The 59,570-nt window shown below is 46.8% G+C and overlaps 3 protein-coding genes across 3 annotated transcripts; 1 reads left to right on the top strand and 2 right to left on the bottom strand.

Moving 5' to 3' along the window:
- Nucleotides 1-2,406: 2,406 nt before the first annotated feature.
- On the bottom strand, nucleotides 2,407-12,270 carry LOC146341671 (uncharacterized). The gene is made up of 5 exons (XM_084807604.1): nucleotides 11,551-12,270; nucleotides 10,308-10,434; nucleotides 7,478-8,547; nucleotides 4,065-4,138; nucleotides 2,407-2,464 (listed from the first exon to the last, which is right to left on the bottom strand). The coding sequence occupies exons 1-5, from the start codon at nucleotides 12,268-12,270 to the stop codon at nucleotides 2,407-2,409; spliced, it is 2,049 nt and encodes a 682-aa protein (XP_084663730.1).
- A 9,439-nt stretch (nucleotides 12,271-21,709) lies between these two features.
- Nucleotides 21,710-32,128, bottom strand: LOC146341670 (uncharacterized). The gene is made up of 3 exons (XM_084805133.1): nucleotides 31,430-32,128; nucleotides 25,391-25,517; nucleotides 21,710-23,235 (listed from the first exon to the last, which is right to left on the bottom strand). The coding sequence occupies exons 1-3, from the start codon at nucleotides 32,126-32,128 to the stop codon at nucleotides 22,247-22,249; spliced, it is 1,815 nt and encodes a 604-aa protein (XP_084661259.1). The 3' UTR covers nucleotides 21,710-22,246.
- A 6,416-nt stretch (nucleotides 32,129-38,544) lies between these two features.
- Nucleotides 38,545-51,682, top strand: LOC146341669 (uncharacterized). The gene is made up of 4 exons (XM_084805131.1): nucleotides 38,545-38,651; nucleotides 39,981-40,972; nucleotides 42,724-42,850; nucleotides 46,620-51,682. The coding sequence occupies exons 2-4, from the start codon at nucleotides 40,256-40,258 to the stop codon at nucleotides 47,660-47,662; spliced, it is 1,887 nt and encodes a 628-aa protein (XP_084661257.1). The 5' UTR covers nucleotides 38,545-38,651; nucleotides 39,981-40,255; the 3' UTR covers nucleotides 47,663-51,682.
- The last annotated feature ends 7,888 nt before the right edge of the window (nucleotides 51,683-59,570 follow it).

The following is a 59,570-nucleotide window of genomic DNA, read 5'->3' as shown; positions in this document are numbered from 1 at the left end:
CACCAACCAAGCAGAGGGCAGGTGCATTGTAGCACAGATGACCCATGCAACTGAGCCAAGCTCTATTCTGTTCAGGCAGCCTTCCCCAAAGCAACAGCAGGAGAGGGCTATTGACTTCCTGTCCTGTTTGTGGGCTTCCTGGAGGCATCTTCTCAGGGCGGCCATTTACACATCACCCAAAAAGAGAAAATGTATCACCACAAAAGAGGACACACATTTGCATACAATTTGCATATGCTAATGTGTATGTGTGTAGATGCAAATTTATAAATAGTAACTATAATTTAAATATACATACAAAACATCTTACTATAATGGGGAAGACTGTGTCCAGGGCTCCATCTACATGGAAACGGAATGAGAAACACTTTCTGGTTATATCTAGGGATGTACGAAAGTCCCTTACCTGAACCTTGATTAGCGGTGGGGGGGAGGCGCCCTGTCCCTCCCCCCGAAATTCTGGCCGGGGGGGAGGCACCCCGTCCCTCCCCCCTGAAATTCTGGCCGGGGGGGAGGCACCCTGGCCCTCCTGCCGCGAATCCTGTCCTGCTGGGATGCAAATGGCAGCGGCCGTAGCCGCCACCGTTTGCGTCCCTGCAGTCAGCCATGATAGGCTATGTAAATGTTTACATAGCCTATCACGGCTGAGTAGGAAAAAAAACACCGCGCGTACGCAAATGGCGGTGCCCATGGGTGCCGCCATTTGTGTTCCTTATTTTGGCACGTCTAGTCTATGTAAACATTTACGTAGACTACAGCGAAAATAAGGGGAACGCAAATAGCGTTCCCCTTATTTTTGCCGTAGTCTACGTAAATGTTTACGTAGACTACACATGCCAAAATAAGGAACACAAATGGCGGCGCCCATGGGCGCCGCCATTTGCGTACGCACAGTTTTGTTTTGTTTTTTTTCACTCAGCCGTGATAGGCTATGTAAATATTTACGTAACCTATCACGGTGTTTTTTTTAAATCTAGCCGTAATAGGCTACATAAACCTTTACGTAGCCTATCACTTTTTTTTTTTTTTTTAACTTGGAAATGGCAGCGGTGGCAGCCGGTCAGAAGACCGGCAGCCGCCACCGCCGAACCGCCACCGAACCGCTGCCGGAGCCACTGCCGCCAGGGACATTCGCACAAGGTAAGTCCTGTCCCGGGGGGGGCGGGGAGGCAGACCGTTTTGCCACCAATTTTGGGTGGCCGAATGCGCTGGCATTCGACCTCCCCGAGATTCGTGGCAAAATTCTCTGACATCCCTAGTTATATCTGGATTTTCATGAAATCGCATTGATCCGTCAGGGGCACACAAAGCAAGAAAAGCAGAGTAGACATTACCTAAAACCTGCTTTCACGGGTCACACGGCACTTGGAACACCCATACTTCAGGGTTGGGTGGGTGGAGTAGAACTGAACGTCATCAGCCCCGTAGGTACTGCTCAGCGAATGAGAGGCTTGTTCCCCTCCCTGTCCACCCTCCCCTGCTCAGGGAAGTTTACTGGAAGTGCTGAATTAAGCTCTTTTCATCCACCATTGGGATATTGTGAAAGATTAAAAGATACTGCACTATTGTGAATGGGAAAAACAGGCTACATAATCTGAATCGGTGAAGCAGCAACTCACTATTCTGAATGTCTGAAACAGCGCTACTGCGATTTACTGAATGGGAAATACAGGCTGTATACTGTGAATGGGGGAAGCAGCTAGTGCACTATTCTGAAAGGCTGGAACAGCGCTGCTGCAATTTTCTGAATGGGAAATACAGGCTGCAAACCGGCCAGATACTGTGAAAGTGAAAGCACCCCTACTGCAAATGGGAAAAAAGAGGAAATGGTGGGGCAGCCCCACCCCTTGACCAGATCACTGCCAGATCACAGAAATAAAGACGCCTAGGATTTAATGTGGGGGGATAGGGCACACTGCAGTGGAACTGTGCAGGAGCCACATTTAAAGGAAGAAAGATGCACTAAAAGGACTTTCTGAAAACGCACCTTTTCCAGAGGGAAGCTGCAGGGTTGCTGCGGATTGGCAACAGTGTCATCTGTTGCAAACGATGCTGATGTGCTCTCCCTCCGCATTAAAGGGTGCTATTGATGGGCAACTTCAAGCCCTTGGCTGCTCCCCCTTTTGTTTCTTCAGACTGGACTTGGACTGGACAGTCCTTCCAATAGAGGACTGTGCCTGTGAAGTAGGACACCTGGCCACCCTGCATCTTGGTTGGCCACAGCCAGAAGCAGCGCTCTGTTCTAGAACATTGGTCTGATCCATTCAGGCTCTTAATCTGTTTTAATGACATGTGCCTTACAAACATATGTCCACTAACCAATTTCTGCTCCATACATCTCCCCCTTATTTTTCTTTCAACGACTAGCTCCCGCTTCAAAATGTTTTCCTTTCACTCTTTCCTTACTCATCGCATGCAGTGCTCACAGAACCTCATTCCTTCCATACGGCCATCTGGAAGGGTCCTTTCCGGCAAAGCCAGGGGAAAATTTGCTTAGTAACAGACACTGTCACCATCACCCTGCAAGTACCAGTTTAAAACTTTGGATGCTTCCAGATGAGGTTTTTACTGAGCAATCATCCAGCCTCATTTGTGGAATTTTGCAGGAGGCCCAGATGTCCCATTATTTCTTCCGTCCTTCTTTTCGCAGAAAAAAAACTGTTAAGGAGGGAAAGGAAAGACCAAACAGCTGTGCAGTGCTAGGAGCCCATCTGGAAGCACCCTCTATATTCTTAAGGGGCTGCACATTGGCTCACGTGCTGTAGGAATCCCTCCACATTTTCCCCTACCCACTCAGCACTTCACCACCACACCTTTTGCTCTGTGATGCTGTTCCTAGCCAATCCTGGCTGCCTTTTGCAAAACTGGGCAGGATGAGCTTCTCTCCTCCACTGGGAAATTCCAATCCATTCAAGATTGTCCTAGCACAGCTGTCCCCAATCTGGTGCCCTCCAGATGTTTTGGACTAGCTGGTGTGGCCAAAGGTCAAGAATGTTGAGAGTTGTGACCATTGGCCATGCTGGCTAGGGCTGCTGAGAGCTGAAGTTCAAAACATCTGGATTGTGCCATGGTTTGGCTGGGCTGCCTTAGCGAGGGAGCTGCTCTGCTCAAGATCTTGCACTGCACAGGTAGGAAAAAGCAATGTACTTCAAACTTATAGAAGAGGCGAGACTGTGGTTATCAGAGAACTTGTGGATTATTATTGGGGGTAAACAACAAATAGACATTCTCTCACTAATCCCTGTCTACTCTGACTTGTCTTTTCTCAACATTCACAAACTCTTCACCCTCACTCCACCCAAGTTCCTCAACTGAAATCTAACAGAGTCTAACTGCCTTAGAATCTTCTGTCATTCACAAGTGACTCCTCCCCAACATTTTGTGGGGTGGAGAACTTTTTTTCTGTCTAGGGATGCATTCCCTACAGGGGTAATTTTACTTCTGTGAAATGTATGAGGAAAAATTCACCTGCATGTCCGCCTTGAACAAACACCAAAGGTGCCACAAAGAAGAGGGCAACCTCAGGGCCAAAAATGCTACCAAAAACCAGTCGTCTCTGGCTGAACATGAGACCATTCCATCTAGTCAAGGCTCTATCTCCATGCTAAAGATGGCACCATCCTCTTAAACCAATGGCTACATCCCTCATTATACTAGAAGCTGAGCTCATCCAATGAAGGAGTCATCCAATGAAGCTCATTGATTGGGTTAGGACGGACAGCCAAAAGTAGTTCTTTTTCACATAACTTATAGTTGACCTATGGAATCTGCCATTACAAGATGTGGTGATGGCCACTAACTTAGACAGCTTTAAGAGACGATTAGACAAATGCATGAAGGATAAGGCTATCCATGGCTACTAGTCATGATGGCTATGTATTACCTCCAGGATCAGAGGCAACATGCCTCTGAATACCAGTTGCTGGAAAACCACAGTGTGAGAAGGCTATTGCCCTCAAGTTCTGCTTTAGGTTTCCTATAGGCCTCTGGTTGGCCACTGGGAGAAACAGGTTTCTGGACAAGATAGACTTTTGCTCTGACCTACAGGGCTCTTATGTTCTTACCTCATGGGAGTAAGGAAAGTCCATGAAGTATGCCATGCATCAAAGGTGGCGGGGGAGGGGGGCAGGTAGCAAAGCTGTGACAAAGCAAGGGTGGAATATGGTTAAAATGGAACAATATGGCAAGGATGTATTTAAAAAAAGAGTGGCATACTTTATGGATGGACTCATATCCAGGGCAGGAAATTCACATTCAGAAGAGAGGGTGAAAATGCATCAATATGTGTGCTTCTCATATTTAAACTGGTTTCAAACCCAATTCCGTTCAAGGAACCCTGGGACCCATTTGGTTCTATGAAGGTGCTAGGGATGTCTAACCAAGAACCCCCAGCATCTGTCACAACAACAATCTCCAGGGTTCTTTGGGGAACGTTGTGCCAGTTAACGTCGTGTTTGCATGATTTCCAAACTCTTTTGAGTTGGACATGTAGGTGTGCCCTTGAATGTGAGGGCTTACTTACATTTGTAAGTTATTCACGAGATAAGAATCATGCATCTTGTTATGGTATCGGTACTCTCAAAGATAAATAGCTGTCTATGGCAATGGTGTTTCACTTCTGTACTACACACTGCTGTATTGTCCCCACACGGTGGGGAAGGAATGGTTGGTCTAGACTTTTAGTGGCATGTGAGACACACGAGTCCTCAAAATCCACATTGCATAACTTCCTTTTTATATATTCTGTGAGGGTGTCCATTTTGGAAGCACTGTAGGGCAAAATAAATATATTCTAAGTACCTGGCCCCATTGGTGCTGAAAGGTGGATTCTGAGGCAACACAGAAGAGATCTTTTGAGGTAATGGGCAGGTTTGCACAATCAACAGAGGGAAAATGAGCTACAGTAGCTTATTTTCCTTCCCTGTGCATGCCGGTCATGAGCTGCCTAATTAGAGTAAGTACCCTCATGGGGAGCAGGTTGTCGTGACATCTGAACCTAGCGAGGGTGGGTGGCTGGGCTAGTTTATAAGCCACCCAGCAACCATAGAACAAGCCATGGATTTCAGGGTGGTTTGCAAACCACCCCAGCCACCCACCCTCACCATTGTCATGGCGCCCTATGAGGGTAATTTTGCTAATTAGGTGGATTGCAACCAGCATGCACCAGGAGGGAAAATAAGTCAATGTGGCTTGTTTTCTTCCCATGTTCATGTGAACCCAGTCAATATGAAGTAGTGACAATATTGTGAACAGCAGAGTGGGTGGATATGAAGATACCTTATACTAGGGGCAGCAATGTGTGGTCTTCCAGATGTTTGGCCTACAACTCCCATGATCCCTCACCACTAGCTAGGCTGCCCACCAAATCAAACCACTTGTTGAGCAACCTAGCTCCTTCTGCATGCAAACCATGTGAGGTATGGCACCTTTCCCTTATGGTCTCTGACCCCAAAAGCAAATTAACTGGACTTGTATTGCACTGTGGTAGAGAAAAGCATATTCCTCTGTGCTAACAATATGGTATTGTGTTTTTTGCAGATACTACTGAAGACTCTGTGCCTTTCTGTTGATGAGTGTGAAACGTAATATTTTCTCAAGTGTTCGAAGCACTTCACGTGTACCATTTGAGTAGTAATTCAACAGCCCTAGATGGTAGGCAAGTATTACTGCTTCTCTCCACACCCCCAAATGACAGAGGTAAGGATAGGGCAGAGGCTGAGAGAAAATGGCTTGCCCTGTGCCACCCAATGAGTTCGTTGCTGTGATGAGATTTCAGCAAAGGCCTTCCTGGCTGACAGCTCATTCTTTTAACCACTACACATCCTGAAATCTTGAGTATCACTATGTTCAGGCAACTGAGCCTTGTCCAGACTTCACTGGAGTGATCTGAAGATGACACCTCTTATGCAACTACCTATCAGACTGTTTTTTAAAAACCGGCAACAATTTCTTGAGTTAAGTACATAAATTACACCGTCTGATCAATACAGTTCTGTTTCCTTTCAGATACACTTAGCGTGGTGTTTGTTCTTTTTCTGGCTCAACTTTCAGCTTGAATAATGTGGTATTAATTAAGGAAGGTATGAGCAAGGATTTTAGAGTTCTATCTCATGCTGTTCTCCAGGCTCAAGGGTGGTAGTGATAGTTTTGTGGAAGTTTATCCTACATCCCACCTTACTGTGGGAACACTCATTAACTCATGTTTAAAGCCAGCATCTCCTGCTCAAGAGGAAGCTGGGCTACAGCCAAGTAACCTATGGTGTCAAAGCATCACTGCAATCTTCCCACCCAATGATATGTTGGAACTGGGCCCTGCTGTCATCTAGGTGAGTGGTTTCCACATCCTTGGCCCACGTTTGCCTTGTCCTTTCTGGATCATCAGCATATGGACAAAGCTGTTGCCCAGAGACAACCAAGCCCATTTTTATAAACCTTAGGGACTTAAGAAGCTACCAAATACCCAGAGCAAAGGTCAACTTAGCTCAGTATTGCCTATGCTGACTGGCAGTGGCTCTCTGTCATTTCAGACACGGCTCTTTCCCAGCCCTACCTGGAGATGCCAAAGATTGAACCTGGGTCCTTTTGCATGCAAAGCATGGGCTCAAAACTCTGAGCGTGGGTTTAAGCACAAAGGGCCAATGTGTTGAACTGACCTTTTTGGACCACCTTATTGCTCTGCAAGGGAAGGAGGGTTCATTTCTGGATGAACAGGAAGCAGGGTTAAGCTGTCAAGCAATGGCTTAGGCAAAATGATATGGGCTACAGCCCTCTCTTTGTCATAACCAGATGCTCCAAGGAAACCAGCCTTGGGGAGGCCTTATCATGAGCTACCGACCCAGGATTTCAAGGTCTCGCTATAGTTTGCTGTTAATTTTCATGTGCCAAGTGCTTTATTAGTCTTCATTTTGTCTGTCCTCACAACAGTCCTGTGGAATACATCACAGATCACTGTGACTCCTGTTTTACAAATTAAGGAATGCGAGTAACCACAGCCATCAGGTGAGCTCAAGTTGAACCCAGGTCTCTGCGATCCAAGGACAAGACTGCTCTCTGGTCCACACTTGAAGAGGCAAATGTCTTAAAAGGTGGACTGGCGTTAAGAGACCTCAAGCCTTGCAACAGACTGCAGTGTCAACAGGCACATGGCCAGAGACATCTCCCCAAAGGCCAATGGAGCTGGAAAAAGGACAGACTGATCCCAGAATTTCATGCTCTGCATTAGCAGTCAAGTCACTTCTCAAAGCAACACCATTCAATCAAGGCCAGTAATGATCTGGACAGGTGGGAATCAGTGCCAGAGGAAAGGAAGCTATCAGGCTTTGACAGAACAAGATGAAAGCTCTTTACATCCCCTGCAAATTCCCTTCCTTACACCAAGGCTAAGGTGGGATCAAGAGCGGGGAGATGGGGTCAGACTAGATCATTTGAGGTTTTCAGGTAAGTCTTCCTTCCCCTGTACTATGGATTCACTATTTACCTGGGACTCTCTGGATTTCAGGGACAGGTTTTCCCCAGGAACCTCTTTCGAATGGTGGAATCTCTGGTGTTTGACCAGAGCTCGCCGCTGCCTAAACCTTCTGCTGCACTCAATACAGCGATACGGTTTCTCTCCTGTGTGGATCCTCCGGTGAATGATTAGGTCAGAGAGCCTGGCAAACTTCCTCTCGCACTCATCACAGGGAAACGGTTTCTCTCCTGTGTGGATCTTCTGATGTCTGGTAAGGTCAGAGGGCTGGTTGAATCTTTTCCCACATTGGCTGCAATGATATGGCCTCTCTCCTGAGTGGGTTCGCTGGTGTGCAGTCAGAGCAGAGTGCTGAATAAAGCTGCGCCCGCACTCAGCACAAGTATGAGGCTTCTCTCCTGAGTGGGTCCTCTGATGCCTGGTGAGAGCGGAACTTGCCACAAACCGCTTCCCACATTCAGAGCAAGCATAGGGCTTCTGCCCCATGTGGATTCGCTCATGGACGGTAAGTGCTGATCGGTGGCTGAAGCGCTTCTGGCACAGAGTACAGCGGTAGGGCCTCTCCCCTGAGTGGATTCTTTGGTGGCTGATAAGATGTGCCCGCTGGCTGAATGCTTCGCCACACTCAGTGCAACGATGAGGCTTTTCCCCAGAGTGGATTCTCTGATGCCTAGTAAGATGGGATATCTGACTAAAGCTTTTTCCGCACTCATCACAGGTGTACGGCTTTTCCCCTGTGTGAATATTCAGGTGTTTCGCCAGATCTGATGGGCAGTTGAATCTTTTCCCGCATTCGGAGCAGGGATGGGGCTTCTCTCCCGAGTGGATTCTCTGATGTCTTGTAAGGTGGGAGGTTTGGCCAAAGCTTTTCTCACAGACTCCACAGGGATAGGGCTTCTCCCCTGAGTGAATTTTCTGATGTTTGGCCAATTCTGAAGGCCAAGTAAAACTTTTCCCACACTCTGCACAGCGATAGGATCGCTCTCTTTTGTGGTTTTCCCTCTCTGCTGCCTCTCCCTCAAATCTTTCCCTGCAATCTTGAAGTTCCAGCTGCCCCTCGAACCTGCTCATGGTCTTCGTGCCTGCAAGGAGAGTATGAAAAATGTAGAGCTTATTGTCAGGTATGAGTCCCAGCCCTTTCAAATGTCTGAGCTCTGATTCTGAGTCAGAATTAGAACTGCTAGATCAAAGGAGGGACCCTCCCTAGAGCACCTCGACGATGGGAGGGTTTCCTCCGAAAGCCTTGACAAACAGATGGCCCAGGCTCAGTCTCTGCCTCCTCCCTCCACCGTAGGAACTCAAGTTTCTGAGGAGGAGGAGGAGGAGGGGCATGACTTGAGAGACACTAGGGCACGTCGCAAAGCAAAACGGGAAAAGTTAGGGGCAGGGCTCAGACGCTCCACCCAGATAGCAACTCTTGGAAGCCAACGTAGGAGAGAGCCACCCTAACAAAGGGGCATCACTGTGAAGCAAGCTTGGCCAGGAGGTTCATACCCAACCTGCAGGCAACTTCTCTACCTTCTGGTTCATTTTCTCTGCTTAGAGATTGTTGATTAGTTGTTTAGGGCCTGGGGCAGTCTGAGAGTTTCCTTGAATCTGCATTTGTAGAGAGGCTAGTCTCTAGCAAAATGAAGTCAGCCTGAAGCTTTGTCTATTGTAGTGTTGATTGCTAAGGGAAAGGACAATCCATTTCTGACAGTTTTTCCTGGAGCATCTCCCAATGAGAAGCTGCTAATATTTCGACATGGAAAACCACAGGGCCAATTCAAATGTAAAGAACTGTGAGGCAGCAACTTCAGGCAGCAGGTTTTGGATGCCATTAAAAGGCAGTAAATTACCAGATGTAATTTAGAGTTCGTGTATGTGAGTTTCATTGCATTGTGGAAAGGAGCTGGGAGGGAGGGGAGAGAGAAAATCGACTTGGATTTTCCATATCAGATACAAAAATGTTCAGGTCCAGCCTCCAAAGCCCTCCCTATGAGTGATCCTTGTATAAAGCATTTTATGCCTACAACCCTGGCAGGCAGACTCCTATTATTCCCATTTTACAGAAAGATTGCTGAGGTGGAGAGCTCATGACTTGCCCTAGGCCAGACAAGTAACCAGACGGGCAAGATGTGCCTTGAATCTGGGTTTTCCAGAGCCACGTCCAGCTCTCTAGCCAGCAGATTATACTGGCTCCCTCCTTGGAAATCTCTATGTAACCTTCTTGCATCTATTATTTTCAAAGAGGGGACGCGGGCCTCTCTATGGTGATGCAAGCCTTTCTTGGAGAGGTGAGCACAAATGCTGGGTAAAGTCAGAAAGAGGGATACAAATAAAAGGGAGGAGACTGTAGGCAGATGGACATGGTATCAAGTTCCCAGGCCATGATCTCAGGCACGTGATGCAATAACTGTGCTGAAGCTAAGGACATCTAGGAGTGCTTCCAGAAGGAGGGCTCCTCGCACTACTAATAAGAAGGCATCATGCAGCAATTCTATCTTTTCTTTCTTAACAGATTTTCTGCAGTAATAGAAAGAACAGAAGAAACAGTGGGAAAACACAGGAGGATTACAAGTTGAAGATGACATTGTCTCCCCCCCCCCCCTCGTAAAATTCCATGAATGAGGCAGCACAGTGGCACCATAAAAGCCTTGTCTGGAATCACCCTAGGTCTGATCGGTGCCTAGATGGAAGACTGGAAGGAAACCCTACAGATGCTACCTTTTGCTCATGGAGTATGGAATAGTATAGAATAGTTCGGCCCTACAGTGTACAAGCAGAAGCAGTTATCCTTGGGAAAAGGCAGGCTCCTTTTTCATGCATTTGGGGATAGGGAGAGGACTTCTTTTGTGCTCACCCTGTGAACTGGTATTCCTGATGTTTGGCGGTCTTGCATCCTTGCAGAGCTGCCTTGGCCTGGTGTTCGATGGAGCTCTTTGTGTGTCAGAAAAGTTCACAGGTGCTCCTTGAAACAGCCTCACCACCTGAAACAGCAACCACAATCCTGCTCACAGCAAAGAAGGACGGCCAGGGAAGAGAACGCTAAAGGTGCATGCACACACAAAAAGCCACTTCCTTGGTCTCCTGTGGTAAGTAAAACCCACTTTCAGGTGACTAGGCAGAGAAGCTTTATGAACATTGGTGTGTGGCGAGGTGGTGATGGTGGTCCATCTTTAAAGTATTTAAAGTAAATTAAGGCTGGAATCCTATACATTCTGACCTAGGAGTAAGTTGCTTTGAACGCGTGGGGCTTATTTCCAAGAAAACATGCATAGATCATGGATAAAAAGAGGAAATAGGATTGTGCTATAACATAGATTTGAAAAGTTAAGTGAGCTTAAATAACAAATCACTGTGAAGTTAGTAGCAAAGCTTTTTTATTGCTGCCACATGGCAGCTGCGTTACATTATTCCACATGGCAGCTGTCATCAGAAGTGCAACAGCTTATTATTATTATTTATTTACATAGCACTATCTATGTACATGGCACTTTACAAAGAATGAGAGGGAGGTGCCTACTCCAAGGAGTTTTATGCTATAAAAATAGAAACAAGGGAGGCAAGAGAGGAAGGTGAGGGAAATCAAGGGCGGGTTAAACAGGGGAAGAATATGCTATTATTTCAGTTACACGTACATAGAACGCATCCCATCCCTCAAATACTATTGAAGACTTCACTTTGGGGGCATTTCTGGTGGGGTGTTAGTATATTTTAAGAAGAATTCCCAAGGACTGAGCGGAATGTGTCTGGACAGGAGAGAACCTAATACCCACAATTTTTTTTTAAGTACCTGGATTTGAGAACTGCCAGGTTAGAGTGGAACATTAATTTAACTAAAGTGTTTTTATACCACCAATCATGTTCCCAGGGCAGTTTACAAGAAAGAATAAAGTAATTAAAACATAAATTCAGAGCAAAGCATGTTCAGGATCATTACTCCTATACATATCTAATCAGAAATAAGTCCCACTGAGTTTTCAGAGGGCTTATTCCCAGGTAAGTGGGTATAGTATTGCAGCCTAAGGAGAATACCTCACTCAGTGCCCCATTATTGACTCAGGACCACTCTGAGTGATGAGCTACAACTGTAAGCATCTCACCTGTTCTTCTTGTCTCTTGCCCTCTTGCTGCCTCAGCAGGAAACCCTCCGCCAGGGCCACAGCTTGGGCACAGGTCTCTGGCCCACGTTCTCGAACTTGGTTTTGGATCTCCTTGGGCAGGATTGTCAAGAACTGTTCCAAGATCAGCAGCTCCAAGATCTGCTCCTTCGTCCGGCTCTCTGGCTCCAACCAGCAATGGCAGAGCTCCCGCAACCGGATGCACACCTCCCGGGGCCCCTCGGCCTCTTGGTAGCGAAACTGCCTGAAATGCTGGCGCTGCTTCTCCGCACGAACAGAGTCTCCTTGTAGGACAACAGATTTCACCTTGCCACAGTCCCCTCTGTCTCTGGCTTCCAAGTCGCTACAGGCCTGCTGGGGGTCTCCGCTGAGGTTGGGCACCAGCCGACTCACCCACTCTCCTTGAGGCCACTGGCAGGCATCAGCCGCCTGCTCAAAGGAAGCAAGGTCGTCCCATGGCGTCATGTCCGGAGGCTGTGGGTTTCCCCATCCTGAAGAAGGGGACTGGACCGTCTTGAGGAACTCTTGCCACTGGGCTTCCAAACGCTGTGGGACTCCTTCCTGTCCCTCAGCCCTGACCTGTGGCGGAGTGGCCCAACGAAGGAGCTCGCGGATGGCACCGGCCTGGAAGCCACAAGGGACTTTTCCGAACCACTCCAAGCCTTCCCCCAGTTCAGGGCAGGGCCGAGCAGGCGCCTCCATTGTGGAACCCAGTAGTGTGCCTCGTGGAACCATGGGCCACCACAGGCTCCGAAATTGCCACTTGCTCTGTGGCTATTTCTTCCTCATGTTATGGCTTTGTTTACAAATACCTTGCTCTACATGGAAACAGTGGAGAAAAACTCAAAACCTAAGACAGCAGAGGAGACCCCCATTCCCTGTGTTTGGTTGTTGCAGGGGTGAGTGGAAGAGGGACTGAGTCTTGTGGCATCAAACGGTCGCGTGACAATAACAAGCTCCTTGTTCCAGAGAACTGTGCTCTTTCCTGAGGGAAAAGCAAAACACATGTGAGGGATAATTCCAGATATGTAGGGTTGAATCCAGACTAACTTTGCAGCATTTCATTCCTATTGAAATCAATGGGATTTAACTCTGGTCATCTCTCCCATGAATTTCAGTGAGACCAAAGTGCAACTACCTTAGTCTGGATATTTATTTATTATGTTTATAACACTGCTGTTCCACACAAGAAGCTCAGGGCAGAATACATAGGTTTTCTTCCACCTTTTATCCTCACAGCAGGCCTGTGAGGTAGGTTAGGCTGAGGGATGGTGACTGGCCCAAGGTCACCTAGTTCACTTCATGGCTGAGTGGGGATTTGAACCCAGGGCTCCCCAGTCCTACTCTGACACTCAAAAAGTTGTAGGGCTTTTTCTGTCTAAACATGGATAAGACTGCTCTTAACTATAAAACTAGCCCTCAATTAAGCAGCCTGTGGGGATGGCACTGCAAAGCTGCCAACACAACCAACCCCCAACCAACTTCACACTAGACACACCCCTTTTGTAAAAGATTGCCAGATACCCTCCTTTTCTTAAAAATGGGGCAAAAATGTTACACCTGAGCATGGAACATAAAAATCAAGAATGAACATGGATGTCCATCCTTTTATTTCAGAACCTTTAACTCCACAGGGCAGAAACATTCATAACCAGTATGGTTATTTTATTTTATTTATTTACAACATTTATACACTGCTCCATATCTAGAACAGATCTTGGTGGGGCGAACACAAAAGATAAAACAGTAGAAGCATAACAAGATTAAAACACCACATTAAAATTACACTTGTTTAAAAACACACTACCAATAAAAGCCATAACTGGTGGATTAAGGAATGCCTCCTGGAAGAGTGCTATTTTCAGGAGGCGCCGGAAACAACAGTGTTGGTGCCTACCTGACCTCCAGGGGAAGGGAATTCCAAAGAAAGGGGGCCACCTCGCTGAAGGCTCTTCTCCTGGTGGACTCCAGTGGGGCCATAGGTCCGCATGGACCCATCAGGAGCAAGCCCTCCGATGACCTCAGCGACCGGACAGGTTGGTAAGAGAAGGCGCTCTCTCAGGTATCCTGGTCCCAAGTTGTTCAGGGTTTTGTACATGAGTACTAAAACCTTCACCCTGGCCCAGTAGCGAATAGGCAGCCAGTGCAGTTCCCTCTGTAAAGGAGTTACATGCTGGAAAGGGGCAGCCCCCAGCAAGAGCGGAGCTGCTGCCGCTGCGGTCTGCATTAATGCAATTTAACTGTCATCTTTGCTCCCTCGTTCTAACAACAAAGGGTCTCTCTCTCTCTCTCTCTCCCTCCCTCCCTCCCTCCCTCTCCCAATCTGTGTGATTCCCTTTTGATCTCCAGCTCAGCTTGCTGGCCCCCCATCAACTCACCACTCCCCTTTGGAGCTGCCACCGCACGGGCCCTCCAGCCTCGCAGAGGAAAGCCCCCTCTCGTTGAAATCCAGATCCCCCCATTTATATGTTTACTTCTGTTTAAATCCAGGAGGGGACGGGACGGGGGAGGAAGAGGAAGAGGAGGCGGAGCAGCGGCAGGGAAGCGCCGGGCCAGGCAGGGCGATTCCCCCTTTTGCCAGCTTGCCGGACCACTCTAGGCGCTCCCCATTCTCTCTTGATTAACCCTTGGAGCTGCTCCGCTCGGGTGGCACTGCCCGTGCCAGCGGGGCAGTGAATCCGCGCTGAGTTCCGGTCTGGACTCTAGAGGCGCTATCCAAGGTGCTGGCTCCTCCCGGATAACCGGGAGCAGGGGCGCGGGAGGACGGGGTTCTCTGCAAGAGCTGCTTATCCTGGCCCTCTCTTGGTCAGCAGCACACCGCTGTCACACCGCCTGCCCTGCTTGACCCGGTGCCCTGCAGATGTTTTGGAATTCAGCGCCCATCAGCCCCAGCCGGCAAGCCCAATATTCAGGAATGGTGGGAGCTGTAGTCCAAAATGGATAGGTTGGGGAAGGCTGCTTTTAACCAGGTTGGGAGAGGCTGCTTTCAAGAGCCGCACGACAGGTAGAAATTCAACGGGGGCGGCGCAATAAATCAAGCGTTGCTTGCAACCCGAAAGGGTAGAAGGGTGGTGTAGATCCTCTCCCCACCTTCTAGGGACATTTGTGTGTCGAGTGTGGATCCACATGAATGAACGTGAAGTCGGAACAGGGAGCGATTCTGGATTGATTAATGCAGAGTGTATATATGGCCTATCACCTATGGGAGTCAGATGCATGGGCACAGCTCACAGCTCCCCACAGCTCATTCTTTCTGACATAGTAAGTGGGCATGTATGCTACTAGAATACACAGGGGGGAGGGGAGGCAAGGTTTTTAACACGTCATAAATCTGTTCTTTTAAAATGTTTAAATTGTTTTAATTATGGGGTTTTATTCTTTTATCTTGTTCACTGCTCTGAAATCCTTGATGTGGAGTAGTATATAAATATTGTAAATAAATAAATAAATAAATGCCCCACCTCATTCACTGAATTTTACAGGGGGTCCAGATGTCATCTTTGACTCGTAACCCTACCATGCTTCCCCACTGTTTCCTCCGTCTTTCTTTTCTCTTTTAAGTGTTTCCTGACTGGTGAGTAAATTCCAGCCACTGTTTTATTGGTCTGTTTGCTTCTATTGTCACTTTTTGTATTTTATGCTTTAATTTAATCTGTGAATGAGGCAGTGCGATTGCACAATAAAATAACACTCATTGGAATCACCCTCCATCTTTTCCTTCTCAAATAATTTTTTTATGGAACAAAAAAAGACAGAAGGGATGGGAAAACAGAGGAGGGTTACAAATGCAAGGTGACTTCATCTGGATCCCCTGGAGAAGTATGCCTAGGATGACCAGTTTAATTAGGTTAGCCTTTCCTAGGTGCTAAACAGATTTCAGATTGCAACAAGGACTACTGGGACAAAGTAATCATGGCTGTTCTCCCATTTGTTAATTTTTTAAAATGCCATCTTGAGTTCCATGAAGGAAAAAAGGTGGTATATAAATGCTGTTGTTGTTCAGTCATGTCCGACTCTTGGTGACCCCATGGACCATAGCACGCCAGGCCTTCCTGTCCTCCACTCTCTCCCGGAGTGTGCTCAAGTTCATATTCATTGCATCGGTGATGCTAACTAGCCATCTCATCCTCTGCCATCCCCTTCTCCTTTTGCCTTCAGTCTTTCCCAGCATCAGGGTCTTTTCCAGACAGTTTTCTCTTCGCATTAGGTGGCCAAAATATTTGAGCTTCAGCTTCAGTATCTGTCCTTCCAATGAGCAGTCAGGGTTGATTTCCTTTAGGATGGACTGATTTGACCTCCTTAGTGCAGGGGTTGGCATTGTGCCCTCAAAACACCTTTCTTGGCACCTGCCATGGTGCCTACCCCTTCCATATATATATATATACACACACACATACACACACACACACACACATTTTCTTACCAGCAGCTGGGATCACTAGGAGATTTCTGCTGGTGCTCAAAACTGTGGGTTCAAAGGGGTTAAGTATGCTGGGGCTCAGACCTACCACTGCCTTGTACTCAGTGTTTTGGGAAGGTTACTTGTCCTTTGCCAGGCCTCCCATGGTAGCCATTTTGTGGTGGTGCTTAGGACAGTTTTTCAAATTGCTAAATGTGCCCACAGGTCCAAAAAGGTTGCCTACCCCTGATCTAGTGTAATGCTAGAGCATGGTGGGGGAGAAGCTGCTTTAGAGTGACATCAGCAATCTAGACAGTTAAAAATCTGTTGAGTTCAGTTGAGGGAAAGAGAGATTCAGTTATTTAGATAGTGTGAGGGTGAGGAGTGAGTGAAGAGAGTTGAGTCTGTGAGGGAAGATGTTTAATCAGAGCAGGAAGGGATTAGTGTAGCAATTAATGCAATGGAATCTGTCTGTGGCTTGTTTCAATAATAGTTCTCAAGATCTCCCTCAGTAGCAAAGGCTTTGCAGTGTGGGTCAATGGAGGTGGCCCATGGCTTATACGCAGATGGGAACATGGCCATGGAGCTATCGCCTCCGTGTGAATAGATCAGGTGTCCGTATGCACATGCAGGAGCTCTGGATCAAGTTAAAAATAAGTACCCACCACCCCTTTAAGCATCTCTGTTGGATAGAGCAAGATCAGCGGAGCAAGACAACAGGTTTCTCAGTGTAAACCAAACTATTTTAATAGTTGAAATAAAACATAAGATTGTAACAGACTGCTTGAAACCACAGAACTTATACCGATGGCAAGTTAACCATGTCCCATAATGGCCCCAATAAATTGTGGTCAGCTTGTATGACTCCTCAATTACCTTTCTGCCAAAATCACAGTGCCGCATTTCCCTTGCCGTTTCCCAGCAACAGATCAGTTACATTCTCCTGCTCCAAACTGAGCCATCATCTGAGATGGTGTCTCCCACCTTTAAAAAAATGGCATCCTGGTCCTTTATTTTTCCCTTTAGTAAAGCCAGGAAGAGTAGGGCTGGAAAAATCCCAGACAGCGGTTACCCGGTCTCCTAAAAGAACATTATACTGTTACCCAAGAATCAAAAATGTGTATGTGTGTTTTCCAGCTTGGTCTGGGACTAATGCCAAAATTTTGCTGCTAGGAAGTAATGAGCACAATCCAGCCAATATTATGCACTTTTAAAGTCCCATTCCTTTCCGTCAGAGGGATTTAGGCTGCAATTCTATAATCCTTTCCTGGGAATAAGTCCCATTGAACACAGTGGGACTTACACAGTGGGAGTAAACCTGCATAGGATTGCTCTTTCTAGCACTTAACTTTTCCAGAACATTCAGTGGGATTTAAAAGTGCTTAGTTTTCATTGCCTTGCGCAAAGTCAGCAAGGAGTCTTGTGGCACCTTAACAACAAGACAGAGTAATTATAGTATATGCTTTCATGGACCAGAGTACACTTCATCAATTGCATGAGATGTTATCCTTAGTAGGCACACATAAAAGACTATTGTTTTTGCTGCTACCCTTTGGGAAGTTGTTACCTTAGGAAGCAATCCTATGCCCAGTTCAGAGTAAGCCCTACTGAACTCAGTGGGACTTAACTTCTGAGGAAATGATTGGGTTGTTCAAGTATTTTAGAGCCCTTTCAAGAGCCCTCAGCTTGTTTCTCTTCTCACAGTGCACAAACCAGACCTCAAGTCAGCTAAGGTGCTAAAGCAGGAAACAAAGGACTCCAACTGAATAACTAAAACACTGATTTATTTTCATTTTACAAAGTAACTCTAAAAGCTGCCAATGTTTAATTTAAATCAAAGGCTCTAACGGTATCCTTGGTATGTCAAGATTTTAAATGTTTAAAGGCTCAAAACAACTCCTAACATGAAGCAACACCTACTACAGAATCCCGGCGCTTGGGGATCTGAAATCAGGAGCAGCAGTTTCCTGGCTGTGGAACACGTCCAACACGATCCAGAAATGCCTGCAGACATTATTGCATGTTGTGTGCGCACACACACACACACACACTTCAAAATTTACAAGGCAAATCTAGAGCGCAATTTTGGGAGAGGTCCACATGTGCCAGATCCATAGCACAGCATGCACGTTGGTGAGGGAGTCATTTTTGACCAGGTTTTGAACCTTTTTCTTTTCTAAGATGTTTTGGAAATTCAGCACACAAGCCAGGAAACTGACCCATCCATTTCAAAACACGTACAACTAAAGCTCCTAATCCAATGGGCCCCATTATGCATATTCATGTGCATATGTACATGGCAGGACTTTTAAACAGGACCTCTCACTGCCTCTGATGTTGCTCCTGACACCTTCCCGTCTGTCGCAGCACAGGGAGAGATGCAGATTTTTTTTTAAGGGATGGTTGTTGCACACACGGATCTCACTGTATACATCTCTGCATACGAGCCTGTTTGCCCCAACCCAGCAAGGGCAATCAAGGTATACAAATAAACTGCCATGTATTCATCTCCCTGGGTTTGTAAAAGGTTGTGGTGAATGGAAGGGGGCCACATCTAGTGCATGGGGCTATGCAGTGCTCCTGCCCCACATATGCATAGCCAAATAGATGGTCACCTTTGACAGTACTGAACAACAGCTGGAGAGGAATGAATAAACTCGCTTATGTCTCCCAACTCAGTGCTGTCTGGATTTCAGTGTTAATTGCCTATTGACTGCAGCCTTCTGTGATGACCATCTCTGAATAAAGATCTACTAAATTTAAACACTAGACTTGACAATTTCCAAGCATTTGGGGCTGTTAGCACCAATCTCCACATTACTTCCCCTGCCCCCCTGCTGGCCTAAGGTCTACTCTGTGGCTGCAATCCTATACTTACCATGGAGTAAGGCCCAGGGAACTCAACGGGACTTAGTTCTGAGCAGGCACGGCTAACATTGCACTGTAAGGTTTGGGGTCCATTCTGTGTATTTTTTCCGTCCAAAATAAAATATATACATATGCACAATAATTGCCATATCACTTTTTGAACTAAAAAGGCCATTTCTTCACATACAACTAATTAAAGAAGGACAAGTAACACTAACCAAAAAAGATTCACCTAACCTCTCTCGCACATGGAGACTACGGTTAGGAAACCACTAACTGTGCCAGAAGCAAAAGTCCCCGAGTTCACCCTAGTACCACCAGTGGATGTTAACTCCCCTTGTCCTGCACCACAACAGAGCTCAATTAATTTCCTCTGTGAACACCAAGCGGGAGAAGAGAGACAAAGTGATCCTTAGCAGGGTCCCCCAAAGCACATCTTAATTTCGACTGAGGCTTATCAGCTGGTGTTGAAGCCAAGGAAACAGGATTCTCTGTCCACTGGAACGGCTTTTTCTCCTAAGATAAAAGGGTGCCTCTGAGCACATTCAGAACACCCCTTCCCTTATCACTCAGGCCTGGTCTAAAAACGCAGCACGATGTGGTGGTAGAGAGTTCCGAGGTTGGAGAATGGACTGTACCGCTTCAGTGTGTAGGTGAGAGATAACAGGTGTGTATGCTCCCCTATGTGAAAGAGATCCCTGCAAATAAAAAAGTAGCGCAACAGCAAATGAGCTGGCCTAGAACCTCTCTCCCTGATATGCAATTTTTACTTGCAGGGAGTTTTTCTTTTTTAACCCAATGCCAACACAGGATTCATACCACCTCCAACTGCTGCAGGTGTAAACCAGGCCTCAAACACTACTATCAGCCATCTGTGCTACTGAAGTCTCGGGACCGAGATAGAATTTCTAGGAATCTCAGAACCCAGTTTAGCAATTTTTAAGAGCTTTTAAACACCCAGAGCCTATTTCTTTATGGGTCCCCACACAACAGCTGGGAGTTGGGTGGTGCTGACCACTGGTAGTAGTAGGCATTCAGGAGACAAACACAGTTAATTTAAATGACCAACACACTGGTATATATTCTCTTGTTGGCTCTGCTCCACGCACAGCCTGGCCTTCCCATACAGTGAATGGTGGCTTCTCAGAGCTTGTTTCCCACTGCACAGACCAGCTTTCCCCAATCTGCTGCTCTCCAGATTTTTTATTACAACTCCCATCAGCCCCAGTCAGCATGGCCAGTGAGCAGGGATGATGGGAGTTGTAATCTAAAACATCCGGAAGCTACCAGGTCAGGGAATGCTGGCACAGACCATCCTGGAGCCTTTGCTGCAAACCACCTGTTTCTTGGAGGCAGATTCCCACAGTCTGGTCTTTCTTGGGTTTTGCAGGAGTCAGCTGTGGCTCAGCACACCCAGGGGGAACATCACGCAGAAAGGGAGCAACGCAGCAGCTCTCACGTGCAACCACACCGCCAGACGAGAAGTAATTCTGTGTTCCTGAGGGGCGTCACCTAGCCTGCCAGGCTGAATTTTCCCCTCCTCCTTTCCCTCGATAAAAATAAATAAACAGACATTTCAGGGACCCTATGGGAAGAAAAGAGAAAGCAGCAGTAACAGAGGGATAGAGGATGAGCAAAGGGGAAAGCAGCTGTGGCAATGGAAAGGAAGAAATGGGGGCTGGTGTGGGGGCGGGGGCTTGCTGAAGGCCACTTGAGAAGAACATGGCTCAACATGCCACACACACGCACAAACGAAGGATTTCCCAATTTACCTATTGCAGTTTCTCCAAGTACGCAGAGGCAGAACCCAGGCGCAGCATGTGTGTGTGTGTGTGGGGGGAGTAATGCAACTTTGTTCATAATTTGGGATGGAGGAGAGGGGAGAAATAAACTACGTATATATCCTTGCACTTCAAGAAGCCTGAGACGGATTGCATCTTCAAAAGACGTCTGCTGTGGGGAAGCCAGTCCTAACCACACTTACTTGAGACTGAGCCCCGCTGAAGACAGAAGAGCTTACTTCTGAGTAAACATGCATAGGATTGAGCTGGAATTCGCTCCTCCAACAAGAGCAGAAGCAACAGGTTTCACAAGCAGGGCAGTGTCATTGGCTATACTTCAATCAACCATATTGGAGGGTGGGTTGGCAGTTTTTAGGGCACGTCCATAGAGATCTGTTCCCCCACCCCAAACCTAAACATTATTATTAATCACTTACATCACGCTTTCAATATACAAATTGGCTTACAATCTTTACATAGCTTGTCCTTGCCAGAACCCTGCAAGGTAGGTCCCCGTTAGTCCCCTTTGACAAATGGGGAACTCAGACTGAGAGAATATACATTGCCCAAGGCCACACATTGAAGTCATTGTGGATCAGGGATTAGAACCCAGAGATGCCATGACTAAATCCACTGGATCACACTGGCTCAGTGATTTACTGTGGCCAGTGCTCACAAGCAGCCCTCCCTACTGGCCCTGTACCAAGCACCCCCCTGGTAATCAGAAGGAGAATCGTACGAATTGGAGGTGATGTAGCATGGCAAAACCTGCAGGACTGACCATCCGCCCCACCCAGGTACGTTACATAAGAATTGCCTTGTGGGATCAGGCCAAGGTCCATGAACTTTGCTGCACTGTATCCAACAATGGCCGATGTCCCTAGGATGTCCACAAGACACACACAGCAGTAGCCATCTACTGTCCCCAACCCCTGGCAAGTCAGATCTTATGCTGCCTCCGAACCTAAGAGGTTCCGTATCCTCCTTCCTGCAGGATCCATTGTGCACTGAAATGTCAAGCCTGGGGAGATCTGTTGTGGACAAGCCTGTTGTCTCCATCTTTCACAAAGAATTTATTTTATTTTTTATACTCAATCAGGAGAGAAACATGATGGCACAGACCAGCGGCAAGGCTTCCATCTTCAGTGGCCTCCTCTGCTCCGGCTCCCCCCGGGAATAGCCAGGGCAGTAGGCGGTTTCATCTTCCACAGTCAACATCCTGCTTGCCTAATCCACAGAGCAAGCAACTCCCTTATAACAAGGTTCCTGCTGTCCCCTCAGGCTGAGAAGGGGAAAAAAGCAAGAAATTGGGGCTTGGGTTCCTTTTCCAGTCACTGCAAGGTTAAGGGATCTTGTCCAAATGCCGCCATGAGTCACTGTCGCAGCAGCAATGTCCCTGGGGATAAAGATGAGGCAGACTAGTCCCACTTTCTATTATGTCCTCAGCTAAATCCCCCCAAGCCAAACAAGGTCCAGCTATGTTCTTGACAGGGGTCAGTGCTGGAGGAGGAATGACACCTATCAAGGGAACAAGATGAAACCTCTTCTCCTTTAGACAGCACCTCCCTTAGTAAGACCGAGAGGGAGGAACGGGCCTGGAGCTGGGAAGACAAGGTGCAGCTGGTTCCTTTTAAGTTCTCAGTGCGTCTTTCTCCTTCTCATCTTTCTCTAGAACCTCTGCCTTCTCTTCCATCTCACTAACTTTCAGTTCACTATTTGCCTGTGACTCCATGGATACCACGGGCTTGCTTTTTTCCGACGCCTTCTCTTTCGTGTGGATTCTCTGGTGCGTTACCAAGGCGCTTTTCTGCCGGAATCTCCTCCCGCACTCGAGGCAGCGATACGGCCGCTCCCCGGTGTGGATCCTCCGGTGTATGAGAAGGTCCGAGAACCTGGTGAATCGCCTCTCGCACTCGTCGCAGGGAAACGGCTTCTCTCCGGTGTGGATTTTCTGGTGTCTCGTGAGGTCCGACGGGTAGCTGAATCTTCTCCCGCACACGCCGCAGCAAAACGGTTTCTCTCCGGAGTGCGTTCGCTGGTGCGAAATCAGATTGGAGCGCTGAATGAAGCGTTTCCCGCACTCGGCACAGGAAAAGGGCTTCTCCCCCGTATGGATCCTCTTGTGTATTTTAAGCGTGGAGGAAGAAACAAACCTTTTCCCGCATTCCAGGCAGATGTAGGGTTTCTGGCCTGTGTGGATGCGTTCGTGCACCCTGAGTGCTGACTGGTGGCTGAAGCACTGCTGGCAGTGAGAGCAGCGATAGGGCTGCTCTCCCGAGTGGACTCTCTGGTGACTAACCAGGGAGGCCCGCTGGGCAAACGCCACGCCACATTCAGGGCACGTGTGCGGTTTTTCCCCCGTGTGAATCCTCTGGTGCCTGGTCAAGTGGGACAGCTGACTGAATCGTGTCCCACACTCCATGCAGCGAAAGGGCTTTGCGCCCGTATGGATGTTCTCGTGCTTAGCCAGGTCAGATGGGCGTGCAAAGCATTTTCCACAGTCAATACAGGCGTGGGGCTTCTCCTTCCTTGGCATCACCCCGGGAGTTGTACGTGCTCCCTCTTCCCTGGCCCCTGGATGCTGAAATGACCCACCAGCTCTGTTTGTGACCTTGGCACCTATAACATTGGGGAGCAGGGGGAGAAAGAAATCCGGAGGTCATCCCAGAGTTGCTTAATGCACGAACGTGACCAGCATTTAGAGGTGAAAAACAATACGCGTTCTCTGTGTCATCGGCACAATCCACTGGGCCTATTCAGACACGACTCGGGGAAGGGTGGCTAAGGAAACTACAGTGGGAGGAGGGGTTAGAAAAGCCACAACACACACGCCTGTCACAGACCAGGAACTGCGTGGCGCGCCATGGTTTACTTACCCATCCCCGCAGAGTAGTTGGTTCCATGGAGTACTGCCACTGCTGCCAGTTATCCCAGTGGCCGTCGCACTGGGAAAACACATGCCGACCGCTCCATCTGTTACTACGCAATGGCGACCACAGAATCCGGCCATGATGCCTAGAGCGTCCCTGGGTGTGCAGGACACTCTAGGCCACCACCTCTACGGTGGCGGCAGCCTACAAACCGCCCATTTGAACCACCGCCCGCCACATGCAATGGTAAGCCACCACAGAACCCCTTAGTCCTGCTGCAGGGGGGTGGTTACCTGGGGTGGTTTACTAACCATCGCTGTCAGGATTTTCTCCCGCCACACAACATGCTAAGCCACTGTGGTCTGTTTAACAACGCTGACCTCAGTGGCTTAGTGTTACGTGTGAACAAGGTCATTCTGTTTACGGCCAGGGCTGCGTATATGCTGCAATTCTATGAGCACACAGGAGTAATGCAGCATGTGGCATCAACCAAGAACAGAATTCAAGTTTCCTGACACTCGGCTTTCATGTTTGTTTTGTTTTTTAAGCAGCACATTCTTAGCCCTTAGTCCTTGAAAATATGTGGGCACATTGCATATTTTTTCCCTCCAAACATCTCAGAACTCAGGCGACTGAATAAGATTTCCAGTGTTTGCAGGGCAGGGCTTCAGTTCCCTGCACGGCTCATTGCCCCTCCCTAACTCAGAATAAATCACCAAAATAAGCTGTGCTAATGTTCATCATGCATGCAGGTGGCACTGATCAACTGCTCCTGGTGCAAAAGCTGGATTGCCTAGATGCAGCTGTATTTATTTTGAGTGTGCCATACTAACAGCCCAGTTTATGGCACTCTTGCAGAATTAACAGAAATCACAGAACTGGAAGAGACCAAAGAGGCCATCTGAAAGGCCTATAGGCCTCTACCAAATCTGTCTCCCTTCCCTACCACCAATAACCTAGGAACACCATACCAGAGGCTGCTGCAAGAAGAGACGTGATACCTGAACAATAATTAATCTGCAAAGCAAAGTGTTTCAGATGACTTTTACAAATAAGTCAAGGAACATGTTGCAGAAGAATTTTTCAGAGGAAGGACACCAAACCCGTCTACTAAATAATCAAAGGAAGTGTCAGCTGGGGCAACCCCATGCCATTCAACTCCTGTCATTAGCTGAGGCAGCTAGGAATGGCTGGATCTATCAATCTTGGTCTTGCCAAGACTGATGGTTTTGGAGCAGCTCATTCTGTCCCGTTTCCGCACGTGACTTTTTAAAAAATCTGTACGAAAATTCATATGCATTTTTCGTAACATGCGTATTAATGTATGCATTTCTGATGCATGCATCTATTGACTAAAGTGTATTTGTGCACATTTTGGAAATGTACACATTTTTCTCTGCACATTTTTCAAATATGCGCATGTTGTCGAACACATTTTGTTTGTTTTGAGGAATGCAACACAAACTGTGTTCTGGTCCGTGGTTGAGTCCAGGAGGTGCAAATTGGGTAAATAAAAAAACACACATGCCTCAACAGAGAAAATGTCTCACGCATCTCTAGTAGCAACCCCAACGTCCCAGAAGGAAGAGGGGAAAAAACATTTCTACAAGCAGATTGTAGCAGAAGCGCAATTTGCACATGCTAATTAACGCTTCTCCAAGAGACGCGCCACAATACATCTGCTTCTCCTTAAAATGCCTCAGGAGCCTTTAACCTTTTTGTTACAATAAATAGACACTGATAACCCATCTAGAATCTAGCATCTTAATAGCAATCCTTTGAATCCTTTCCAGCTCAATCCACATCCCTTCTCCAACTGGGGCACCCAGAACTGGCCACGGCCCTACCCATATGCCTTAAGCTGGGATAATGAGAGCAGGACTATCAGTGCCAGAAAGCCTTACCCAGCAAGCTGATCTTCCCATTGTCCTGCTGCCTGGCCTCCTTGGCAAGGTGCCTTGGTCTGGTGTCAGATGTGGCTCGCTGGCCTTCGGAGAGATTCACGGCTGTCCCCTGGAATGAATCAGAGCCCTGGAATGACATTGGAAGTTAACATTCAAGACCTCACCTTCCATATACACACACACACACATTCATTTTTAACTATATTATTATTATTTATAATACTTTTATATCATTTAGGGCGCAATCCTATTCAGACAGGTGGCTGCCTCCGAACTCGGGGGAGGAGGCTGCTGTACAACACATTGGATGTGTCGTACAAGCGCTTCTGTCCTCCCTGCCCCGGAACGCCCTCTGGGGACGCCCCTTTTCGGCCGCTCCATGTTCCTCTTGCAAGCGTGGAGGATGGGGCTGTTCTGCGCTGCCTCGGAGACAGTGCAGAAGTGTGGGGGGGTCGGTTCTCTGGGAACCGACCTCGGAGCGCGGGCTCCAAGGTCAGTTCCCAGAAAACAAGATATCCTATGGCCGTCTAGCCTCTGTCTAGCGGCCATAGGATTGCTCCCTCCATACATTAAAATCCCTATGCAATTTGCATGAAAGTACAACAAAATACAATGTAAGATTCTCAAATTCCATGTGGAAAATGTTCTAAAGAGTGGGTGTCACCATGGAGAAGGCCTGCTTATGTACCGCTACCTGGTGACATTCCACTGGCTGTGAACAACCAATAAGGGCTCCTCAAATGATCTCAGGGGTAGAGATGTATGGATTGTGTAAAATCCATTCCATCTGCAATTCACAGGTTGTGGTGCATCTTTCGTTCTGTCATCTGCCCATTGACAGAATTTGATTTTTTTAGTGTCTGAATTTGTGCAAATTCACACGTGCAAAAATGCACAAATTCCCACAAACTGCGCAAATTCCCCCCAAATGCACATTTTTACACTTTAGTCTATGGGGGAGATGCACATTTTCGTTTGGGGTTTTTAGTTTTGCATTTTTTCTGACAAAATTTGTGCAAAATTCACAAAGGTTAGAAAAACAGTCTGCAAGCCTGTGGAATCCGCCCAACAGGGGAAAAGCTGGTCCGGTGAGGAATCCACAGGTTGGATTCATAAAAATCCAAACTCATTTGGTTCCACTGAGGATTTCTCCGACATCCCTACTCAGGGGTCAACTGAGTATTTATATGGGAAAATGGTCAACTAGGTATCCTGGTCCTGAGTCATTAAGGGCTTTGTATGTCAGCAATACCCCTTCATGGATCACTGCCTTGTTGTGGCGAAGGGGCTTGTATAACTCAGTGAAGCCATAAGCTATGCCATGCAGGGCCACCCAAGTCGGACAGGTCATGGTGGAGAGTTCTGACAAAATGTGCTCCACTGGAGAAGGAAATGGCAACCCACTCCAGTATTCTTGCCGAGAAAACCCCATGGAACGTATCACAAGGCTAAAAGAGATGACGCCGGAAGATGAGCCCCTCAGGTTGGAAGGTGTCCAATATACTACTGGGGAAGAGCAGAGGGAATTTCCAAGTAGCGCCAGAAAGAGTGAAGCGGCTGGGCCAAAGCTGAAAGGACACTCAGCTGTGAATGTGTCTGGTGGTGAAAAGAAAATCTGATGCTGTAAAGAACAATATTGTTTAGGGACCTGGAATGTCAGATCAATGAATCAAGGTAAGCTGGAGGTGGTCAAACATGAGATGGCAAGATTAAACATCGACATCTTGGGAATCAGCAAACTAAAATGGACAGGCATGAGTGAATTTAATTCAGGTGACCATCATATCTACTACTGTGGGCAAGAATCCCTTAGAAGAAATGGAGTAGCACTCATAGTCAACAAAAGGGTGGGAAAAGCACTACTGGGGTACAATCTCAAAAACGATAGAATGATCTCAGTACGAATCCAAGGCAAACCATTCAACATCACAGTAATTCAAGTCTATGCCCCAACCACTGAGGCCGAAGAAGCTGAGGTTGATCGGTTCTATGAAGACCTACAACACCTTCTAGAACTAACACCAAAAAAAGATGTCCTCTTCATCATAGGGGATTGGAATGCTAAAGTAGGAAGTCAAGAAATCACCGGGATAACAGGCAGGCATGGCCTTGGTGTACAAAATGAAGCAGGACAAAGGCTAATAGAGTTTTGCCAAGAGAACACGCTGATCATAGCAAACACTCTTTTCCAACAGCACAAGAGGCGACTCTACACATGGACATCACCAGATGGTCAATATTGAAATCAGATTGATTATGTCCTTTGCAGCCAAAGATGGAGAAGCTCCATACAGTCAGTAAAAACAAGACCTGGAGCTGACTGTGGCTCAGATCATGAGCTTCTTGTTGCAAACCTTCGGCTTAAATTGAAGAACGTAGGGAAAACCACGAAACCATTCAGGTATGACCTAAATCATATCCCTGATGAATGTACAGTGGAGGTGACAAATAGATTTCAGGGATTAGACTTGATAGACAGAGTGCCTGAGGAACTATGGACGGAGGTCCGTAACATTGCTCAGGAGGCAGCAACAAAATCCATCCCAAAGAAAATGAAATGCAAGAAAGCAAAGTGGCTGTCTGAGGAGGCTTTACAAGTAGCTGAGGAAAGAAGGGAAGCGAAAAGCAAGGGAGAAAGGGGAAGATATATCCAACGGAATGCAGAGTTCCAGAGAGTAGCAAGGAGAGACAAGAAGGCCTTCTTAAATGAACAATGCAAAGAAATGGAGGAAAACAATAGAATGGGAAAGACTAGAGATCTTTTCAAGAAAATCGGAGATCTCAAGGGAATGTTTTGTGAAAGGACGGGCATGATAAAGGACAAAGAAGGCAGGGACCTAACAGAAGCAGATGAGATTAAGAAGAGGTGGCAAGAATACACAGAAGAACTATACAGGAAAGATCTGAATGTCTCTGATAGCCATGATAGTGCGGTCACTGAACTTGAGCTGGACATCCTCGAGAATGAAGTCAAGTGGGCCTTAGGAAGCATTAGTAACAACAAAGCTAGCGGAGATGACAGCTCAGCTGGAATACTATTTAAAATCCGAAAAGATGATGCTGTTAAAGTGCTGCACTCAATATGCCAACAAATTTGGAACACTCAACAGTGGCCACAAGACAGGAAAAGGTCAGTTTACATTCCAATTCCAAAGAAGGGCAACGCCAAAGAGTCTTCAAACTACTGTACAATTGTGCTCATTTCACATGCCAGCAAGGTTATGCTCAAAATCTTACAAGCTAGGCTTCAGCAGCATGTGAACCGAGAACTACAGGAAGTACAAGCTGGATTTCGAAGAGGCAGAGGAACTAGAGATCAAATCGCCAACATTCGCTGGATCATGGAGAAAGTAAGAGAATTCCAGAAAAACGTCTATTTCTGCTTCATTGGCTACGCTAAAGCCTTTGATTGTGTGGATCACAACAAACTGTGGCAAATTCTTAAAGAGATGGGAGTACCAGACCACCTTACCTGTCTCCTGAGAAACCTGTACGAGGGTCAAGAAGCAACAGTAAGGACCGGACATGGAACAACCGATTGGTTCAAATTTGGGAAAGGAGTACGACAATGCTATATATTGTCGCCCTTCTTATTTAATTTATATGCAGAGTACATCATAAGAAACGCCGGGTTGGATGAATCACAGGTTCAAATTAAGATTGCCAGGAGAATTATCAACAAACTTAGATATGCAGACGATACCACCCTAATGGCAGAAAGCGAAGAGGATCTCAAGAGCCTCTTGTTGAGGGTGAAAGAGGAGAGTGCAAAAGCTGGTTTGAAACTCAACATTAAAAAAACTCAGATCATGGCATCTGGCCCCATCACTTCCTGGCATATAGAAGGAGAAGAAATGTAAGTAGTGACAGATTTTATTTTCTTGGGCTCCAAGATCACCGCAGATGGTGACTGTAGCCATGAAATTAAAAGACGGTTGCTCCTTGGGAGGAAAGCTATGGCAAACCTAGACAGCATAGTAAGAAGCAGAGACATCACCTTGCCGACAAAGGTCCACATAATCAAAGCTATGGTTTTCCCAGTAGTAACATATGGCTGTGAGAGCTGAACTATAAGGAAGGCTGAGCGCCGAAGAATTGATGCTTTCGAACTGTGGTGCTGGAGAAGACTCTTACGAGTCCCCTTGACTGCAAGGAGGTCAAATCAGTCAATCCTAAAGGAAATCAACCCTGAGTGCTCATTGGAAGGACAGCTACTGAAGCTGAAGCTCAAATATTCTGGCCACCTAATGCAAAGAGAAAAGTCCCTGGAAAAGACCCTGATGCTGGGAAAGATTGAAGGCAAAAGGAGAAGGGGACGGCAGAGGATGAGATGGCTAGATAGCATCACCGATGCAATGAATATGAACTTGAGCACACTCTGGGAGAGAGCGGAGGACAGGAAGGCCTGGCGTGCTATGGTCCATGGGGTCACGAAGAGTCGGACACGACTGAACGACTGAACAACAACAACAACAGTGTCAGCAATAAAACCTTGAACATGGCTTGGTAGCTAATAGGCAGCCAGTGCGGTGCTTTTAACACAAGTGTAATACACGTATATCCAGAAGCTCCACTGAGCATCCTAGCTGCTGTGTATTGCAATAACTGCAGCTTTCAAACCAGGCACAAGGGCAGCCTCACGCAGAGTGCAATACAGTAGTCTAACCGTAAGGTTAGCAGTGCATGGATCACAGCGGCTAGGCTATCCCTATGATGCCATTTCAGTGGTTAAAGAAAAAATGGAGGATGAAAGGGCCACAGAGTTGCAGCTATGAACCAAAACATCTACCACTTTAGCACTCTTTAGTAAAGGTGTGGAGGGGGCAGTAGTCCTAATGTCCATGGGTCTGCAAGCCAAATTGCCCTGCCCCTGACATTTGGCCAAATGCCGGAAAGGGCCCCCTAAATCTGTAGACCTTCCATGTGCCTGAGAATCCTGCATGATTAGGGTACCCAGATGCACGGATGGTCTGTATGCATGCATGTAGAAGCTCCTAGCGCCAGAATGTGCAGATATCGGGGGGGGGGGGAGGGTGAGCAGACACACAGATGTCAGGAATGGGGCCAGTCCTGCTTTCCCTCCCCCTCCCTGCAAGTTGTGTGTCGGTGGAGCTTTATTGGGGGGGGGGGGTTGCAGATATATATTTTAAGGCTCCAAAAGTCTAGGAGACCTGGCATGCTACGGGTAGCCAACCAAGTGTCCTCCAGATGTTTTGGACTACAACTTCCATAAGCCCCAGCCAGCACAGCCAATAGTTGGGGATTGTGGGAGCTGTAGTCCAAAACATCAGGAGTGCACCAGGTTGTCTGATATGCCCTTCAGAATAATCCAAGAGACTAGGAAAGTTATCTAGAGACTATGTGTTACATTTAGAGAAACATGCTGTTTCCAAGGCTGAGAAGGGCGAGCTGGTAGGGTAAGCCTAGATGCCTCCCAAGAGTTCCACAAGGTAAACCAGTTCCTGGATTGCACCACTTCAGGCTGGAGGTGGGGGACTACATAACGAATGGTCCTCCATATAAAAGCTTCCTGCTTGTAGAAAACTAGGAAGTCAGGGAGAAAGGTTCTAGCCTAGCCTTTCCCTGGCTCTGTTAGTTTTCTACAAACAATGCTTTTTTCCCTTGTAAGGGAACATTCAACACACAACTCCCAACGTGCAGTCTGACAGGCTCCCATCCAGAACAGTTTTACCATATTTCAGCCTTTCTCAGCTGAAGAGCAAAGTAAAAACAACTGAAATAAATGGTCTGTGGTTCACCCCACTCCCTCGCTAAGGCAGAGCAGCATTCAACCATTTTTGCAGTGATTAAGAGGTAGAGTTTCTGCATGACTCACTGTCCCCATGGACAGCAAAATGCAGAAAACAGATACGTAGTTTTGTTCTGCTTGTAAATTTTGGCCTTTCACAGAGCAGAATTTGTATTTTGACTCTTGCTGTTCAACTGGTAGAGTCCAGCAAAAAACAATCAAGCCCTGAGGTATGAATAAGTTTGCCAGCCTTGAACCTGACCTGGGTTGTTTGCATTCAACACGCTCACCTGTGGTTCGCTTTGCAAGCTCTCCTGCTGCCTCAGAAGGAATCCCTCAGCCAAGGCAACCGCCTGGGCACAGGTCTCAGGGCCACGCTCCCGGACTCGGTTTTGGATTTCCTTTGGCAGGACTATCAAAAACTGCTCCAGGATCAAGAGCTCCAGGATCTGCTCTTTCGTGCGGCTCTCCGGCTCCAGCCAGCGATGGCACAGCTCCCGCAACCGGCTGCAGGCCTCGCGGGGCCCCTCGGCTTCCTGGTAGCGGAATTGGCGGAAGTGCTGGCGCTGCATCTCAGCACTACTCGAGTTGCCGCGCTGGGCAGTAGCTTTAGCCTTCCTGTGGTCCCCTTTGTCTCGGGCATTCAGGCTGCTTAAGGCCTGCTGGGCTTCGGCACTGAGAGTGGGCATGAGGCGGCTCATCCCTTCTCTAGACCACTGACAGGCACCAACCACACAGTCAAATGTGGCCGGGTCATCCCACGAAGTCAAGTCCGGCAGATGTGAAGTTCCCCACCCCGAAGAGGGATACTGGACTGTTTTCAAGTACTCGTGCCACTGAGCTTCCAAACGCTGGGGTATCCCTTCCTGTCGTGATCTTGCCCACCGGGACAAGTCCCGGGCAGAACTAGACTGAACTGAAAAGGTGTCTCTTCCTGTTCCCCCAGATCCCTCTGCTGACTCGGGCCCTGTTCGGGCTTGTTCCTCCATCTCCTCAAGATGCTGCACTCACTTTGTTTCCTTCTAAGGAAGTCCACGTTTGCCACCTTCTCTTTTTTTGGCTTGACTCTCTCTCCAGCTCAAGCGCTCAAACCCGTTCCCTCAAATCCATGTTTCGCACTTCAAAATGGGTGAAAGAAAAGTCCAGCCTCGGCCTTAGGCAACACCTCATGCCACCTCACAGCTCCTACTCCATAGATTGGGTGAAGAGGCCCACATGGTAACCCAGATGTTGCAGTATACAGAGGCAAACAGGTTGACCCTGGAGCCAACAGGTTTCCCAGTCGAAGAGCTGTGGGTTGTTCCTGAGGGAAAATAGAGAACAAAGAAAATTAGTTCAAACCAAAGCAAGATCTTAACATGATTTTTTAAAAATAGCCCATTTTAAGCAAAGTCTCTCAAACCCACATTGGCTGTGTTCATTCGTCACAATAAACTATGGCTTACATGACAGGAACAACCGAATCCCCACCAGGCTCATGCGCTACCCCTTCCCCTCTGGCACAACCACAAGGAGCAGATTGGAAGTTTTCGCTTCCAATTTCAATTAACCCCAGTTCAGCAGTACATCTGAAGCCTCAGCGGTGGTTAATCTTAACTACGGTTTATGAAACAACATCACTTAATAAACCACAATTTGAAGTTGGTTTCAAACAAGCCATAGTTGAGATTAACCACAGTTTGTTGGTTTTAGGAAACAAGCCATGATCCCCCTTCAACCTGTCCCGGCTGAAGAGCAAATAAAAGATAATTTAAATAAATGCTCTGTGGTTTACATCCTGTGCCCACTAAGCCAGAGCAGTGTTCAACAATTTTTACAGTGATCAAGAGGTAGAGTTTCTGCACAAGTCACTGTCCCCACAGGCAAATGCAGCCAATGGCTCCAACTAAGAAACAAAGTATGGCAAAATGAACAGGACTCTCGGATTCCTTGCTTTTAAAAGCAAAATGTCTAACATTTGTAGAGAAAAACCAGAGTAGACATTAGCAATTTCAGCTAAAATGCAGGAAATGAGAATTTAAATGGGCAAGGGTTATGTTTTCTCACAGCACAATGCATTTTCAAACATTTAATCTACAGGCAACTGGTTCCCACACTGCTATTCCTGATCTAAACAAAAGTTTTCTTTAAAACATTGTGACCTGCCTTGAGCCATTAAAAGACAAGATGTCAGTCACTAACACACAGTCTGACTGCCATATTCGGCAGCCTGAACAGAACGTCTAAGGGATTTGGAAGGGGCCACACAGCCTGGCCATCTCTCCTAACCCAGTTATAATTGTAAACATAAGACGTGAGGTAAAACCCCCAGCGAAATCCTTAATTGTGGTACAGTGGGTGTTGAAAATAATTGCAGGTGCAGGGGGAGAGAGCTGGACATTTCAGAGGCATTTTCCACTCACCCTTTATTTGAAACCATAGCCTCAAAATATGGCTGGCACAGGAGGGAGAGAGAGGGGGCCTCTTCAGAAAGAAAACAGAGATGTTGTTGTGTGGGGTCCAGAGAGGGATAAGCCAAGCCCTTAATCGGCTCAGGAGTTAAACACATTCTGCAGAGAATCAGCATCTGCAGTGCTTGCCTGCCCTTCCCCCACAGGCCTCAACTGGCTGGGGGTCTCTTAATCCCCCACCCCACCTCCTAAATCCTCAGATGCAAACAGAATGGCAGGGTAGATACAGCTGATGCTGAAGTCTGCATTTTTCTCCACACTGTTTCAATTTGAGAGTCTTTGTGTCATTTGCTCCACCAACACCCCGTATCGCTTGGAAAGGAAGTGTGGGTGAAACTGCATCCCGAGTGCAAAAGTGAGGTAGAACAGAAAACGGGCAAACAGATGAAAAACAAACAAAAAAAAGGTGTGTGTGTGGGGGAGCCCCTTAGGAATGCTGTGGCTTCCTTCTTTATGCTGTGTGTACAAAATCCACATTGGTTAATCCATTCCACCTCCTGATCCCATGTTCACAATCATGGATGTGGATTAGAAGCCTTCACCCAAAAACACACATTGGAAGGATGGAAGAATTCCAGACTTTTCAGCCCTCTTTAGTCACCCTGATTGTAACATATACTAGACCACACTCTTCTCACAAGAAACCCAAGAGTCCTGGCCTGAAGTTTTGCCTACTCCACCCCACCCCCGACCCGCATAGCAGCCCACCCCCACCCTAGCTTTTCTCAAAGTAGTGAATAATCCAGGAATCATCTGCCTCAACAACACCCCCCCCCCAACAATATACTGGGTGCCCCATATAAGAAAGTCACACCTTTGTATTCTCTAAATCAGACTTCCCTAACCTTGGGCCCTGCAGATGTTTGGGACTACAACTCCTATCAGCCACAGCCAGCATGATCATTGATCAGAGATGATGGAAGTTCTAGTCCAAAACATTTGGAGGGCATCCACTGTGGGGAGGCTGCTCTAAATTAATCTGCTGTATAAATACTACCACCCCTTTGCTCCATACAAATGGGGATGAGGAATCCACATTTCATACATAAATATGAGTTGAAAGAGTGGTCGAAAAGACTCCCTTTAACAACTCTACTGATTAATTTTAAAAGGCAGCTAAAGGAAGAGATCTGAGAGAATACCCTCCCCCTGGCACCAAATTCTAAGAGCATATGTCTTCATAGATCTCTCCCAAATTGAATCCTGGCTTCATCTTTTGCAACTGCAAGGGGAGCTAGAAGGAGGAGCACAGCTGGGTAAAAGGGAAAGGTGTCGAAGGGTTGGGAATAATACGGGTTCTGGGTTCAAATCCACCTTAAGAATCCCACATGGTCAACTCACTTCCTCAACTCCTGATGTCCTCCCTGCTCCAGCTGACTGGGAGCAGGGAGGACATCAGATGTAAGGGACAGAATAACGGGCCAGGAAGATCTGGGTTCAAATCCCTGTTCATCCATGAAGCTCACAGGATGGCCCTGGGCCAGTCACCACCTCTCAGTCTAGCCTACCTCACAGGGTTGTTGTGAGCTTCAAAGAGGATCCTAGGGCAACGAGTCCAGCCCCGAGCTCCATGCAGGAAGGGTGGGATATAATAAACCAGGACCGCGAAGCATTTCGCCCATTCTACGTTGCGTGGAGAGAATTGCAGACAAAAACACAGCCTCTGGCACAGCCTCCTCCTACCCAGAGGAGGCTGGGTTTTTCATTCAGAGCCAGCCCTGCACAGGCCTTCGGAAACAGACATCTACACCACACAAAGCCCCTTCACTTCTCCCCCCCTCCGCCTTTCGCCTCCTGCAGGCGGTTCTGCCCCGGATCCTTTGCAGCCGGATCCGCCTGCGCCCAGCTCGGGTCCAGCCTCCCCTACCTCTGCTTTGCTCGCCGCTTCTTTCCAGCGGAGCCCCGCCGCAGCAGATCTGCAGCCCTGCAGAGGCAAATCCCCCCCCTTATTAAAATTCAAATCCCAAGTTTTGATCCCGGGAAGAGGAGGAGCAGGAAGGTGCCTGGGCTAATGCATCCCCCGCGCTAGTCGCCGGGCTTCCTGCGTCTCTCTAGGGCTGAGACCTCACGCTCGGTTTAACCCTTGGCGCACCTCAGACCCCGGGATCGGAGCTCCCTCCGCTTCCAGGCGTCGCCAGGAGAGATTAGAAGTGACACTGAAATAAAAAGATGAAGCCCCTTCACTGCAAGGTGGGTGACATAGCCTTCCAGATGGAAACGCCACAGACCGGGGGGGTTGTGCCCAGTGATATGGCGGCTGTTCACACGTGACGATAACAGCCATCGCGTGATGCGAAGCGTGGGTGTGAATACGTGTACGAAGGGACCAAGCGCAGGATCAGCCGCTTCCTTCGGTCGGGAGAAGTCGCGGGCATTCCTTGCTTCCCCCCACTCCCGCATGGGGCTCTGTGCCTTAAAAATAGGCAGGCAGACATTCCACAGGTGCATCCTTTTCCCAGTACGGCGATTCAGAAATGGGAACGGCTGCCTGCATCAGCTGATGTCTGCCTATCACGTAGTTGCTAACCCCCAATCCAGGGGGAAAGTGGCACCTTTGCTTTCAGCCACTAGCTGACTTCAGTGTAAGATGCACTTGTAACATTATGCACTGAGTACACTCAGGCTGCAGTCCTAAACATACTCACTGGAGCAGCCTTCCCCAACCTGGTGCCCTCAAGATGTTTTGGACTTCAACCCCCATCAGCCCCAGCCAGCATAGCTGATGGTCAGGAATGTGGGGGAGTTGTAGTCCAAAATTCTAATCTGGAGGGCACCAAATTGGGGAAGACTGCACTAGAGCATAAATCCCAATGAAATGCAAGGGGCTGCCTTTCCTCTCCTTATCAGAATAAGATACTGTCTTTGCTGGTTCCTCCCTCCCCTCCACCTTCTTCTTCCCATCGTTCCCTTTTATGCCAAGTGATGTGGGATGTGGATTGCTTGGGACCGCATGAGAAAGACAAGCAGGGGAGACATTCTCTTCTGTGTAGTTAATGGTTAAAATGCAATGCAATACAGGGAGATGGCCTTCTCGGTGGCGTCCCCCCAGTTGTGGAATGAACTCCCCAGCAAGGCCCAGCTGGCGCCAACATTGTTATCTTTTCTGCACCAAGTTAAGGCCTTCCTTTACTCCCAGGAATTGCGCAGCATATGATAAGGTTTTTAATTGGGTCCTGGGATTTCTTATTGTTGATTGTTAAAATTGTTTGGATGTGTATGTGTGTGTGTGCGGTCGGTTTATATGTAAACTGCCTTAATATTATGTATAATATTGTATTTTTAAGGTTTTCCATCTTTGTTAAAACCCCAAACAGCTTTGGATATTGGGCAGTATAGAAATGCAATAAATAAAATTGAATGAATTACTTAATAAAATAATGGGGAAAACCAATACATTGGCCAGAATTTGTTCGAAAGCCAGTATCTATCTATCTATCTATCTATCTCATTTCTATACCGCCCAATAGCCAAAGCTCTCTGGGTGGTTCACAAAAATTAAAACCAAACAGCACACAATAAAACAATTTAAAATATATAGAACATTAAAACCACAATACAACCACAATAAAACCTAGCAGCAGTGCAGGAGCTTAAAATACAAATTTAAAACAGCAAAGCTAAAAGTTTAGAAAGCTAAAATGCTAAAATGCCTGGGAAAATAAAAAGGTCTTCACCTGGCACTGGAAGGAATACAATGTAGGTGCCAGGCGAACCTCACCAGGGAGCTCATTCCAGAGCCGGGGTGCCACAGCAGAAAAAGCCCTCCTCCTAGTAGCCACCCGCCTCACTTCCTTTGACAGGGGCTCACGGACAAGGGCCGCTGACGATGATCTTAAGGTCCGGGCAGGCACATATGGGAGGAGGCGATCCTTCAGATAACCTGTTACTACTAATATTTAGCACTTTAATTTTTATTGAGTTTGCATTCGTAACATAAGAGACCTGCTGGACCACACTGCAGGCTCATCTAGTCCAGCATCCGATTTCCCACAGCGGCCAGCAGATGTCAGGGAATATCCTTCCCGTCAATTGGCCTCCTGAAGTCCACTGCTGCTGCTGAACATGGAGGCTCCATTTAGCTATCATGCCTAATAGTGCTAGGCAAATCCTCCATGAATTTGTCCAGTTCCATTATGGAGGCATCTATTCTCGCGGCCATCGCTGCGTCTTGTGGCAGTGGATCCCATGAATTCATTATGGCCTACATGAAGAAGTACTTTCTTTTGTATGTCCTAAATCTCCTGCCACTCTGTTTTATTAGGTGACCCCCAAGTTCTATTATGAGAGAAAATATTTCTGTCCGCTTTCCCATCATGTATAACTTTAGAAAACTCTTAAGACCCACCCACCCCTTTCTAAACTGAAAACCCCCCTCAACTTTGATCTCTTGTTTGATGAGAAAATATGCCTTGGTTGCCTCTTTCTGCACCTGTTCCAGCTCTATAATATAGATGGAATGGCCAGAACTGTACACAGTATTCCGAATGTGGCTGCACCCTGTAAAGGAGCTCACTGTTCAGCACAACCCTGTAAGGCAATTCATTATTATTGCCATTTTACAGATGGCAAACTGAAGCTAAGAGCAGACTTCCACAGGCCAGACAATGGGAAGAAGTGAAACTTACTCGTAGGGCTGCAGTCCTATGCACTCTTACTTGGAAGTAAGCCCAAGACTTCTGAATAAATACTCATAGAATTGCACTGCAAGTCTCCCAGATTGCATTCCGGAGCCCAGCTTATACAACCAACAGAAACAACTGGTCAGTTTGTTGAGCACACTGAAAAGAAGCAATCTTGCCCAAAGACAAAAGGATTGTGTGAATGGACACTTCCACCCTGGGTCTCGGAGCCTTTACCAGTGGAGTTTCTCCTCCACCAGATTATGGAGGGTTAAATGGGTAGAGCTTTCTGGGTCCTAGAGCCATCCAGATCTCCCAGAGACAGGGGGAAGGAATAAGGTAGGGAGCTTCCTCTCTCAGAATCAGCTCTGGTTTTTCCAGCAGCAGCAAAATCCGCAGATCTTGAGGCATTAGAATCCCCCAAGCTGGGCAAAGCAGCAGAGGTGAGTCAGTGGTAGTTCTGCAGATGCAGGTTTGCAATTCAAGGGATGTTCTGGAAGCTGTGAGCATGTTTTGTGGACTGAGAGGGAAGATGAGTGTTCTGTTTTAAGGCAGGTCCATTCTGTGCTATGGAGGGATGATCATCAGCATTTGCAGGAGAAAAACACTCAAAATACAGCCTGTGCTCCACATGAGGGAGTAGCTGCTATTAATATTCCTACAAATGAACTCTTGGCAAGTTAAACATGTTTTACAAACTGTTTTGCAGTCTTTATTTTAGTCTCCATCACAACAACCCTGTGAGGTGGGTCATGCCTATTCTCATTTTACAGGTGGGGAGAAGTGAGGATGTGTTTGTCCCAGGATGTTTGTCACTGGATTAAAATATCTGACATTGATTTAAATGTGTGAAACAGCCTTTCCTGAGCAGAATATCACCAACCCATTTTGTATCAATTACCATGAAGGCTGTTTGCCTGTAAGTTATAAGTTATTAACAAAGTAATCCTGTGCATATCTACTCAGAAGTAAGCCCCACTGAGTTCAATGACACTTACTCCTACTTCAGCTTAAATGAAGCACATTCATGTGTGAATCCACCTTGAGCCTGAGAGGTGATTTGTACTTTATTGTATGTGCAAATAACTACCCACCTAAGTGGTCTACTTGTAGCGAACAACAGCAGGGCAGGACACTTTGTCAAGCAACAAGCATTTGGCCATCTTCAGGGCAGTGTTCTGCTGTGTTCACACTGCTCAAGTGAAGACACTGGTCCTGGATAGCATCCTTTAAGGCTTTGAAGATAGATCTGGAGGCATGTGAGCAATGGCAGAAGCCAGAATTAAAGCTGAGCAAGGCTTCCATGGTCACAAGTGGAGCTTGAATAGCTCTTTGCCCCTCCTCAGTAGACTGGCAGAAGCAAAAATAAATAAAAAACAAGCACATTAGATTAATTGCATTCTAATTATTAATTAGAATAATTAGCTCTTTGCACCATTACAGAGACTTTCCTAAGTCCTCTCCCTCATTGGCTTCCTGTCTCTCAGCTGTCTCTGCTGTTGCAATATACAACCCCTCCTATTTCTTTTTCTTTCAGCTAAACCCACCTTCCAACTCTCTCAGAGGAACTGCGCTGACTTTTCAGCCTTCCGATACTAACCCTTCCCTCTCAGTAGTGAGCATGTTTGCAAACATTCTGTGACATCGCAGCAGCTCAGCCAAGGGCTAGGAGTGAGGCTTGCACAATAGAAAGGGGGGGGGGGGTTGCTGTTATGTATAAGACTTCTAGGTTTGTTCTCTCTCTCTCTCTCTCTCTCTCTCTCTCTCTTTAGGAAAAGAAATCAAGCTCCTTAAACAGTAATCTTGCTGCGCTCTGTATCCCTTGTTGGGCTTTGAAGCCTGAATGCCTTGTTCACAGCACTGTTGATGATAAGCCCCAACCTAGCTAACCTCATTTGTTCAGTGCAGTGCTGCCAGTTCTGGTGTGGGAGATGTGGACTTGAGCTGTGCTAAGGCCAATGCCAAGGAGACAAAATGGCTGTAATCCAAGAGGAGCGATAACACCGACTCTTCAGCTTTCACTGCCTTGTGAGCAACCTAGAGAAGAATGGAGGAAACAAGCCCAGCCCGTCCTGAACCAGGGGAAGGGGCAGGGGCAGGAAAATCTTCTCGGGCCATTCAGGCTGGAGCCATCACTGAGTTTCTGAGGTGGGCCACACCGCAGCATGGTAGGGTTGAGAGACAGGAAGGAACGCCACCACATGGAGAAGCCCAGTGGCAAGAAATCCTGAGAACGGTACAGTCATCTCACTCGGGATGGACAAGTTCCCAGTTGCCAGAGCTGCCTCCGTGGGATGAGCTGTCCACCTTTGAGCGGGTGGCTGATGCCTGCCAGTGGCCCCGTGGAGAGGGAACGACCAAACTCGTGCCAAATCTCAGCGGAGAAGCACAGCAGGCCTTTAGCAGCCTAGAAGCCAGAGACAGGGGAGGCTACGGAAAGGTGAAGGTTGCTATCCTACGGGGGGACATTGCAAGCACGGAGACACAGCGCCAGCACTTCCGCCAGTTCCGCTATCAGGAGGCCGAGGGGCCCCGCGAGGTTTGCAGCCGGTTGCGGGAGCTGTGCCATCACTGGTTGGAGCCAGAGAGCCGGACGAAGGAGCAGATCTTGGAGCTGCTGATCCTGGAACAGTTCTTGACAATCCTGCCCAAGGAGATCCAAAACCAAGTTCGAGAACGTGGGCCAGAGACCTGTGCCCAAGCTGTGGCCCTGGCGGAGGGCTTCTTGCTGAGGCAGCGAGAGGGGGGGAAACGGGAACAACAGGTGAGGTCATTTATTCGTGATCATCTCGGAGGCTACAGGTTGTTCCACAGGGCTCCATTTGCGGAAGCATCCAAGGACTCTAGCATAACTTGTACACACAAACATACACGCTTTGTAATTTCTAAAAATAGACTTGCTGGGGTTTAAATCTGTCTGAAACAATGTCAGCAGAATGTAAAAATGTATTAGGGAGGGCATCGAAGGGGTAAAGTGTATTTCAGGGGGAGCACATGCATAAAGTGCCCTTTCCGGTAACGGGGAAATGGAGAAGGAGCAGGCAAGCCAGTTGACTGGGGGCTCGTTCCCACCACGCACACACCACCTATGTGCCCTCTGTTGTAGGTGGCCTGAAATCCCAGGTGCAGGACTGGCTGTAGTTACTTAGTAGTGAGTTAAAAGCACTCTGAACGTACTGAGAGACATGTGCGTCTTCAAATATTGAGCTCTGCAAACAGATGCCAGATCGGATCCCAAAACGCACCTGGGGAAGGAGGGGCATTCTCCCTTAGTGGTGACTGAGAGGCTCAGGTAAATGAGGTATCTGCATTTTTAGTTGGTGCTACAGAATGATCCAGAAGCTGCAGAGAAGTGCATCTTGTGGCTGCCTAGCAACAGTCCACACACACTCTCAGGGAAGTGCAACCACAGTTGACCAGCAGCTGTTCACATGATCTTTCCAGTTGTCCCACCAGGGAACAGTTCTCAAGGACTCAAGAAACTTTTGCCCCAGTTTGTTATGAGGAAGCAGTCGGGCGGGGAGCAGAACAAAGACAACAACAAAAGACAGCTACACCAACGTTTATAATTCCCAGCATGTTTCAAGAATGTCTCTTTATCAAGGGCATTTGAACAACACACAATACAAAAGAATCTTTATAAACTAATTTACATGTCTTAAAAAATTAACAGTTGAAATACACGTCACCTTAAAAAGATACCTCCAATTATAAAGTAGTGTTTGAATACCACAAATCAAAATTCAGAAATTTACTCCTTACTAATTTTCAAACAGTGTTTGGAACTTCTGCCTTCCACCATGGAAAACTTAAATACAACCAGTTTCCCAAATATACGTAAAGGGTTTCTCTTAGCCAGCTATTCCCTACTAAGTGGATTGCATGGTTTAATCTCACATGTTAAAGAGACAGACAGAAAAATATGTAAACTATCCTGTTATCACTTACTACTTTAGTGCAATACACCTCATTTTTTTTTTTGTAAAACCAAAACAAAAAATCAAACTATACCCAATATATTCCTAGAATTCCTATTCTAAAACAGTACTAGTGTCCCATTTCACAACATCCCTAAAGGTTGGGGTAACTACATATCAGTTTGAATCTAACTCACAAAAATACCATCATTTAACCCTTTCCATGCAGTCTCTTTCTCAATCATTTCTTTTTGAAAAGAACTTCTTTCCTCTTTGTTAAAGCAGCACGTTCTGTAACCCAGAACATGATGTCTTCTACTTTGTGTCCATATTGTAAAAAAATGTTTCACTAAAAGTTCAGTTTCCCTTTTTGGTTTTATATTGTTGTAATGTTCTCTAGTTCTTACCTTCAATTTATGGGTGGTCATTCCAAAATAAAAAAAGCTACATAAACATTCATTCCCCATTTGACTTGGGAGGGGTTGTCAGTTCATTCAGAGGGAGCTCTGTGAAAGGGAGGGGGAGAGCAAGATGAATCCCTTAGGCCCAGTATTCCACCCTTTCCCCCCCTTCAGTGCAATTGTTGCTGCTGTTTCAGGTATTAGGAACAATCCAAGGAGGGGGCGCAAACTGCTCTGAGACTCAGCGGCCTCCAGCCAACACCAGGCCAAGGCAAACCTACAAGGAAGCCCGGCAGCAGGATAATGGGAATGCCAGCTCACTGGGTAAGGATGGGATTGCCATGTATTGCAGCATTCCCTAATCTCGTCCTCCACCCCACCCCACCCCCAATCCTCTCACCATTAAGCACGTCTCACTCGAGTGTGTTCCACACTTTTCAAAGACTCCACAAATTTTTCTGCAGACTCAGCTACCTGATCTACAACGATTTGGTCTCTGAGTAGAGGCATTGATCTGGGGGCTTTTCTCACACATTTTTTTTTAAGACTGTTGCCCTCTGTTTTAAAGATCTTGCGGATGAACGGGACCTGCCTGCTGACTGAAGGAAGCTTATGTTTGAATGGATTGGAAAATCCAAGACAACCGCTCAAGACACACACCAGTGTCTGACACAATAAAGCCCCCTTTTCCTGCGCTGTAGAATGTCTAATACAGCAATGTAAGAAAATGCCTTCTGTTGAGTCCATTGGTCCATCTAACCCAGTATTGTCAGCTATGAGTGGCAGCAGCAGCTGTCCAAAGTCTCGGCTAGAGATCTTCCCTGCCCCAAGTAGCCTGAGCTCCATTTAACTGGAGATACTGGGGACTGAACCTGGGAACTTCTGCATTCATGACATATGCTCTAGCATTGAGCTATGGTTCATCCCCAAAATTCTAGATATTGACACTGGGGATTGAAGCTGGGACTTTCTACATTCAAGGCATGTGTCCTTTATGGTTAGAACTCACTGCGGTTTCAAATGCAATGTCTTAAACCAGACTTCTCCAACCTGGTGCCCTCCAGATGTGCTGGACTTCCACTCCCATCATTCCCAGCCAGCATGGCCAATGGCCATGGGGAAGGCAGTCTTAAACCATTACGCTACCATTCGAGCTACCTTCTTCCCCCTCCAGATTTGGCACTCAGCTTCTGAAGTGGCATGCTTTACTCTCAAGCAGGAATTGGAGCTTTTGCAAAACTTGAGCTTTGTGGCATACAGTGATATGGTGGTAAGGGAGCACCTCTCCTGACCTGAACCTACCTGGACACTACAATCAACATCAGAGGCTTTCCACTAAGTAACTCCTCTGCGGGAGGCTTGGAAGGTGGCAACAAGGGAGATGGTCTTCTCAGTGGTGGCCCCGATTATGGAATGCTCTCCCCACTGAGGTCCGCCTGGCACCAACACTATCATCTTTTCAGCACCAGCTTAAGACTGTGCTGTACTCCCAGACATTTGGTGGCATGTGATGGGGCATTTATGTCAGTTGTTTCTATCAGGTCCAGAATCTTATTGTAAATGCCTTAGCTGTTTAAGAGCGCAATCCTATGGGGATGGCCCTAAGCCTCTGAACTCAGGCAACTCAAGCCTCTGGACCATCCAGTGCAGAGTGGGAGGAGTGGTGGAGACGACCTTCGCCTCCATGCACCTCCGCGCTCTTCCTGCTATGCATTTCAACTAGACGGGCTTTTTCGCCCATCTGGCTAACACATTGCGGAGCGGGAGGGAAGGAGGCTGGGGAGGCTGGAGGATTCCGCCTAAGTCAGCCACCCATTCCCCTCCCCTCCCCTCCCATGGGAATACTCCCTTTACCTTTCCTCCAGGGTTGCTTGTGCGACCTTGGAGAGGCAGCTGGTTCAGTTCTCTCTGTGCCAGCTGCGAGGGGGAGGGGAGCTCAGACTCCTGGATTTGAGTTTGGAGCGGTGCCTCTGACCCCAAGTCCAGGAATTCGAACTATCCTATGGCCCCCCAGATGCTGTTTAGGGGGCACAGGATTGCTCTCTCAATTGTTTAACATTTTGTATGTTAGAGATTTTGTATTATGTTTTTGTGTGCTTTATTGTGATGTGTGTTTTTTGTGACCCACCCAAAGAGCTTTGGCTATTAGGAGGTATAGAAATGAAATTAAAAAAATAAATATGATTAGGGATGCATTGAGAAGGCCCATAGTTCATTCCCTGAATGCTGAATATTCCAAATTCAATTCCTGCCTCTCCACCCTCAGTCCTTGGCATCTCCAGTAAAAAGGAAAACAGATAACTGATTGGGGGGGGGGGGACCTAGAGATCTGCTGTCAATCAAAGCTAGATAGACCAAAAGGCTGCCTGTCTCAGTAGAAAGCAGCATGATATATTCATAGCTGAGGGAGCCAGCAAGACCCCTTCTGATGAAAGGAACTGAGTTGTTTAAGTGTGTTAAAAAGCTGCATGTGCATATGGTTATATAATTGATTAGGAAGGAATGTGTTGTTTGGGGGATAAATTAGAGTCTTCCATCAGAGTGACAGGGTGGTGAAACTGCATCTAAGGAGGGAAGCCTCTCTTACAGCACAATCCTATGCATGTTTAGACAGAAAAAAAGTCCTACAACTCCCAGCATTCCCCAGCCAACATGGGAGTTGTAGGACATTTATCCGTCTAAACATGCATAGGATTGCACCTTAAGAGTACAGTCCTATGCATGATTGGACAGAAGAAAGTCCTACAAAAACTCGAAGGACTTTTTTCTGTCTAAATGACCATAGGATTGCGCCTTTAGAATCTGGGTGGGACCAGATGTTGAGAGATGAGACAGTTGTGAAATGACAATTGACAGCTGATGAAGGCTGTGATTGATTATTAGGGATTTAGACAGAAAAGGCTATTTATGTTAAAGGAAAAGTGAGAATGAATAAAATGGCTAAAGATTAAAGAAACCGTGTAATAAAGCCTGCTACAGTTGAATGGTTTGGAACATGGAAGATATATTAAATCTAGCTGCTTTAATCCCAAAGCTCATGATGCAGAGATAGGTTTTAATTGTGGTTGCCCTTTGGATGATTGGTATGGTTTTTTTAAAATTTATTTGAGGTTTTTTAAACTTAAGAATAAATGGTTTCTTTTTAAAGAAACCTGGTTGAAGTAGCTTGATAACATCTCATGCATAATAACCACCAACCAAAAAGGTGACAGATAGTGAGGAGCTATGTAACAACAACAAACTTTACTTAAAGGTTTGATGAATTTGTGGTGGCATTTTCAGAGGTGTAGTTACAAGATGACTCTGGAGTAGTGGCCTGGATCCACTGTATAGGGGTAATACGTAGAAGCTGGTTGAAGGGCTGCTTTCCATTTTGCCACATCCAGAGCTTTTGTACAGGAGGCTGTTAATCCAATGTATCTACTTTTGGTTTTGTTGCAGAATTGAGATCCAAGCACTACACAAGAGCATTTCCTTTCCTGCTTTTCCGCTGCATAACCTCTAGTTGGCACTGTAGTATAGTGGAATAGTGCAAATACACAAGAGGAAATCACACTTCCTTTCGCTTTCACAATTAAATGTCACATTTTCCTGTTCTAAAAAAATACGTCAAAAGCACTGGTTAGACACAGAAGTGAAACTGGAGTCATGATGTCGTCTAAAGATCCCATTAGCAACCATGAGTAGGAAATGACAAGCACACGATAAATGCTTTGTGTAGAAAAGCCCCCAATCAATAGAGAGTCAGACTTTGAAAGATATATATCGGGCAGTATGATGCACTCGTGAGTTGGTGTGCTATAGAAACTGTGAACTGGAAATATCGTCTTTTGTGCAAGTTGAATTGAGGTTCGTCAATCTAACCTTGACTTAATTGTAATTGCATGAAGTAATTTTCCACACCTTATTTAGCAGTATTTTTACTATATTATAGAGATCTTTTTAGTAATTTGATGTTGGATAAATCTACTTTACAAACTTTGTATCATAACACCTCCAGTACAATGCAGAGACTTTTGTTAGGGTTTAACTTTTTTTAATCTAGTGTCCCTGCCCACAGAATCACATCTGCTTTTTCTTTCCCACTCAATAGGTGCCAAGTTTTTGGGAAGAGCAGGACAGTATTTCCAGTGTCCAGACTGTGGGAAAAGGTTTAGGGGAGAGGAGGAACTCCGAGCTCACGGCGGCATCCACAGGAAAGACAGACCTCATGCCTGTGCTCAGTGTGGGAAAAGATTCACCCGTCCATCAGGCCTAGCCAAACACCTGAAAACTCATTCAGGAGAGAAACCCTATCACTGTGGCCAGTGCCCAAAAAGCTTTATTCAGATGTCACACCTCACCAGGCATCAGAGAATCCACACTGGGGAGAAGCCCCACCCCTGTGCTGAATGTGGGAAGCGCTTTAACTGCCCGTCAGACCTGGCCAAACACCAGCACATCCACACTGGGGAGAAACCTTTCCGCTGTGCTGAGTGCGGGGCAAGGTTTAACCAGTTCTCCCACCTTACAAGGCATCAGAGAATCCACACAGGAGAGAAACCCCATGCCTGTACTGAGTGTGGGGAAACCTTTAGCCAGCGGGCACATCTTATCAGCCACCAGAGAATCCACACAGGAGAGAGGCCCTATCGCTGCACCTATTGCCAGAAATGTTTCAGTCACCTCTCGGCTCTCACAGTACACAAGAGGATCCACATGGGCCAAAGGCCCTATGGCTGCCCTGAATGCGGGAAAAGGTTCATTGCTTCATCTGCTCTAACCAGGCACCAGAGGACCCACTCAGAAGAAAGGCCCCATACCTGCGATGAGTGCGGCAGGAGGTTCAACCAGCTCTCTCACCTTCACAGGCACCGACGGACCCACTCAGGTGAGAGGCCCCACAGCTGTGCAGAGTGTGGGAAAAGGTTTAACCAGCTCTCCTCTCTCACCAGGCACCAGAAAATCCACACAGGAGAGAAGCCATATCCCTGCGATGAGTGCGAGAGGAGGTTTATTCGGCTGGCTGACCTCATCATCCACCAGAGAATCCACACGGGAGAAAAGCCGTATCGCTGCACCGAGTGTGGGAAGAGGTTCAGGCAGAGACAAACGCTGGTCAAGCATCAGAGACTTCATCCAATAGCAAATTCATAAAATACATACAGGAAACAAAGCAAAGCCTTCCTGCCTCTAGGTTTGTATCCAGGAAATGGATATTCTGAAACGCCTGAAATTTAAAAGCGGGGGGGCAGGGGAATTCCAATATCCCAGTTTCTCCTGTCACCTTAACCATTGCCTCTCTTTGCTCCTACCAAGGGAACAGACTTCTTCAGCAATCCTTTCCAAACCATTTTAAGAAAGAGGATCTTCCAGTAGAGTTTTGTTTTCCAGATCCAGAAAGGTCACACATGCTCCCCAGCACACACCATTCTCTTTCTTGTTCATATTCTTCAGTGTCCAAAAGACTAATGTTGGTAGCCCATTATACCGGATCATGTTGCCATTTGGAAATGGAAGCTGTTGGGATGAAGCTGCTTCCCTCTGCAGGATACTCTAATCAAATCAAGGATATGTTATTGTCATGATTAAGATACTGTAGCATTGGGAAGGATGGATTTTTCTGCAGAAGAGTTGGGGAATAGGGATAGAAGGGGTTAAGTTCCCTGAGCTGACTCTTCTGGGTTGCTTTTCAACTACTGAGATGGGCTTCCTCCTTTGTTTACTCCATGTTGTCCCGTGATCTTCTCCCCTCCCCACTAAATATTGTGTGTGGGGTATCAATCCACCTCAATTGCTACTTTTCCCAGTCCAGCTGATATGTAACGACAACCTATGGGTTGGCAACCTTTTGGTTGCTGGGGCCACGCTGCCTCCCACCTGCTCACCACTTCTGCTTTGCATCCGGTTTAGCAAACAGCCCAATAACAAACGATGGGTTAAAACTCTGGGTTGTTTGTCCCTCAACAACCCATCATTCTGAGTTCAGACATCACAGTAAACAAACCAGGAATATTCCTGGGTAGTTTGCTAAACTGGATGCTAAGTGGAAGCAGTGAGCAGGCAGGAGGCAACTTGCTCCCGCACAGCCCCAACCAATCGTGGGTTTGTTATGTGGGAACTGGGTCACTACGTTGATTAATCCTCCATCTCCGATGGAATGTGTATTATTATTTTATATCAGGCATTTGAACCTCAGGCCTGTAGGCCAAATCTGGCCTGCCTGGGGTCCTCATCCGTTCATCTCTGCCCCTTTCCTCTGACCGCTGATTGTTTGGTGGTTTCCTGGCTTTTGTACAGGTTTTCTTGAATTCTAAAAGGTTGAAATACCTCTCCTGAATTACTGACAGCAAGAGCTTTAAACTTAAACATGCTAGTATTTTGGCCTCATGCCGTTTGCCTTCAGCCTTGCCCTCCACTGGAATGTGGCCCCCAAAGCATCTCCCAAATTAAATTTGGCCCTTGGGCTGAAATAGGTTTGGCACCCCCATTTTATATAGTCCTCTGAAGGTACAAAAAGGCCTTACAATCTATCCGCAGCTCTGTGGGGTGGGTTGTTATTCCCGCTCTTCCAGAGTGGGAGACTGAAACAGACAAAGCGACATGCCCAAGGCCATACGTGGTGGACTTGGAACTTGAACCAGGACATCCTTTGAAGTGGCTAACTGTATATACTAGATTATACTGGCTCACATTCCCTCCTATTCCCTCATAACTCCCTTTGCCTCTTAGAAGAGGTAAACGGGGAAAAAATGAAACAAAAATACGGCACCTTCACAAAACTGTGTATTCAACAATCTTGAATGGGTTTGGCTTCCCAACCCGACCGTTATACAAAACTATATTATCCCCGTCACCCAGATGGTGACGTCACCCAGATGAGGAACTTTGGCTGAGACAAAATGTCTTGCTCCAGGCCATCTACTGAGGCATGAAAGACGTAGAGCTTGAACTCAGGGCACTTTTTTTTCTTCTCAGCCATCCTAGTTAAGTCTTCTTGGGGTTTGGCTTGGCTAGGAGAGGTCAAAGTAGAATTAATTCTCTTTCTTGTGTGCCAGTGTTGCAAGGCCTGCCTTGTGTCTTTTCTGGTCTCTTTTCCCTATACCCCTAAAAAGTATTTACCCCTAAAGACAGAAACATGGAATTCTTGCACAGGAAAGAGCCAAGCACCTCAGAGGTTGTGGAGATATAATCACAATTGACATGCCTTTACTCTTCTTGAAGTAACTTGCGTCTCTCAAGAGTTATCTCCTGCTGAGCCTGATCACCTATCTCATTGGTTACAGCTCTCAAGGATCACTTCAGATCTGGAAGTCAAGTGCGGGGCTTTGTGTGTCCCAAACACATGCTCTACCACTGTCCTTCCTGATCTCTCTTAACCCCCATCCTGACCTCATCTTTGTTTCCAAGGCTAGAATGGAACCTCCTTTATAGTAGTGGAGGAAGGGAGAGTTGCTAGAAAAGCCATGGATCCCATCTTGTTCTGGTCCTGGTCCTGAGGAGAGGAGATGCTTGGGGGGAAAAATCTGCCCATTGGCAGCAGATATTTCGAGCCTTCAACTTCCTAGCAGTTTCTAAAATCTCTGGGTGACAATGGAACATGGTGCCCTTCTGAGAGCGGTGTAGGGCCCACTGCTTGAGAAAGGAAGTTGAGGTGAAGAGATGACATTGCTAGGTGCTTTCCCTTGGGAGAGCAGAGACTTCTGGGGCTAGGACCTGTGATGGAAATGAGTGCTATCAAGATGAGAAATTATTTACAATGCAAGCCTATGAGGACTAGGTATTTTTAGCTTAAAAGAAGAAAAGGACTACAAGCTGTTAGTATTATTCCTTCATTTGTTTGGCATTCGAAATTGAGCCCTTGGCCTGGGCTGCAGTTCTAATGATGAACTACTAAAACAATAATTCCTCTGGAACCAAGTATCTGAAAGGTCAGCTGTTTTGTAGAAAAGGTTCTCTTCAAGATCTGCTTTTCTGCTGGATTCTGCATCCCTGTCCCTCCCTGTGAACTCCAGTAACTTATTCAGAAGCTGTTCCTAGCTGGAAATAGTATGCTCTCTCTGGGCAGCTTTCTAGCTTTGGGAGGCTGCGTTGCAGATGAAAAGTGGGGGACCCAACACTAAAGAGAACGTTAAAGTTTATTTTGTACACATTTTAAAACTAAAAGTTGTTCCTTTAATATGTACATATTTCCCCAGGCAAGAACCAATATGCATTGCCAACGAGGCCATCCATGATCATGTTATGATCTCCCATCGAGCAAACCCTGGCAGCAGACTGGCTATAAGTTTTCAGCACATGGAGAATCAAATGTTTTGTGGACCTCTCTGACAAAGGGGCCCCAGATTTGGTGCATCTGTGCTGCACGTGCCCATTCTAGAATATTGGATGGTGCCCTTAAAAGCCAAATATTTTGTCTTGCTCATGGGAGTATGGGGCTTAATTTGAGGAAGCACTCACCAGTTTTTAATGCCAGGGCTCAGCTTTTGAATATGTAATAGACCAACAATGAAGATTGTGCCTCTGATAATGTGCAGAGTTCATTCTCCTTCAGCACTGATTAATTACCCCAACGCTGGTAGAATAAGAGAAAATGGCCTTGCTGCATCAGACTAAGGTCCAACTAGTTCAGTACTCTGTTTCCAATGGTGGCCAGCAAGATGTCTTCAGGAAACTCCAAAGCAGACCATGAAGATGATAGCTGTCCACTGCTCGACTTTGGGCATCTGCTGTGATCTAACTTCTGTGTTAGAGGATGGAATTTCCAGATATGCTTGAGCACCTCTCCTGTTGGAAATGAATAGTGGGAGTGTCGGGTGGTTCTGCTTTCTGGGATTATATGTGCCGTTTTAGATGAGAAGGTGCTTCAGTTGGAAAGGCTTCCCAGCCAGTTTGCTTGCAAGCCTAAGCAAGCAACTGTCCATTTGTGCTCAAAGACATCTATAAGAATGGTTTGTAAGGAGCTGGTCAATGCAGTTCAAAAGCTGGATGGAAAGGGAAATGAAGACAAACTGCAGTACTGTATGAGGGAGGGCTAAATAGTCTAGGAATCACATGGAATCCAAGCAGTACATGAGCAGAATCACATGGGAACAGTTCAGTAGCCTTGTAAGAGGTAAAACATATATAACTTGCTGCATTTCTGTGCTACGATTGATTAAAATACGACTTGCTTGATAAAGAAGATTGCTTGGAGTTGGTCCTCTTGATCTCTTGTTTACACAAGCACACAAAGAATAACAAAATTCAATACCTGACCAGGAGGCATTTCTGGTGTTTCTCATGGATGTGTTCCTGCTTCCTCCTTGCAGCACCAGCACAGGAAAGCCAGCTGTGAAGGGCACCATCCTGAATGTTCAAGCTGCAACCATGGCTTGTTGTGTCATTCAAACCTGGGGATTGTGGGTTGTACAAGGGTTAAACAGCCCTCGCAGTAACCATGACCTGTTGTTTAACCCTTGCATAAACCACGGACCCCGGGTTCAGACACGACAAGCTGCGGTCAGGGCTTGAATATTCAAAATGGCCACCGGCATGCACCATAACCCATCATGGCTTAAATAAGCCATGGTGGGCTGTTTGATCATGCAAACTGATAAGGCAGCTTCGTATGTTCCTAAATGACTTTGCCTTTAAAGTCCGCTTTGGGAAGTGGCTGCAGTTCTCTGAGTCTCCAGCTGGTGGTGCTACAGTCCTAGTGCACAGCCCAATGTGTGTGGTTTCTGTTTGTTTTCCTTTTGGGCCATTTGACAGTTGCAGCAGCTGTCCCTCTTGTTTCTCAGATGGTGCAGCAGTTGGATGTTAGATGCGTACGCACAGATTTCAGTCTCAGCGGGGCTCGTTCCATTTCAGACCCTGCTAGACTGCCAACAGCTCAGCAACTTCAAAGCTTGGTTGTGGTTGGCCAGGGATGTGTGAAGAACGTCCCCTTGTTGTTGCTGGACAAAGCAGGTGGGGGTTTTTCGGGGCAATTTTATCACACTCGGTATTATTTATTTCCACCTTTGTATCGGAGCATAAAGGTATCGGGGCATGACGTGGCCCTCCAGCTGTTTTGACCTACATTTCCCATCATTCCTCACCACTGGCTATGCTGGCTAGGGCTGATGGAAGCTGTAGGCCAAAATATCAAGAGGGCCACAAATTGCCCATCCCTGATTTATATCCAGCTTTTTGACTGTTTCTCCAAAGCAGCTTACCACCATAGTACTAACACAAAGTGCAACGCCAGTATGGTGCATGGGATGGCATGCTGGACTTGGGGACCGTCTTCATGAGTGATTTAGTGCAAAGTTAGAGCAGTCTGAGTTCTTTCACGACAGATGACGTTGTCACCAATCCGCTGCCAACCAGCCGCTTCCCTCTTGAAATGCCATATTTTCTGAAACTCCTTTTACTCTGACTTTTTTTTTTTTTTTTAACTGCAAGCGGCTCCCTGGCAGTTTTACCACAGTGTACCATGCCCCCCCCCCCCCGCATTAAATCTTGGGTGTGCCTCTGTGACCTGGCAGTGATGTGGTCAAGAGGGTGGGATGCCCCATTCCCTTTTGTTTCCCCAATGGAAGTAGTTTTTCCCATTGAGAAAATCCCCAGGATCCCAGCAGTGACTCCTCACATTGCCACAGTAGTGAGGACGCTCATTCACCTTGGATAGCCTGCTTTTAATCTTTAACATACCCCCTTCTGTGCATGTTTACTCAGAAGTAAGATATAAATCTCACTCCCCTGCAGTGAAAGGGTTAAGGCTAAACTCACCCTCAAGTGCTCTTTGGCTTCTTCATTCTCAACCTCCTAAAAGAGCCAATGATTGGGTCTGTCAGATCTCCTAGGGAAGCATGTTCCAACTTGTGTTATCCATGTGCTTTGTGCTCAGCCGTGCTCTGACAGTAATCTTATTTTTTAATATGCCCAAGCACTAGAGTGTTCTCCTAAAAATGCTAACCGTGCACAATGTTCAGTAATCCTTACAACAACACTGCAAGGTAGGGCATTATTAACCCCAATAGTGCAGGTGAAAGGTCTGGAACAGAAAGATAGTGTCTCACCTAAGGCCACCCAGCAAGTTCGTGGTTGAGCTGAAATTTAAACTGGGAACTCATGCTTTGAATAACGACTGCTAGAGTCAAAGGCTAGCCGGCATTAGTTATTGTGAATACTGTGGTAGTTGTCGCAGAATACAAAAGCACAGCCTTCTTTTTATGCACTGTTCGAAGCTATTGGTTTATCTCTATACATGAAGCTAAACCTCCTGTCCAAAATGCCAGCTGGGTGTTGATCCTCTTATTATTGTGCCAGGGTAATGACCAGCAGAAGGCACCCTTGCCAAGGTAAACAGCGCCCAAGTCTGCAGCTGTTGCCTGGAGCTTCATTAAGCAGGAATGTGCCACCCACTAGCTGGATGGATTCCAGGGCAGCAGGACTGATAGCTAAGGAGGATCATTGTCATGGACCGGAACAATGGGCATCACAATGGGGCAAAATCCCTGCCAGCCCTGGTCCAAGGGATGGAAGCCTCATGACTAATCTGTGGCCATGGCAACAGAACAATCTTCACTCCAGAGGAGCAAATATAGGTGTTTATAAGGAGGCAGTTGCCATGGCTTCAGCCCCGCTGAGATAATGGGCCGGGATCATTCACAGGTCAGTGACCACCTGTGTGAGAACATGTAACCCATATAAAACAAAGCAGGAAGAGATGAGGCAATATTAATCAGTACAATTCAAAGATAGTTATAAGTTTCCAAATTAATTGGGCACAGCAGTTTGGACATGGCTCATGCAAGCAGGGCAAAGCCTGATGGGAGCATTCGAATGAGCAACACCCCCCTGGCCTGCAGCCTGAAGTGGTACAGTCCAGGAAAATCTTTACTTCCTGAATGTTGTTGTACGAGAAATTAATAAACCAAAATGATACACAGCCTATACTTTGGACAGGATCCACCATCTTTAATAACCGACAGGGCCACGCAGTCTGTTGAGATGTCCATCTGTTCACATATCAAGTGGAACATGGGGGTCTTTAACAAAAGCATGTGGAAGAGAGGAGCTTAACCTTTTCCCCTCCTGCATCTTATCTCCCTTCACTTTTCTCCCTTCCTGCCGCCATTACCTGACATAGCTGGAAAGGGAGAAGAATTCCTGGAACAATCATGTGTGGGAAGGTAAGGTGCAGGAGAAGGGAACGTTTAGCACCACTTTCCTCCATGTTCCCTTTATTGTAAAAGGCCCCCATCCCCACATTATAGGTGTACAGGATGGACACATGATGTCCCTGTTGTGTCTACTTTGGTACACTGAAATTGAGGATGGAGGTGGGACATTGCCACCACCCCATTGAACCTGCCGCCTGAAGCAAGTCCTTTACTTCAGGGTAAGGCTGACTCTACCGAGGAGATTTAAATGATCCATATAGATGATTGTGCAGTGCACACAGCTAAGCCCCAGGGGAAACATTATACAGCCCAGACGTCATTGCAATGCCAACAGGACCTGTTAAAAGCCCAACTCTGGACAACAGAACAACCTCTTCTCCACTTGCCTCTTTCTTGCTTCTCTCCAAGAGCGCTAAACTATTTCACCGAGTGACTCTCCATGGAAACCCAGGCGCAGAGTACAACAAACAGCACACTCTCCACCTGCCTGCTTAAGCCCCCCTAGCCCTTCCCCAGAGGCAGCTTACTGTGTTGCACATCAATAAGCCACCACTGGCAGAAGCCAATCCACACGCTAGGCAAAGGCTGCCAAGGAACAAGGAAAGGTCAGGGCGCATCCGTCTCCTGTTCAGGGGCATGATACCAAGAGGCAGGCAAGGGGCCCTGCCTGGTGTGAATGATCCCTCTGGAAACAGGTGGCACTTCTGCAAAAAGTTTGCTGCTAATGCACATCAGGTAAAGGGACCTCATGAACTCAGGAGGGGCTACTCAGTTCTGAGCTTTTGGAGCTTATCCTCAAGATCGTGTAACAGCGAGTCAGTTATCACTGAACATGTTTTAGCCGCCCAATCTACATAGAAATGGAATGAGAAGGGCTTTCTGGTTCTATCCGGATTTTCATGAGATCGCTTTGGTCCGTCAGGAGCACACGAAGCAAGGACAGCAGAGTATACGCTACCTAAAACCCCGCTTTCATGGGACACACAGCACTTGAAACCCCCATACTTCGGGGTTGGGTGGGCAGAGTAGAACTAAACGTCATCAACCCCGTAGGTGCTGCTGTGTGATTGAGAGAGGTTTGTTTCCCACCCCTGGCCATGCTCCCCTGCTCAGGGAAGTTTACTGGAAGCGTTGAATTAAGCTCCTGTAGTTTACTGTGCTATTGTGATGGGAAAAACAGGCTACATAATGGGTAAAGCAGCTACTGCACTATTCTGAATGATCGAAACAGTGCTACCACGCTATAACAAATGGGGAAAACAGGCTAAAAGGTAAAAGGTAAAGGTGTCCCCAACAAGTCGTGTCCGACTCTAGGGTGTGGTGTTCATCTCCATTTCTAAGCTGAAGAGCCAGCGCTGCCCGAAGATGCTTCCGTGGTCATGTGGCTGGCATGACTGAACACCGAGGTGCACGGAATGCTGTTACCTTTCCCGCCAAAGCGGTACCTATTTATCTACTTGCAATTTCTTGCTTTCGAACTGCTAGGTTGGCAGAAGCTGGGACTGAAGACGGGAGCGCACTCCGTCACGCAGCACTCGGGTCTCCAACTGCTGTCCTGCTGACCTTCCGGTCTGCAATTCAGTGTCTTAACCACTAAGCCACCGCGGCCCCTATAAAAAACAGGCTACCTACTGTGAAAGGGTAAAGTGGCTACTGTGCTAGGCTACATATTGTGAATGGGAAAACAGCACTACTGCGATATAGTGAAAGGATGAAACAGCACAAAGTAGTACTAAGTGGGAAAGAAAGCCTGTCCAAAAGTGCCCTACTGCAAATGGGGAAAGAGAGGGAATGGGAGGGGAGGGGGCTGCCTCACCCCTTGGCCATGTCACTGCCATGTCATAGCCAGATCACAGAAAAAGGCATGCCCAGGATTTAATACGGGGACATGGGGCATACTGCAGTGGAACCACGTGGGAGCTGCATTTAAGGAAAAAAGACTCACTAAAAGGACTTTCCTTAAATGCACCTTTTCCAGAGGGAAGCTGCAGGGTTGCTGCAAATTGGCAACAGTGTCATCTGTCGTGAATGACCCTGATGTGCTCCCACTCTGCACTACATCGACCACGTAGTTTGGGGCCTGGTCAGTAAAGAGCAAATTTTCCCCCATCACCATTTCAAAGCATGCTTACGGATGAAGTGGAGATATTCTTTGCAATTGGGATGCTGATACCAGGGGAGAATACTTCCTCTAAATTAATTAACACAGAGTCCAAGATAAACAATCATGTGTGCATGGCATTAGAACACAAACATTGGAAATGTTTTCTTATTTATTTATTTAGGCGTTTTCCATGATAAAACTTTTCAAGGTAGCTTACAAATATAAAGCAGGAAAAAAAACATATTAGCATCATAAAAGCAGCATCATAAAAACATATTAGCAGACAACCAACTAAAAAAACAAAGAGGCATGTTTGACTAAAACATGCCCAGCTAGAATAAAACAATCCTTAACAACCTGTTTAAAAGCAGGCAAAGAGGGTGCTAGAGAAACCTCCAAGTGCCATAACTGAGAAGGCCCCGTCATTTCTCCCCAACCAAGTCTTCTATTAGAAAAGGGACAATGAGAAGGATCTCAGGAACTGAACACAGATCTCAAGCAGGTTCATCATATTAGAGAAGACAATTCTTGAGATACCATGGTCACAGGCCAATTAAGTCCTTAAAGGCTAAAATGTGAAATGCAAGTGTTTGGATTTTGCAAAATAATTTAGATGATGCATGGAAGGACTAAAAGTTGCCCAGTGTGAAAGTTTTCTTCATTCTGCTACCCTTCTCTCTTCCCTACCAACCAAGAAGCTCTAGTCAGCCCCCTTAAGCTCACAGATTTGCAAGTTTTATTTCACAGCCAGAAGAGATAGAAACTTAACCATCACTAACCTCCTCACAACTAGAGGGGAAATCCCAAACCACCAACTCCTTCTCCCGCTCTAGCACTCACTGGGGCTGTTCACACACATGCTAGCCCACACTTAGTGGTTGAGTGTGGGTTGTTGTTGAACCGTGGGTTTGTTAAACTGTGGGTTAATGTGTTGTCTGAACCCAGGACATTTTCCACAGGGTGGCTTGTTAACCATGCAGTATGACTTGTTAAGAGCTTGAGCACACTCTGGGAGAGAGCGGACAGGAAGGCCTGGCGTGCTATGGTCCATGTGGTCATGAAGAGTCAGACACGACTTAACAACTGAACAACAACAAAATGACTTGTTAACTACCCTGAACAACCCAACAACAAACCATGGGTTCTTAAGGTGGCTTGTTCAAGAAAAATAAGGGGGGGGGTGAAATAAGCTGGTCTGTATAGTTTGTTTGCCTGGTTGTCTGACAGGAGCACAGTTTGGCGGGGATCTTCACAACAACAGAATGAGAAGCGTGTTGGAGTGTTATCCGGATTTTCATGGAATCGGCTTTGGTCTGTAAAGGAGACACGAAGCAAGAAAAGCCATGTGTACTGTACCTTTAAAATCCAGTTTTCAGGGGTCACACAGTGCTTGAAAGGACCATACTTCCAGGCTCGGTGGGGGGAGTAGAATGGAATGTCATCAACCGGGCTGCTCAACCAATGAGAGAGGGTTGTTTCCTGGCCCATGTCCAGCAGGCTCTCCCCGCTACTACATTATTATGCATGGAGAGTAACTAATTCACAATTCTCTAGAAACAACTCAATTCTCCAGTGCAACATCTGAAAGCAACATGGTGGTCGGAGTCTACTACCGGCCACCCAATCACGGAGAAGACGAGGATGAAACTTTTGAAAAGCAAATAGCCAATGTTTCAAGGAAGCATGATGTAGTAGTAATGGGGGACTTCAATTTCCCCAATATTTGTTGGGAGACAAATTCACAAAACATGTCCCCTCCAAGAAATTCCTGACTTGTGTTGCTGATAATTTCCTCCTACAGAAAATAGACGAAGGAACTAGAGGATCGGCTATCCTTGACTTGATCCTAACCAACAGAGATGACTTAGTGGATAAAGTAGCAGTTATGGGAACCCTGGGGGAAAGTGACCATGTTATACTTGAGTTCTTGGTTCTAAAGGAAGCAAAAGCCAAGTGTAGCCAAACGCGTACCATGGATTTTAGGAAAGCTGATTTTAATAAACTCAGAACAATGATCAGTTAGGTCCCATGGCAAGTGACTCTAATGAGAAAAGGAGTCCAAGATGGGTGGGAGCTTTTAAAAAAGGAAATTCTCAAGGCACAATTACAAACAATTCCAACAAGAAAAAAAGGTGGAAGACAGCAGAAGAAGCCAATGTGGCTTCACAAAACGCTTAGAGATGACCTGAAAACAAAAAAGGACACATATAGGAAGTAGAAGGAAGGCCAAGCTACAAAGGAAGGGTACAGGCAGGTAGCACAGAATTGCAGGGGTGGCGTCAGGAAGGCTAAAGCTGAGAACAAACAGAAGCTAGCGAGGGATGCTAAAGCCCAAAAAGGCTTTCTTCAGATATGTGCATAGTAAAAGACAGAGGAAAGAAATGGTGGTTCAACTATTAAATAAGGATGGCAAAATGATAACAGATGACAAGGAAAAGGCAGAAGTGCTCAATTCCTTCTTTGGCTCAGTCTTCTCCTGAAAGAGGGTCTATGAGCCCCCTGGAAAAGGCGAAGTACCGGATGAAGGGGCAGGATTGCAGCTTGAGATCAATAGGCATATGGTCAAGGAACACCTAATTACTTTGAATGAGTTCAAATCTCCAGGGCCAGATGAATTGCATCCTAGAGTAATAAGGGAACTGGCAGAAGAACTCTCAGAACCACTGTCTATTCTCTTTGAGAAATCATGGAGGAGGATGGGTGAAGTGCCAGATGATTGGAGGAGGGCTAATGTTGTCCCTACCTTCAAAAAGGGCAAAAAGGAGGAACCTGGGAACTACAGACCAGTCAGTCTGACATCAATCTCTGG

The sequence above is a fragment of the Heloderma suspectum genome, chromosome 6 (genome assembly GCF_057233095.1).
Source record: "Heloderma suspectum isolate Gila_16-S chromosome 6, 16-S_ref, whole genome shotgun sequence".
Classification (NCBI taxonomy): Eukaryota; Metazoa; Chordata; class Lepidosauria; order Squamata; family Helodermatidae; genus Heloderma; species Heloderma suspectum.
This window is presented reverse-complemented; position numbering and strand designations above follow the sequence as displayed.

What these genes read in the sequence shown, in the direction of transcription:
- LOC146341671 (XM_084807604.1), bottom strand. Translation starts at nt 12,270, where the DNA reads ATGGAGGCGCCTGCTCGGCCCTGCCCTGAACTGGGGGAAGGCTTGGAG. An exon ending in TGAAATCCAGAGAGTCCCAG is followed by an intron (nt 4,139 to 7,477) that starts GTAAATAGTGAA and finishes GCTTTGTCACAG; the next exon opens with CTTTGCTACCTGCCCCCCTC. An exon ending in ACTTTCCTTACTCCCATGAG is followed by an intron (nt 2,465 to 4,064) that starts GTAAGAACATAA and finishes TTTGCCGGAAAG; the next exon opens with GACCCTTCCAGATGGCCGTA.
- LOC146341670 (XM_084805133.1), bottom strand. Translation starts at nt 32,128, where the DNA reads ATGGAGGAACAAGCCCGAACAGGGCCCGAGTCAGCAGAGGGATCTGGG. An exon ending in GCTTGCAAAGCGAACCACAG is followed by an intron (nt 25,518 to 31,429) that starts GTGAGCGTGTTG and finishes ATGTCATTCCAG; the next exon opens with GGCTCTGATTCATTCCAGGG. An exon ending in TGGGAAGATCAGCTTGCTGG is followed by an intron (nt 23,236 to 25,390) that starts GTAAGGCTTTCT and finishes CCAATGTTATAG; the next exon opens with GTGCCAAGGTCACAAACAGA.
- LOC146341669 (XM_084805131.1), top strand. Translation starts at nt 40,256, where the DNA reads ATGGAGGAAACAAGCCCAGCCCGTCCTGAACCAGGGGAAGGGGCAGGG. An exon ending in GGGGGAAACGGGAACAACAG is followed by an intron (nt 40,973 to 42,723) that starts GTGAGGTCATTT and finishes CTGCTGTTTCAG; the next exon opens with GTATTAGGAACAATCCAAGG. An exon ending in TGGGAATGCCAGCTCACTGG is followed by an intron (nt 42,851 to 46,619) that starts GTAAGGATGGGA and finishes CCCACTCAATAG; the next exon opens with GTGCCAAGTTTTTGGGAAGA.